The sequence below is a fragment of the Aegilops tauschii genome, chromosome 6 (genome assembly GCF_002575655.3).
Source record: "Aegilops tauschii subsp. strangulata cultivar AL8/78 chromosome 6, Aet v6.0, whole genome shotgun sequence".
NCBI classification, from domain to species: Eukaryota; Viridiplantae; Streptophyta; class Magnoliopsida; order Poales; family Poaceae; genus Aegilops; species Aegilops tauschii.
This window is the reverse complement of record NC_053040.3, coordinates 87,398,125-87,467,150: the sequence shown is the minus strand read 5'-3', so window position 1 is coordinate 87,467,150 and position 69,026 is coordinate 87,398,125. Positions and strand designations below refer to the sequence as shown.

The window sequence follows — 69,026 nt, the reverse complement described above, 5'->3', positions numbered from 1 at the left end:
TGTAATACAGTAGATATTACACCAATATGAATTTAGAATGAGTTCACAACAGTACCTAAGTGGTGATTTATTTTCTTATACTAACGGAGCTTACGAGTTTTCTGTTAAGTTTTGTGTTGTGAAGTTTTCAAGTTTTGGGTAAGGATTTGATGGACTATGGAATAAGGAGTGGCAAGAGCCTAAGCTTGGGGATGCCCAAGGCACCCCAAGGTAATATTCAAGGACAACCAAGAGCCTAAGCTTGGGGATGCCCCGGAAGGCATCCCCTCTTTTGTCTTCGTTCATCGATAACTTTACTTGGAGCTATATTTTTATTCACCACATGATATGTGTTTTGCTTGGAGCGTCAATTTATTTTGTTAGGATTTAGTTGCTGTTAGTTAGAACAATGTTTTTCATATTTTATTTCAATAAAAGTGGCATTGATAGCCTTTACTATGCCTATTCTACAAGTCTTCATGTTGCTGTTTGAAAACAGAAAGTTTACCGCTGTTGCAAAATTCCCTAGAAAAGTCAGAATGTGATAAAATGTTGAAACCTTTTGCATAATAAGTTCTGATAAATTTACTACAGTGGGAATTTTATTTCATAATTTTTGGAGTTAGGGAAGTATGATGAATCTTGCATTCTTTACAGACTGTACTGTTTTGGCAGATTGCTGTTATGTTTGCATATGTTTGCTTCTTTAATGATTCTATTTGAGGATAGGACTATTAAATATGCAGAGGCATTTAGTATGCAATGTTTAATAATAATTTTAGTGATTTGCTACAGTATAGTATGATAAGGTTTTTGCATGGGTTTATACTAACTTATCTCACGAGTCCTTGTTGAGTTTTGTGTGGATGAAGCTTTTGAGATTTAGGAAGACCGTGATATGAGAGAAATTAAGGAGACACAAAAACTCAAGCTTGGGGATGCCCAAGGCATCCCAAGATAATATTTCAAGAAGTCTCAAGCATCTAAGCTTGGGGATGCCCCGGTAGGCATCCCACCTTTCTTCTTCAACAATTATCGGTTAGAATCGGTTGAGCTTAAGTTTTTGCTTCTTCACATGATGAGTGCTATCCTTGAAATGACGTTTTATTTTGCTTGCTGTTTGTATAATATCCCAAGATCTGAAATTCTTAAATGAGAGAGAGTCTTCACATAGCTACATAATTATTTAACTACTCATTGATCTTCACTTATATCTTTTTGGAGTAGTTTGTCATTTACTCGTGTGCTTCACCTATATCCTATGAGTAAATGGTTGAATGATTTGAATGTCATAAATCTGAAATTATATATATTTCATATGCTTATCCCATGGGGAGTAATGACTTCACATATAAGAAGTAGAGGTGGTAATTTTTTTGAAGGTTAGCAAACATTGTATTGGTCACTTGAACAAATCATGAAAGAATATTGAAGGAAGAGAGATTTCACGTATAAATATATTATCTTGGACATCTTCTATGATTGTGAGCCCCATTAATTATTTTCCAACCTGAGCAAATTAGTTGAAGTTGGACAAGGAAGACAACATAATGAGTTATGCTTGGGTATATTTGTATAGAAGTTATATTGTTATGGATCCTCTAACATGTGGTGCTTGCTATTTAGAATCCTTTGCTAGCCAAAATATATGTACTAAGCGGGAATACTGCTTGTGCATCCAAATTCCTTGAACCAAGTTTCTTCCATGAGTGTCGACCATATCTACCTATATGCGGTATTTACCTGCCGTTCCAAGTAAATTTGCATGTGCCAAACTCTAAACCTTCAAATAATAATCTGTTTTGTATGCCCGAATCGCTCATGTAGCGACTAGGGGTTGTCAGTATCTTCCATGCTAGGTGGGTTATTCTCACGATGAGTGGACTCCGCTCATCATTCGCGAGAAAATGGCCGGTAACTGGGATGCCCAGTCCTATGATCAAAAGATCAAAAACAAAATCGCAAATAATTTAAACAAAACTCCCCCAGGAATGTTGATAGTTGGACGGCAGCCGTTGTTTCGGACAAGCCGTGGAGTGTGAATGTTGGTGGAGGGGGAGTAAAAACTTTACCTTTCTGCGTGGGAACCGCCTATAATGTATCTAGTATGGAAGATATTGGGAACTCTCGGTCGTTATGTTGACAATGAAAGCATACCTCTCAAAATTATTCGCATATCTGTTTTAGCTTCGAGCTCTGGCACCTCTGCAAATCCCTGCTTCCCTCTGCGAAGGGCCTATCTTTTAATTTTATGCAAGAGTCAGTAGTATTCCTTCTCATTCCAACCTACTCTTTAGTTGGCAAGCATCATGTGATGGAAATATCTAGGCATATATGGCCATTCCAATATATTTGAGCATGAATTATTACTGTTGACATTACCCTTGAGGTAAAAGGTTGGGAGGCGAAACATTAAGCCCATATCTTTCTCTGTGTTCGATGAATACTATTTGTTCTAAAAATATGCTTTGAGTGGTAGCTATCATGGAAGACTAAATGATAGTTGAGTATGTGAAGTTTGCTGAATCAAAGCTCTGACATAGACTCTTTCTGAAAATAAGATGAATTGTAATTGTTTGATGACTAATAACATGGTTTGTTAGTTTTCAAGAAAGTTTATGGTCTATGCTTTAACATCTGAATAGTTTGTTACTTGATCATGAAAAGTTCTATGAGTTGAGCTACTGTTATGATATATGATGATGCTAGAAAAGGTGATTGAAATTATCATTGATCAAACTTGTGCACCTGCTAGCATTCACACTTCATAAATTCTTTCTTTTATCATTTACCTACTCGAGGACGAGCAGGAATTAAGCTTGGGGATGTTGATACGTCTCCAACGTATCTATAATTTATGAAGTATTCATGCTATTATATTATCCATCTAGGATGTTTTATATGCATTTATATGCTATTTTATATGATTTTTGGGACTAACCTATTAACCTAGAGGCCAGTGCCAGTTTCTGTTTTTTCCTTGTTTTTGAGTTTTACAGAAAAGTAATACCAAACGGAGTCCAATTGACGTGCCAATTTTTGATGATTTTTTCTGGACCAAAAGAAGCCCCCGAAGTAAAAGAGTTGGGCCAGGAGAGTCCCGGGCTGCCCACGAGGGTGGGGGGCGCGCCCACCCCCTGGGCATGGGCCCCTGCCTCGTGAACAACCTGGAGACCCCCCCCCCCCCCCGACGTGAGACCTACGCCAAAAAATCCTATAAATACTGAAACCTCCAGAAAACAGAATAGATCGGGAGTTCCGCTGCCGCAAGCCTCTGTAGCCACCAAAAACCAATCGGGACCCTGTTCTGGCACCCTGCCGGAGGGGGGAACCCTCACCGGTGGCCATCTTCATCATCCCGATGCTCTCCATGACGAGGAGGGAGTAGTTCACCCTCGGGGCTGAGGGTATGTACCAGTAGCTATGTGTTTGATCGCTCTCTCTCTCTCGTATTCTTGAGGTGATACGATCTTGATGTATCGCGAGCTTTGCTATTATAGTTGGATCTTATGATGTTTCTCCCCCTCTACTCTCTTGTAATGAATTGAGTTTTCCCTTTGAAGTTATCTTATCGGACTGAGTCTTTAAGGATTTGAGAACACTTGATGTATGTCTTGCCGTGCTTATCTGTGGTGACAATGGGATATCACGTGATCCACTTGATGTATGTTTTGGTGATCAACTTGCGGGTTCCGCCCATGAACCTATGCATAGGGGTTGGCACACGTTTTCGTCTTGACTCTCCTCTAGAAACTTTGGGGCACTCTTTGAAGTACTTTGTGTTGGTTGAATAGATGAATCTGAGATTGTGTGATGCATATCGTATAATCATACCCACGGATACTTGAGGTGACATTGGAGTATCTAGGTGACATTAGGGTTTTGGTTGATTTGTGTCTTAAGGTGTTATTCTAGTACGAAGTCTATGATAGATCGAATGGAAAGAATAGGTTCGTGTTATTTTACTACGTACTCTTGAATAGATCGATCAAAAAGGATAACTTTGAGGTGGTTTCGTACCCTACCATAATCTCTTCGTTTGTTCTTCGCTATTAGTGACTTTGGAGTGACTCTTTGTTGCATATTGAGGGATAGTTATATGATCCAGTTATGTTGTTATTGTTGAGAGAACTTGCACTAGTGAAAGTATGAACCCTAGGCCTTGTTCCAACGCATTGCAATACCGTTTACGCTCACTTTTATCGCTTGCTACCTTGCTGTTTTTATATTTTAAGATTACAAAAACCTATATCTACCATCCATATTGCACTTGTATCACCATCTCTTCGCCGAACTAGTGCACCTATACAATTTAACATTGTATTGGGTGTGTTGGGGACACAAGAGACTCTTTGCTATTTGGTTGCAGGGTTGTTTGAGAGAGACCATCTTCATCCTACGCCTCCCACGGATTGATAAACCTTAGGTCATCCACTTGAGGGAAATTTGCTACTGTCCTACAAACCTCTGCACTTGGAGGCCCAACAACGTCTACAAGAAGAAGGTTGTGTAGTAGACATCAAAGGCGTCCCAATATTTCGGAGGGTGAAAATCTTGTTGAGAAAATTGATGAAAGTGGGTTTGGAGAGGTCAAAACTTTAGCTAGTGATGCACCCACTATTTTGGATTACAAAGACTTTAATTATGATAGTTGCTCTTTGATTGATTGTATTTCTTTGTTTCAATCCATGATAAATTCACCCCACGCTTATGAACAAAATAAAGCTTTTACTAAACATATTGTTGATGCTGTGATGAAAGCTTTGGAAGAAAAGTTGGAATTAGAAGTTTCAATTCCTAGAAAATTGCATGATGAGTGGGAACCTACTATCAAAGTCAAGATTAAAAATTATGAATGTTTTGTTTTGTGTGACTTGGGTGCTAGTGTTTCTACAATTCCGAAATCTCTATGTGATGTGCTTGGTCTTACCAATCTTGAAGAATGTTCCTTGGATTTGCACTTGGCGGATTCTACTATTAAAAAGCCTATGGGAAGAATTAATGATGTTATTATTCTTGCAAATAGGAATTATGTGCCCATAGATTTTATTGTTCTTGATATTAATTGCAATCCGTCTTGTCCAATTATTCTTGGTAGACCGTTTTACGCACTATTGGTGTCGTGATTGATATGAAAGAAGGAAATATCAAGTTCCAATTTCCTTTGAGGAAAGGTATGGAACACTTTCCTAGAACAAAAATTAAGCCACCCTATGAATCAATTATGAGGGCATCTTATGGATCTCGAACCAAAGATGACAAAACTTAGATCCTTGCTATATGCCTAGCTAAGGGCGTAAAACTATAGCGCTCGTTGGGAGGCAACCCAATGAATAAAATTTATTTTTGCTTGCTGTTTTTGAGTGTTTACACAATTATGCTACTTGTATGATTGTGCTTTTTATGTTTTAATTAGTGTTTGTGGCAAGTAAAGCCTATAGGATCTTCTTGGGTGATAGTTGTTTGATCTTGCTAAAAAAGACAGAAACTTTGCGCTCAAGAAAATAATTTTCATAAATCACAGAAAAGAGCTTTTGCCCTGATTCTTTTTGCAGAAGTTTAATATACAAATTACCCAGGTCGTCCTATTTTTGTAGAATTTTTTGAGTTACAGAAGTATTCGCCAAAGTCAGATTACTACAGACTGTTCTGTTTTGACAGATTCTGTTTTCTTTGTGTTGTGTGCTTATTTTGATGACTCTATGGTTTTCTTTGATGAGTTTTTGCCATAGAAAAGTTGGAATACAGTAAATATAATACAAAAAAAATATGAATTGGTTTAACACAACACTTATAGTAGTGGTTTGCTTTCTTATACTAACGGATCTCACGAAAGTTTTGTTGAGTTTTGTGTGATTGAAGTTTTCAAATTTTGGGTTATCTTACGATGGATGAAGGAAGGATGTAAGAGCCTAAGCTTGGGGATGCCCTGGCATCCCAAGCTATTATTCAAAAATGAGCAACCAACTAAGCTTGGGGATGCCCGAGTGGCATCCCCACTCTCTTCCAACAACTATTGGTATTTTACTCGAGTCTATATTTTTATTCGTCACATGATATGTGTTTTGCTTGGAGTGTCTTGTATGATATGTGTCTTTGCTTGTTTTATTTTGTGTTTTAAGTCATCAATCCTTGCTGGACACACTTATTTGAGAGAGCCAAAATTATATCATGACTTGCTAGAATTGCTCTCTATGCTTCACTTAAATCTTTTATGAGCTAAGACTTGCTCTAGTGCTTCACTTATATCTTTTTGAGCACGGTGTGCTTAGTATTTTTGAAGAAATGCTCTCTTGCTTCACTTAGATTTATTTGAGAGTTAGTAAAATTTTGAAGAAATTCTCTCTTGCTTCACTTAAATTATTTTGAGAGAAAGAAAATTTGTTATGCTCATGATCTTCACTTATATTTGTTTGAGCTTATGAAAAGCAACATATGAAATTAGTCCCAGAGTGATAGATATCCAAGAAGGATAAAGAAAAGAAAATGTCATGAAGATCATTGGAAAACATAAACTTGATTCTTAGTAATAGTTTTGAGATATGATGATGTGATATGTGAGTTATATTGATGAGTAATTGTGCTCTAGTAAGAATATTGGCGTTAAGGTTTGTGATTCCTTATGCATGCACGAAAGTCAATAATCATGCAATAAAAATTATATCCTACTTGTGGTGCATTATTCGGTGTTACTTATGCTTAATGCTTGTTTCACGAAATTATTCGTTTCTTGGTTGGTCGCTTCTCAATCTTTTTGCTAGCCTTCATTTTGCACTAAGTATGATCTCTACTTGTGCATCCAAAATCCTTTAAACCAGTTTTGCCACATGAGTCCACTATATCTACCTATATGCGGTATTCTTTTGCCCTTCTAAGCAAATTTGTATGTGCCATCTCTAATTTTCAAAATAAACTTCTCTTTTGTGTATTTGTTTCGCTCGTGGAACGGTAACGGGTGGCTAATATTTTCCATGCTGAATGTGTTATTCTCACGATGAGTGTTTATTCACTTGTCATTGCACGAGATTAAGGCAAAGGTTTTAGGGATTCCCAGTCCTGAAATGCAAAAAAATATTTACTTTATGTTGTCAAATAATAAATTCCTTGGAAAGTGTTGGTATGGAAGGCACCCGTGGATACGGCTAGCCATGGAAAGTGAAAGAATGGTGGAAAAAGGAATAAACTTTATTTTCTGTTTGGGAACCGCCTATGGCATATCTAGCATGGAAAGTGTTCGTAGCTCTACGTTGTTTTCGTTGGTGGGATGGATACACCTACCAAAATGTTTTTATCTCAAATTTTTCGCTTTGAGTTCTGCCACCTCTACAAATCCCTACTTCCCTCTGTGAAGGGCCTTTCTTCTATTTTATGCAATTTTTATTTTTGAATTTGAGTCTCCATCTTCTCTTACAAAAGCACAAACTAGGAGGCAATATGATCGTACTTAAGTATTGGGTGTAGCTAATATTCGAGTGTGTTTCATGAATGGATCAATGTTTGAGCATGATGGGCTAGGGATAACTTGTTTTAGCATTGATATTTTGAAAGACATGGTTGCTTGTTGATATGCTTGAGTATCTAAATTATTATGTCAAAACTAGACTATTGCTTTGAATCACATAAAAGTCCAAATGTCCATGCTATAAAGAAAAGAATATGATATGACTTGATGAACAGCACTCCACATCAGAAATTCTGTTTTTATCACTTACCTAATCGAGGACAAGTAGGAGTTAAACTTGGGGATGCTGATACGTCTCTAACGTATCTATGATTTTTGATTGTTCCATGCTGTTTTATTATCAATCTTGGATGTTTTATAATCATTTTATAGTCATTTTATATCATTTTTTGGGACTAACCTATTGACGTAGTGCCAAGTGCCAGTTGCTATTTTTCCATGTTTTTTACATCGCAGGAAATCAATATCAAACGGAGTCCAAATGCCATGAAAATCCACGATGATTTTTTATGGGCCAGAAGGAAGGCAATGGGCCCTGGTTGCACCTGGGGGTGCCCCGAGGGGGGCACAACCCACCAGGGTGCGCCAGGAGGCCCAGGCGCGCCCTGGTGGGTTGTGCCCACCTCGGGTGCCCCCCGGACCGCCTCTTTGCTCTATAAATACCCCAAAAATCCACAAACCCTAGGGGAGTCGACGAAATATTCATCCAGCCGCCGCAGAGTCCAGAACCACCAGATCCAATCTAGACACCATCACGGAGGGGTTCACCACTTTCATTGGTGCCTCTCCGATGATGCGTGAGTAGTTCTTTGTAGACCTTCGGGTCCGTAGTTAGTAGCTAGATGGCTTTCTCTCTCTCTCGCTGAATTCTCAATACAATGCTCTCTTGGAGATCCATATGATGTAAGTCTTTTTGCGATGTGTTTGTTGGGATCTGATGAAGAGTTTATGATCAGTTATATCTTTTTATATCGATGAAAGTTATTTGAGTCTTCTTTGATCTCTTATATGCATGATCTCTTATAGCCTTGTATTTCTTCTCCGATATTTGGGTTTTGTTTGGCCAACTTGATCTATTTATCTTACAATGGAAAGAGGTGCCCGGTAGTGGGTTCGATCTTACGGTGCTTGATCCCAGTGACAGAAAGGGAACCGACACGTATGTATTGTTGCTACTAAGGATAAAAAGATGAGATTATATCTACCGCCATATAGATAAACAGATCTTGTCTACATCATGTCATCGTTCATATTGCATTACTCCGTTTTTCCATGAACTTAATACACTAGATGCATGCTGGATAGAGGTAGATGCAGGCAGGAGTCGGTCTACTAATCTTGGACGTGATGCCTATGTAATGATCATTGCCTGGATATCGTCATGATTATTTGAAGTTCTTTCAATTGCCCAACAGTAATTTGTTTACCCACCGTTTGTTATTTTTCTCGAGAGAAGCCACTAGTGAAACCTACGGCCCCGGGGTCTTCTTTCTCATATATTTGCCTTGCGATCTACTTTTCCTTTGCGTTTTTATTCAGAACTATTAATCTAAAAATACAAAAATATCTTGCTGCACTTTATTTTATTTGCGATCTATTATTTCAATCTATTATAATTTTCTCCCGTCATCGTGCCTCCTGGCGCCGTTACCCGAAAGGGATTGACAACCCCTTTAACACGTCAGGTTGCGAGTGGTTGTTATTTGTGTGCAGGGGCTGTTTACGTTTTGTTGCTGGGTTCTCCTACTGGTTCGATACCTTGGTTTCATTACTGAGGGAAATACCTACCGTTGCTATGTTACATCATCCTCTCCTCTTGGGGGAAACACCGTCGTAGTCTTAGCAAACATCATCAGCGCGCCCTGGTGGTTTGTGCTCCCCTCGGAGCACCCCCCCCCCCAGGTGCTTCTCCGGCCCACTGGATGTCTTCTGGTTAAAAAAATCTCCAAAAAGTTTCGCTGCATTTGGACTCCGTTTTGTATTGATTTCCTGCGATGTAAAAAACATGCAGAAAACATCAACTGGCACTTGGCACTATGTCAATAGGTTAGTACCAAAAAATGATATAAAATGATTATAAAACATCCAAGAATGATAATATAACATCATGGAACAATCAAAAATTATAGATACGTTGGAGACGTATCAATGATGCATGAAGATGACATGGCAAGGATGCTATGGAGTGTGCTAATGCATCTAGCGGCACTTTAAATGAGGTCCATTTGAACCAAGGGTTCAAATGCAAACTCCCGTATTAAGCACTTTAAATGTCTACTATTTTTGGAATTTTCTGGATTATTTTTAATCCAGAAAATGATTAACTACGTCAGCATGACGACAACATGATGTCAGCAGGTCAACAACGCCAGCCTAGGTCAAACCTGACGGCTAAGACCCACATGTCATTGACACACCTGTTAACAAGGGTTAGTTAACACCTAACCTGAGTAATTAGCAGGCCGGGGCCCACAGTCAGTGTCTATAGTTAGTCTAATCACAGTAATTAGACTAATCTAATCCTTCCACGTCAGTGACTAATGACGGTGATGACCAGAGCACGGCGGCGTTGGCCGTCCGGCCAACTCCGGCGTCGGCTGCTTGCGTGGCTAGTCTCGTTGGAACGGCCGCGTCGTGCCAACGGTGGCTTCGGCTGCAACTGGGATGCCCTGTTTCGGCGCCGACGACGACCACAGAGGCAGCCGGAGCTCGGGCCCGCTTGGATTTAGTGTTGCGGCTTGCAAACGAGCAGGGAGATGAGTTAGCTGGGCACTACGTGCATGTGTGAGTGTGTTGGACAGGTCATTGTGACCGAATGGCCACCAGAGCATCACCGGCGATGAGCTCGGGCAGCGGCAAGTTTCTTTATCCGATGAATCGATGACTACGGCGAGCAATTGAGGCGGAGGAGAGAGGGTTCGGTCCATGAGCTCACAGCGGAGACGATGGGATGGTCAGCGTGCTCGGGGGAGGCCTGGAGGCGACGGGACTGTTGGGAAACGTTGCATGGAAAACAAAAAAAATCTACACACACGCAATGATCTATCCATGGAGATGCATAGCAACGAGGGGGAGAGAGTGTCTGCGTACCCTCGTAGACCATACGCGGAAGCGTTTCACAACGCGGTTGATGTAGTCGACCTTCTTCGCGCTCCACCGATCGAGTATCGAACGTACGGCACCTCCGAGTTCTGCACACGTTCAGCTCGGTGACGTCCCTCACCTTCTTGATCCAGCAAGACGTATAGGTAGTAGATGAGTTCCGTCAGCACGATGGCGTGGTGACGGTGATGGTGAAGTGATCTCCGCAGGGCTTCGCCTAAGCACTACGAAAATATGACCGGGGGTGTAAACAGTAGAGGGGGACGCCGCACACGGCTATCCAATTGTCTGGTATGTGCTAGGGGTGCCCCCTCCCCCCACATATATATAGGTGGGCGAAGAGGGGAGGCAGCCAAGGAGGCGCCCAAGTAGGCCGAATCCTACTTGGGGCCTTCCTATGGCCGGCGCCCCCCCCCTTTCCTTATCTGCCGGAGGGGGAGGAAAGAGGAAGGAGGAGGGAAGGAAGGGGGAGGCCGAATCCCTCCCCTTTCCTTCTTCCTTCCCCTCTTTCCTTCTTCTCTGGTTCGGCCCATATGGGGGGTGCACCAGCCCCTGGTGGCTGGTGCGTTTCCCCTCTTTGCCCATATCTTTTGCCGGGGGTGCCTGGATCCCCTTCCGGTGCTCCGATAAATACCTGATACCTTTCGGAACATTTCCGGTGTCCGAATTGTTGGGGAACGTAGCAATAATTCAAAATTTTCCTACGTGTCACCAAGATCAATCTAGAAGATGCTAGCAACGAGAGAGAGGGAGTGCATCTTCATACCCTTGAAGATCGCTAAGCGGAAGCGTTACAAGAACGCGGTTGATGGAGTCGTACTCGCGGCGATTCAAATCGCGGAAGATCCGATCTAGCGCCGAACGGACGGCGCCTCCGCGTTCAACACACGTACAGCCCGGGGACGTCTGCTCCTTCTTGATCCAGCAAGGGTAGAGGAGAAGTTGAGGCAGCACGACGGCGTGGTGGCGATGGAGCTCGTGGTTCTCCGGCAGAGCTTCGCTAAGCACTACGGAGGAGGAGGAGTTGGAGGAGGAGAGGGCTGCGCCAAGGGAAGGGTATGGCTACCCTCCCACCCCCTCACTATATATAGGGGGAAGGGGAGAGGGGGCCGGCCCCTCTAGATGGATCTAGAGGAGGAGGCGGTGGCCAGGGGAAACCCTAGATGGGTTTGGGCGCCCCCACCCCCTAGGAAACTTGCCCCCCAAGCCGGGAGGGGCGGCTGCCCTAGGGGTGGCGCCCCCACCTCTCCTGGTTACGTGAGAGGGGTTGGGAGGGGCGCACAGCCCATTAGTGGGCTGGTTTGCCCCTTTCCCCTTGGCCCATAAGGCCCCCCAACGCTTGCCGGGGCCTCCGAAACCCCTTTCGGACATGCTGGCCATAGCCTGGTACCCCCGGAACAATTCCGGACTCCAATACCCTTCGTCCAATATACCGATCTTCACCTCCGGACCATTCCGGAGCTCCTTGTCATGTCCGAGATCTCATCCGGGACTCCGAACAACCTTCGGTAACCACATACTATTTCCCATAACAACTCTAGCGTCACCGAACCTTAAGTGTGTAGACCCTACGGGTTCGGGAACCATGCAGACATGACCGAGACGTTCTCCGGCCAATAACCAACAGTGGGATCTGGATATCCATGTTGGCTCCCACATGTTCCACGATGTTCTCATCGGATGAACCACGATGTCGGGGATTCAATCAATCCCGTATACAATTCCCTTTGTCTATCGGTATGTTACTTTCCCGAGATTCGATCGTCGGTATCCCAATACCTCGTTCAATCTCGTTACTGGCAAGTCTCTTTACTCGTTCCATAACGCATGATCCCGTGGCTAGCTCCTTAGTCAAATTGAGCTCATTATGATGATGCATTACCGAGTGGGCCCAGAGATACCTCTCCGTCATACGGAGTGACAAATCCCAGTCTCGATTCGTGCCAACCCAACAGACACTTTCGGAGATACCTGTAGTGCACCTTTATAGCCACCCAGTTACGTTGTGACGTTTGGTACACCCAAAGCATTCCTACGGTGTCCGGGAGTTGCACAATCTCATGGTCTAAGGAAATGATACTTGACATTAGAAAAGCTCTAGCAAACGAACTACACGATCTTGTGCTATGCTTAGGATTTGGTCTTGTCCATCACATCATTCTCCTAATGATGTGATCCCGTTATCAATGACATCCAATGTCCATGGTCAGGAAACCATAACCATCTATTGATCAACGAGCTAGTCAACTAGAGGCTTACTAGGGACATGTTGTGGTCTATGTATTCACACATGTATTACGGTTTCCAGTTAATACAATTATAGCATGAACAATAGACAATTATCATGAACAAGGAAATACAATAATAACCATTTTATTATTGCCTCTAGGGCATATTTCCAACACGAATACCATCGTCCTATATATCGATCTTTACCTCTCGACCATTTCGAGACTCCTCGTCATGTCCGTGATCTTATCCGGGACTCCGAACAACATTCGGTCACCAAATCACATAACTCATATAATACAATATCGTCATCGAACGTTAAGCGTGCGGACCCTACGGGTTCGAGAACTATGTAGACATGACCGAGACACCTCTCAGGTCAATAACCAATAGCGGAATCTGGTTGCACATATTGGCTCCTACATATTCTATGAAAATCTTTATCGGTCGAACCGTTATGACAACATACGTAATTCCCTTTGTCCATCGGTATGTTACTTGCCCGAGATTCGATCGTCGGTATCTTCATACCTAGTCCAATCTCTTTACCGGCAAGTCTCTTTACTCGTTCCGTAATACATCATCCCGCAACTAACTCATTAGTCCATTTGCTTGCAAGACTTCTTATGATGTGTATTACCGAGAGGGCCCAAAGATACCTCTCCGATACTCGGAGTGACAAATCCTAATCTCGATCTATGCCAACTCAACAAACACCTTCGGAGATACCTGTACAGCATCTTTATGATCACCCAGTTACGTTGTGACGTTTGATAGCACATAAGGCATTCCTCTGGTATCCGGGAGTTGCATAATCTCATAGTCGAAGGAATATGTATTTGACATGAAGAAAGCAATAGCAATAAAACTGAATGATCATTATGCTAAGCTAACGGGTGGGTCTTGTCCATCACATCATTCTCCTAATGATGTGATCCCGTTATCAAATGACAATCCATGTCCATGGTTAGGAAACCTTAACCATCTTTGATCAACGAGCTAGTCAAGTAGAGGCTCACTAGGGACACGGTGTTTGTTTATATATATTCACACATGTATTTAGGTTTCCGATCAATACAATTCTAGCATGAATAATAAACCTTTATCATGATTTAGGAAATATAATAATAACCATTTTATTATTGCCTCTAGGGCATATTTCCATCAGGGACGGCGGCAGCGATCTCAGCGGCCCGAGGAAGAAGACGACCGTGGCGACGATGAAGCAGGGCCTCCCGACGTCCAGCAGTCCGGTGGACAGGACGAGGAAGACGTGGCGGTGCTTCTGGACTCGCGGCAGGGCGACGGGTGGCCGGTGGCTGCGGTGGTGGCGAGCGACGTCGACAGCAGCGCTGGTTGCGCTTTGTTCTTGCGAGAGAGAGGGCCAGAGAGAGGATGACGACGAGCGAGCGGTCGAGGGAGTCGAGGGGAAAGCGTGGCAATGTCCAGGGCATCGGGGGTGCACGCAGGCAGGCAGGAGGTGGCCAGCGCGCGGCGAGCACGTGCCCTCGTGCCTTCTGGCACGAGGTTGAAGGAGGTGGCGCTGTGGGCTGGGCCGCTGCGGTGGTGGGCTCGCCTCTCTGGTGGGCTGCACAGGTGAGGCCAGGTAAGTCCCTCTCTCTCTCTGCTTTCTATTTTTGTTTCTGTTTTCTATTTTGTTTTTATGTTTTTGATTTAGTAAAAATACTAAACCACTTAATAAAATCCTGAAAATAATTGTGGGCACTTTTAAAATTATTTCCAACAACCCTCAACTATTTCCAGAATTATTTGGACATTTAAAAATATTTAGGAATTAATGTCCAAATGCAAATACTTTATGAATTAATTCAAGAATCCAGAGTGTCCTAGAAAAATGTGCACCATTTTTTGCAGAGATTCTAGACCAATTCAACAATGATAAACTTTTCTGAAGGGCATTTTGGGTTTATTGAAAAGATTTAAGTTTAAACCTAGTATTTTCAGAGGGGTGCTAGGGTTTGATCAATCCCCATTTCGATTTTCAAATAAATTTAGACATGATGCATGGATGCTTATTGAACTATCTGTAACCAAATTCTAGGGCTGTGACACATGGGCTTCCAAGGACAAGTCCTAACCGGTCTCAGATGCCAAGCTGAAGTTTCAGGTTTGCAAAGGCTATCATGCAAGGATACAACCAAAAGTGCACGGTGATGCATCAGGCGTATGAGATCTCCATTAGCTGATATAATTGCCAAATCCTATTTGGCGCCTTAAGCGCCTGATTTACTTGTTCCTCCAATCGGGCGCACACCCCCGCTTCCTTCCTTCACTACTAAAGGGCCGGCCCACCTTACCTGTCGTACTATATGTTTTCATAGCCGCAAAAAAGTGCGGTTGAGGGAGAATCGAACCAGTGACCTCCTGCATTGAGGGGGGCCACGACAACCAACGCGCCGCCGAACCCACTCCGACAACACACATCGTTTCTTTCCTTTCTTGTGTCCCCTTTCATTTCTCCATTTCCTTTTTCCCTTTTTTAAAATTCGAGAAAATTTCTTTCTTCTTGTTTTTTTCCTGCAAATGGATGAACTTTTTTTCAAATTCGATTAACTCTTTTTATATTCGATGAACTTTTTTCAAATTCGATGAACTTTTTTTCATATTCAATGAACTTTTTTCAAATTGATGAACTCTTTTTCATATTCAATGAACTTTTTTCAAAATCGATGAACTTTTTTTCAAATTCGGTAAACTTTTTTTTGAATTCAATGAATTTTTTTTGAATTCGATGAACTTTTTTCAAATTCAATGAACTTTTTTTCATATTCAATGAACTTTTTTCAAATTCGATGAACTTTTTTTCATATTCAATGAACTTTTTTCAAAATTGATGAACTTTTTTTCAAATTCGATGAACTTTTTGCAAATTTGGTGAGCTTTTTTTCAAATTCGATAAACTTTTTTTTTGAATTCAATGAACTTTTTTCATATTTGATGAAACTTTTTTCATATTTCGATGAACTTTTTTCAAATTCGATGAACATTTTCCTAAGAATAAGAGTATGTACTATAGCAACCCGGTTTGGTTTTTTCTAAGAAAATCATGACATATTGTAGCATTTTTGGGAAAGATAAAAAACAAGCGAGCATGCGTGCGTGAGCCAGCGATCGAGAGTGGGCGGCTAACGAGCGAGTGGGAGCCAGCGCAAGCCAGCGCGCGTTGCTGGGCCAGGCCCATGCAAACAACGTAGTGGGCGCTGGGTTCGCTAGCGGGCGCTGAAGGCGCCAAGGAGGAGCTCTCGATATAATTAGCATTGTGGACGGATATTTTATGTCTTTCCTTGTGGGCCAAAAGGGATTTGTACGTGGCCTTATTTGGATTTGTCAAGTACCGGGCCAGCAAATAGATTAGATGGGCACCGATTCATGCATAGTAAACCATGGTAACCGAATTAAGAAGGGCAAGTCAGGTTGAGAGCTCCTATTCGGCGCGTTAAGCGCCCGAACAGCTCCCTGGCGCCTGAAGGAGACCTCTAGTGGGCCGGCCCAGAAAACCTTCGCTCTCAGCGAACAAGTCGGAGACCTCTAGTGGGCCGGCCCAGAAAACCTTCGCTCTCAGCGAACAAGTCGATCGCTTCTTTCCGTTAGAAACTAAAAAAAAGATTTGCTGGAGGCGGGGCTCGAACTAGGGAACTCTCCCTCCTATAGGGGTGCATGAACCACTACACTATCCAACGACCTACGTAAACATGTTCGCTTGCTTTCTTTTATTATTTCACCAGCTCGCAAAGTTCCCGCCGTGGGAAGCTTTCCAAACCATTTATTTTCTTCTTTTTGTCTCTTTTTCTGTAACGATTTATTTCGCCTTTTTTATTTCCTTTTTTGCTGAATATGTGCACTTTTCAAAAAAAAATAAAGGAAATTTTTTAAGAAAAAGGAATGAAAGTTCATTGGTTTTTTAAGTTCATCAAAATTGAAGAAAGTTCATCGAATCTTAAAAAAAGTTCATCGATTATAAGAAAAGTTCATCGAATTTGAGAAAAGTTCATCATAATTAGAAAAAGTTCACCGAATCTGAAAAAAAGTTCATCGCTTTTCAAAACAATTCAGAGGATTTGAAAAAGTTCATCGAATTTGAAAAAAGTTCATTGAATTTGAAAAAAGTTCATCGATTTAAAAAAAATTTCATCGAATTTGAAAAAAGTTCATCAAATTTGAAATACTTTTATCAAAATTGAAAAAAAAATTTCATCGCATTTGAAAAAGTTCATCGTATTTGAAAAAAGTTCATCAAATTTGAAAAAAGTTCATCGAATTTGAAAAAAAGTTCACGTGTTTGAAAAAAGTTCGTCAATTTTGAAAAAAAAAACCACCGACTTGAAATGAGTTCACATATTAAAGAAAAATAAAAAAGAAGCAGGAAAAAACAAAGAAAAAGGAAAAAACAAAAACGTAAAAAGGACAGGAGGCATTTCCTATGCATAGAAATAAAGAACGGAAGTAAATAGGTACGGACGCGCAAGTGGCCTAGTGGTTAGTGTTGTATCCATGTCGCGATGCGATCGCGGGTTCGAATCCCGCTCCACCGACCTGCACTTTTTTTATCCTTTGGAAAGGGGAGATGGGCCGGCCCGTTTGTGGCGAATGAAGGGAGGGGGGGTGTGCGCCCGTTTGTGAAAAGACCTATATCGGGCGCTAAAGGCGCAGCGCCGAATAGGATCTGGCAGTCAGGTTCGGTTTAGCTTTATAATTTTATTCTTGCATGCCAAGTCATGTGTGTGCCTTAAATAGGCCACGGCCGATTGAGAAAAAGGATACAATCGATTTATTCACAAAAAACACTATTTTTTCGCGTTCGTCTATTTTTTTTGTCGTTCTTCTCCTGCCGAGCCCTAGCAGCCCTAATGTTTGGTTGTTCTTTGCCGTTTTGCCCCGGATAACGATCGTCTCTCCTCTACGAAAGCGAGAAAATCTTTATTGCTTTGCTCGTAAAGCAATCGTTCGTCGTCACGAAAGCACGAAGATTATTGTGGTGTCAAAACAAACCATAGGCCTCTAGGCAGGCAACGGCGTCAAAACAAAGTAAATTCAGGATTTCGAGTTTCAGACCGAAGAAACGGCGCCGATCGCATGACAAAATCACGCACGAGTGATCGGACCGGAGCACCATCATCATCAGTGCATCCAGTTGAAGTGCGAGGTGTGGTCGTAGGAGGCAAAATTTCGTGTTTTGACCCTTTTTGCAAACAAAATTAGGATCTGACCCCCGTTCGAAAATATTTCGGGATCTGACCCTTTTGCCTACCGCCAGGGGGTCTGGCGGTAGGCTTGCACGTCCTACCGCCGTCCCCTCTGGCGGTAGGTCCTTTGACAGCGACTGACGGCCGTTGGGCAGCTGCTGACGTGGAAAAGGGCCTACCGCCATCGGGTACGGCGGTAGGTTACTGAAGCCTACCGCCAGACCCTCTGGCAGTAGGGTCCTGTGTGGTGGATAAGGTGGGGAGGGGCTGGATATTTCCTCCCCCTCCTCACCCACTCATTCAGGCCACTTCACCTCTCCACCGAGCTCAACTCCCCCCCCCCCCTCTTTCTTTTAAGCACAAGAGCCTCCCAAATCTCTCTCATTTGTTTGAGATTTCTCCGGTGGATTCTTACCATTTTCATCACTCAAGATGGCTCTCTCATTTCCCCTCATTTTGATTGGTTGAGATTTTTGTTTACTTTGCATTTTCTCATTTGATTGCAAACCCTAGCTCATCATTTTGGTGTGGTCAAATCAATTACTATGATCCATTTAGGTTTATGTTTGTGATTTCCTTATGTATTATGTGCTTAGAATTGCTTGTAGAATAGTTTGTGTACCTAGATCTAGTGCTAGTCTTAATGTACATAATTGGGGTTGGGTTAGGCTTAAGAAAGCAATTAAAGCCAAGTTACTTTAATAGCAATTTTTCGAAATGTAGGATGGCACCGTTCGTTTTCTTTGAAACTTCTGCTGAGGCGGCGGCGAACCGTGAACGCAAATTGATTGAGGAAAAGATGAACTTGTGGATCGAAGCCATTGATGCGTTGAATGCGGAGTGTAGGGCCTTTTCATATAATTATTTCAATAAAGACCGTTCCGAAAATTTTATAACAAAAAAGGAGAGGCAGTTGAAGAAGCTCAAGACGGCGGAAAAAAATTATAGGCGTGATCTTGCAATGCAAATTGCATTGTGTGTGACAAGGGGAGAATATGCCAAGATAGACATGGGCAATCATGGTCAGGTCATGGATTGGTTAGTTCACCAACCATTCTCGTCGGACGAGAACCGGACTTCTCGTTGGGCATGGGTCAAAGAAAGAAATGATGTTATTTGTTGCAACCCGGGACCGTACGCCGCATAGAATTGCATGAGGCTATGCAATCTTTGTCATTTAGACTGTAATGACATGTACCCTATGCTTGGTCGTCATTTGAACTACTATGACTTGTACCCTTAACATTTGAACTCATTAAGAACTTGGTGTTGTATGTCATATCAAGTAACCAAGTGTTGTACTCTACTGAATTTATTTTATGTTTTGGTTTATGTCATCTTAAACCCGTATATTCATGTAGGATGGACAGTCAATCCATGACTATGAACATAGCGTGTGAGAAGATCATGGCAGAGCGACACCGTTGCTTGAAGAAGGAATGTGAAGCATGGTTGAAGAGTTGTGATGAGGCAAATGCGGCCATGAAGGATTTCAGCAAGTATCACTTTATCGAGGAACCTTCTGATGCTAAGGAGAAAAAAGCTTTCCGAAAGCTTGTGAAGGAGAAAGAGAGGATGCTTGATGAGCTGCAAGACCGGGAGTAACTTGCAGACACCCTTTGGCAGTTGAGATTGCGTTCACTGCAAGCAAAGAAGAATTCCGTGAGATGGACTTGAGGAAACCCGGCCAGGTCATAGGATGGGCAATCAAACAAGGCGTGTCAGAGAATCCCGCTCGCCGTGCTGCATGGGCTTGGTTCCGTGAAACGAATGGTGTGTTGGGTCATTGGGCAGGATCCACAGACTTTCAACTGAAGCGTAATCAAGCGCGTGACGATCAAATTGAACGTCTGATAAGTATGAGAAATATGTTACCTGTTTAGAAAATGTGCCGTTGAGCATGAGTTATTAGTTTCCATCGATGTCATCCGAACCGGGTCATGTTTTAATAAGTTTGAACATGTGTTATTCGTGAATGTAATGAACTATGTTGAGTTGAGTTATGTATGTGCTTGCGAAATGATCATTCTAATATTTGATAGAATTGGGTATATTATGCTAACATTCGACAAATGGGGCAAAACAGAGGAGAACAGAGGAGAGCAGGAGGGACCAAACCCTACCGCCACAGGCCTTGGCGGTAGGCTGCTGTACCCTACCGCCAGATCCCGTGGCGGTAGGGGGTGTATATTTTCTGTAACGAGAAACGACAGCCCCCTGGCGGTAGGGTACAACAGCCTACCGCCAGGGCGCTGGCGTTTCTCGTTACAGAAGATATACACCCCCTACCGCCACGGGGTCTGGTGGTAGGGTACAGCACCCTACCGCCAGGGCCTGTGGCGGTAGGTTGTGAACTCTAAAAACAGAGCACTCTGTTCTGTTCTATCCCTCTTCTCTTCCCAGCACAACAGTTTTTCAATAAGAATCATTACAAATCACAGAATATGATGACAAACTGAATTCATTCACGACACCTAGCAAACATTTTCACACCAAATTCAATACAAATGGCAAATTCATTCACGACACATGGCTTCTTGCCTTAGTACTACATAGTTCATGATAAATTTGGCATGGCTTCATCCGGTTACATGACGAGTCCGCCGAAGTGAAGGCTTTACTGAGTTATACGGGGCCATTTCCCCTTCTTGTCACGTGCCTCATCCTCCTCTTGTGCCTTGCGAGCTTTTGCAAGCTTTCTTGCCCTCTCCTCCTCACGAGCAAGCTTCGCTTGGCGCGCCCTCTCCTCCTCGCGTTGCTTCCGCTCCATCCTCTCTTTCTGAAGACGCTCTTCCTCCAAGCCTCTTTGAAACCTTTCTTTGAACAGCCGCTGGCGCCTAAGACAATCTTCTAATTGGTCCTTTTGGATATCTTTTGGCACTTCATGATCTATCCAGCTGAAGTACTTGCATAGAGGAGGTGGTGACTGCATATAAAACGGATGTTAGTGTTGACACACATTTTAGAGTAACATGTTACTTCTCTAGCATACCGATGGAAGGTCATAGGCGTTAGTTGGAAGCGCACGATCGTAAGCATAATTGGGGCAAAGAAAATATCTCCTTCCTTCGGTCCATGACTTCTTTCGGTCGGTGGACTCCTTCACCTTGCAAACATCTCCACACCAACATGGCGGAATCTTCACATCTTTCTCCTTCACCTTGTCCAAAGATGTGTCCTTCCACTTGTGTGGCATGTCTTCTTGGTGAGCACACGGTGGCCTCGTCATGGAACCAGATGAAGCCATGCCCTACAACAAATAAAGATTTTAAGTCAAAATATGAACACATTGACATGTAAAGAGGCAAATATATCAACACATGCATGAACATATTAAAAGTAGTACCATTCACATTATTTCAACCATCCGGATTGAGCAACACGTCGATAGGCCTTCCCCTATCAACCCGGCGTGTCCTAGAACCACCGGATCCATGGCCATGGCCCCCTCCAAGGCTAGTCCTTCCTCCACGGCCACGGCCACCTCCAAGGCTAGTCCTTCCTCCACGGCCACGGCCCCCTCCAAGGCTAGCCCTTCCTCCACGGCCACGACCACCTCCAAGGCTAGTCCTCCGTCCACGTGTTTGACTAGTGCCCGTGTTGGTTCTAGGTTTCTTGCATGTCCTAACGTTGTGTCCTGTGTCGTTGCATTCTCCACAATTGTTGTTCTCTGGTGGCTCCATGAAATGACCACTACCAAATTGATTCATTCCGGTGTATCCAGCTAGATCATCCATGTCACTCCGGAATCTCTTCTTTCTTCTTCTTCCCCTCATAGGCACCATGAGTGCGGGATCTGGCACAATGTCTGGCCCAACATACTCAGGCCACTGTGAGGCGTCAAGGAAAGGATTGAACCGAGGCGCCCATGTCAACCTTGTTCGTTCCAATGTGAACTCGTGCAACCGCACCGTTGTGCCATCGGATACGCGCACGTTTCTTGCCCGTGTTGCGGTCATCAAATGCGAGCAAGGCCAATGATACTTGTGTGGCCTATCACACTGGCACCAACGGTTTTTCAGACGCACCTCGTAAGCAACTCTGCCATAAGACCTACCATCCCTTGTTATCCCACCCGGCTCATCGATTTGATAGATCATTTCTTTTTCATTATATTTGATCACTTGTTGTTTGGCAGACTTGCGCGCTTGATGCAACAACCAATCATGAACCTTTAATGGATAGTCCATCTTTTCGCCAATCCACTTGGCCGTGCTTTCAGAATGCTTTAGGAAGTACTCATTGAGCTTGATGAAAGTGTACTTGAGTATTGCGGTCACCGGCAAGGAACAGACACCCTTGAACACATTGTTGAAGCATTCCACCATGTTGCTTGTCATGTCCCCATATCGCATACCTCCTTCATCGTAAGCGCGTGACCACTTTTCTTTATCCGGCTTGTGCCTAAGCAAGAATTCTTTTCCCCCTTTGTTCTTATCCAAAGCCTTGAGGAGTTTATCGTATCGGCTTTTGAATGTGTCGGTGTTGAATGCAACGCAAACAAGGGTAAGGTCTTTGCAAAACTCCTTGCTCTTGCATGCCTGGTAAAAGTTTGCAACAAAGTGTCTCATGCACCAACGGTGTTGAAGCTTTGGAAGACCGGGAATATCAACGTCTATTGCTTTGAGAATCCCATGATGGCGATCCGATATAATGCATACCTCTCGCTTGCCTATCACCTTGGTTCTCACATGCCCCATGAACCACTCCCAATTATCATCGTGCTCCGAAGGCACCAAGGCAAATCACCGGCAACACGTTATCATTAGAAGAGTGGGCCATCGCCACCATCAATGTGCCCTTGTATTTGCCGGTCAAGAATGTACCATCTATAGACAAGACCGGGCGACAATACGTGAATGCCTCAATGCATTGTCCAAAGCTCCAGAAGGCACGACGAAACACTCCGTCAATTGACTCCACCCGATGGCGCATTCCCGGGTTTCGATGAGCAATGGCTGCCAACATCTTGGGAAGAATGTTATATGCGGCCTCATAATCACCATGCAACATCCTAATAGCGTTTGCCTTCGCCATCCATGCCTTCCCATACTTGACCGGGTATCCGAAAAGTTCCTCAATCGAAGACATGAGAACCTTGACCTTCACGGTTGGATCATGTGCTATTTGATGCAACAATTTGTATCCTAGATACTCAGACGTGAGTTGACGGCGTCCTTTGCTTCGGTCGGCCTTGTCCGGGGGTACGCACGTGTGAGTGCCAACATGACTCTTCAACACCCATTGCCCGGTTTCTTTGAATTTTCTACCGCGGACCATCCATTTGCAACCTTCTTGGTCACATTTGATGATGTACCGAAGTTTTTGATTTGAATGACCAACAACAAATGGCCTATGATTCCTAATGGCATAGTCACACAACCATATCTTGAACTCTACGAAAGAACCAAACTTGATGCCTTTCTTCAAATGAGCATTCTCATCCTCATTTTCTGGTCGAGGATCACTGAATTTGGGGCACGGCGCTGGCTCAGACAAGCAGAATCTCAGCCCACCGTCAACGACGGCATTGTCCGCAAGACTCACATCCCTAAACAACGGCGGCCCTCTCTCCTTGCCGGTCACCTTCTTGTAGATTTCATTTTCTTGCGCAGTCAACCCATCCTCATCCAACTCTTCCTCCGGACCCTCGTTATCCGAGTTATACCCACACATACGGTTATAAGGGAGGGTACGGTCCATGTCTTGTTGCCGCACAATGACATCCAAGTTACCAATTGGATTGTAATGGATCTCTTCATTCTCCGAGTAAGCATCCTCTTGAGCAACAATAGCGTCATCATCAACATGACCACTAGCATCTTCTTCAACATGAGGAATAGCATCTTCTTCAACATGAGGAATAGCATCATGACGGAGTACTATGGCGCTAGCATTGATATGATATTCATTGGGTTGGCTACTTGGTGGTTGGCTAGAACAATTGGGGACATACACCTCGGCACTATCATCATGTATGGGGGAGGATGCATTGCGGTTGAGATCAATTTGCAAAGGAGGAGGAGGATCAACCTTTGTGGCAAAGATCTCAAGAGACTTGTCTTGTGATGCGTCTACTTTTTCCTTGTACACATTCCAATGCAATTGGGAGGTCATGGGCATACTCTTTAATCGGGACTTTACTCCCAATCCAACGTCATACCTCCCAATAAGCTTAACCACGGCATTTGAGTCATTCCAATGTAAAACGCTTCTCACTTTAACTACAAGATCATCAAAGCTTTGACTTGTGTCAAAAACCATAGCCTCTTCCCCTTCATCGTCATTTCCAAGCATAAATGTCGACTTGTCCAAATAATGAACATTTACGAGCTTATGCATCTAAGAAATTGGAAACAATATAATCAATCCATATATGTCATCCAACCAACACAAATGGACAAATGAACTAAATTTTGCATAAATTGGACAAATAACTACTATTCATACTAAAGTTAACCTAACCATTAACCCTAACCATAACCATAACCCCTATAACCCTAACCCCCAACATAACCACCATAACCCTAACCCTAACCCCTAACATAACCATAACCCTAACCATAAATGCATCATAAATGCCACAACAACATCAACACCTAGGGTTTGCAATAAATTGACCAAATCAACACAAAACAAAAATCTCAACCAATCAAAGGGGAAGGGGCTATAAATCAAAGGGGAAGAGGCAATAAATTGACCAAATCAACATAACCACCATCAACACCTAGGGTTTGCATCATAAATGCACACAACAACATCAACACCTAGCGTTTGCAATAAATTGACCAAATCAACACAAAACAAAAATCTCAACCAATCAAAAGGAGGGGGAATGGGGGAGGTACCTTGGGTGATGAAAATGCTCCGGATCCACCGATGAAATCTCAAGCAAGTGGAGTGGATCTAGGGGGGTTTGTGAGGGGGAGAGGGGGGAGAGGAGCTGAGCACGGGGAAGAAGATGAGTGGGGAAGAAGAGTGGTGGTGGGGCCCACAATCCATCCCCTCCCCACCTTATCCACCACACAGGACCCTACCGCCAGAGGGTCTGGTGGTAGGCTTCAGTAACCTACCGCCGTACCCGATGTCGGTAGGCCCTTTTCCACGTCAGCAGCTACCCAACGGCCATCAGTCACCGTCAAAGGACCTACCGCCAGAGGGGACGGCGGTAGGACGTGCAAGCCTACCGCCAGACCCCCTGGCGGTAGGCAAAAGGGTCAGATCCCGAAATATTTTCGAACGGGGGTCAGATCCTGATTTTGTTTGCAAAAAGGGTCAAAACACGAAATTTTGCCCCGTCTAGACAAAGCCCCGACGATGATCCCGACGCCTGCATCGCGGGGTTGGGGGTGGCGACAATGTCTGCCACGCCAGAGTGTATCGGGAACTTGGCTGGAGGTTGGCAGCACCCACTGGGTTGCTTCACAGAAGGGAGAGGTATGATATATGCAGATTCACACCAGGCTACGGTCATACGGATACTATTTGACACTATTTGTACGTTTAAATTCAAATCATTCAAAAAAACCGGGAGGCAGCGAGATTTTCGGTAACCCGAGACCTTGGAGAATGTCGCTCCAAATCAATACCTAGCCCTTTCGCCTCCTGCTGCTCGTGGAAGAAGTTTTCTACTTAGCCCATCAGTCAGGTTCTTTTAATTTTTGGACGCCGATAAGTGCCACACGTGTGGGTGTTAGGGAGTCTGCCCACATATTTTGTGTGGTGCATAAGAGGAACAGCCCACACACCTACGTGTGGGCAAAACAAGTAATGCCCACACACCTCTTTTTTCCCTCCCAATCCCTCTTACACGCGTGCGTGTGGGCGAAATAGATAACGCCCACACGCCTCGTACGTCAGGCCTCGTACCTCGTGGTCCCGCACGCCCCGCGTGACAGTCACCGCGCGCCCGCAGTTGCCATGGTCCAGACCCTCGTCCATGTTCGTTTAACTGCAGTTGCCATGTCGCTGGACTACGGTTGCCATGCCGGACAACTACAGTTGCCATGGTTGCTCAACTGCAGTTGCCATCTCATGTCAAAAGTTCCAGATGCCATTTTTGGGCAACTGCGGCGGTTGCCATGTATGGTCTGGTTTACTATAGTTGCCATGATTTGAAAACTTTAGGGGTTTGCCACCTACTAACACTAGGCAGTTGCCATGTATGGTCTGGTTTACTACAGTTGCCATGATTTGAAAACCTTAGGAGTTGCCACCTAGTAACACTAGGCGGTTGCCGTGTAGAGCTATAAAAAGACATGGCAAAAACAACATGTTCGGGTAAAAAAGAGAGAGTTGCCATCTGCTTAGAAGCACACTAGGGCAGTTGCCGTGTACCCTGCAAAATACATGGCAACTGACATGTTCGGGTAAAAAAAAGAGAGAGTTGCCACCTGCTTATAAAGCACACTAGGGCAGTTGCCATGTACACTGCAAAACACATGGCAAGTGGCAACTTGGGTGTGGGAGATGAGACGGGCGTGTGGGCGAGATGGCAAATGCCCACACACCAGCCCTTGTGCGTGAGTGGAAAGTGGCGTGTGGGCGAACTGCTGAACGCCCACACACCAGCCCCTCCCGTGTGGTGAAACGGCCGTGTGGGCGACCGGGTGAATGCCCACACACCAGCCCAGTCCTACGTGGCACTAGAAACATGCCAAGATTCGTGCGCTCACAAACGGATGCGGATCCACGTGTGTGGGCGAAATGCAAACACCCACACGTGTGGGCGTTAGTGTTTTCGTAATTTTTCTGACTCTGCTTGCATGCATCGGTAACATTATCAACAACTTCCCCATAAAAAGAAACAAAAGACTATCAGCAATTTGTGCTGAGCAACTCAATCATGCCAGAATATGACAAGAAGGTAATCCATCACCTAGTCTATTCTGGACAGAAAGCTAGTCTTAGATTTTCTCTAAAAAAACTAGTCTCAAATTGTGCCAGTCACAATTTCTGCTAAACGTCAGCATCAGATCCGTACTAAGATGATGCAACAGGCTGACAGCTCTTCCAAGGAGGATCAATTTCACATCAAAGGTTGTGGCTAATTGTTCGACATGAATCTACAGAGAAGCAAGAATGTGATTAGTTAGAGGTTTGTACAGTAACAGTAGGTGATCTAGAGCTCCTCCAGACGATACATCATGGAAAATAATGTGATCTAGCAATCAGGCCCTCGGATTGCAAAAATAAGGACGATGTGTATGGTCGTATGTTTGTAAACAAAACTTACATGATGAACTGTTGAAATGACACAGCTATCAGTTCAGAGAGTGCGGTAAGCTTCATGTCAGTTATGTTAACTTGAAAGTACAATTGAATGCAGATGGAAAATAGAATAAACATCCAAAACCTATGATTCCAACCATGTACTGTACCTACTATGTATTTTTGGTTCATGTGTTTGAAATTTATCTTAAAGGTTTGTAAGCATAAAATATGTCAAGTTTAAGTCATTTTCGATGAACGAGCTATGAAAAAGTGAGTGCAAGAGAATGTTTTAGCAAATTTTCTATGAATATACAATGGTATTTATAATGCCCGAGATGACCAAATGATAGAGGTAACTAGAAGAAAAGGTAATTAGAAAATGAACAAATGATAGAGGCATGACATTGCAAAAATCTAAAAATGAAATTGCAATACGGGCATTGATGAGCCGAGTGGAAGAAGAGTCCACGACACTTAAATGGATCACATAAATTTTTACATCTTTTGTTACTGATGGAAGACGCCAGTGGACAAGGAGAAGGGGAAGAGATGCCACAAAAAAAAGGAGAAGGGGAAGAGATGCCACAAAAAAAAAGGAGAAGGGGAAGAGATAATGCTAGAAAGCAGTATGTGGACTCTATCGTTTTGTATGACGTGCCGATAATATTACTAGTTTTCCATTGCCACACACTAAGATCCTTACCATTCACCTAAAAGTACAATAACGTTTTCTCAATATTCATGTTGGCAATAACTTTCTCTGTATTTTAAACTATATACCAGCAATGCAACAAAAATGCTAAGTATTTGCATCTTGCATGGTGCATACTGATTTTTTTTTCTCAATAATCCTAAATGTGCACCTAATGGCCTCTATCTTTCAAACCTTATACGGTAAATATGTGAATACAGAAATATAAGCAACCTAAATAAGAAATATAAATGAGCTACAAAAAGAAATGTGTTGCAAACAGTTCAAATGAAAATATTGTATGTAAGGGCATCTCCAAGCAGACCCAGGACTCTATCTCACTTATAGGGAACACCTAGACTGGCTGGTAGAGGCCCTCGCGTCGCCCCCCGCTAGGGCGACTCCGGCGGTGCCCAAAAACCTAGCCGCCGCCAGCCCGCACTCCCCCCTCCCCTCCCTCCGCCGCCGTCGGGGGATGCTGCCGGTCTAAACCCAGGGGCCGACGGCGATGGCGGAGGACATCACCTCTCTCCCGCGTCTCTGGGGTTGTGCGGGGCCCAGTTCGTATGGAGGCGCGCCCCACTACAACAAGAACCCCCCTTCAGCAACGCATCAATGCGTTGTCGTATGTCCATATAAGTGTTGCTAAGGTCTACACCAACGGATTAATATGCGTTGTCATTGGTGGCGTTGCGAGGGTCTACAACAACGTATATACATGCGTTGGTAAACGGCCTAAATAAGCGTTGTAAGATAGCAACGTATAGATATGCAGCCAAACAACACTTCATATGCGGTGGTGGCTGCCCTACACAAAATGATTTTTGCTACATATCATGAACAATTAATGGTATTTTATATATAGGCATCCAAAATTATTAGCCGATGCCTATGGTGCATAGGAGCCATAATATAGTAAACAGAGAGGTCTCATATATTAAATTGACTATGTTGCATTACAAAGAACACAATCCAAGCATTACAAAATGTACAACTATCTAGTAGCCCAATTCTCAACCTTACAATTAATGTCGCAACTATGCTAAATCATAATGTCTTGAACATTGAACCTAAAAATGACATTCAAGAACATAATGTGGAACTATCTAGGAGGAGCCCCATTGAGCAACATGTAGCGTCCTCTCCTTGTCCGTCGCCACCTTCCGATATCCACCTTGCAGCACCTACCGCCATCAATTTTGCTCTTGCAAGCTCCAAACTACTCATAAAAAAATCCTCTCAGCCGTCCCACTGCACCGTCAAACACCAGCTCCTACCACATTTTCGATGGGTGACACCACAAATGTATGTCCCAGTTCTTCTCCCTTGATCGAACAACAAAAGAGTTGCAGGCTTGCAGCTGCACACACAGCTTGTGTTATGAAAGGCCACAAAACACAATTGCTGTTTTCTAGCTTCCATTCTGTATTGTATCAGATAGAAAAAATAAGTAGTGCAACCTAACAATCACCATCTGATAAGTTACCATGTTTAAGTATTTCAAAAGAAACAATATATATGACAACTCAATAGCCAAACCATTCTCGTTGAAGAAACACATTGAAAGCAAAAGAACAAATTTTACCTAGCTTGCGAGTGATGGTTCCTTTTTCTTCTGCGTAAGTTGTCATAATGTATGTCTGCGTCCAATTGTGAACAAATGCAAGAAAAAATTACAAAATAAAATACGTGATGATGGCAATGAATAGCTTATTCTGAAGTTTTTTGCACTCAGGTACGCAAAATGAATAGAAACAATAGCGAAAGAAGATGGCTCAAAAGAAAACTAGGTTGTTTGTCGTGCATTATGAGATCAGGAACAACATAGAAGAAACAAATAATAGTCGACTAAAACGAATCAAGTGATATATATGAACTTAATCGAACCACAATATGATACAGAATTCTGTAGCAGTAGCAGTTAGCAGTTGTTGTTTGAAAATGAAAATTTTGACATACAATTCAGTTAAAAAATTGGCACACAAGTCATAGCGAATTGAAATGTAAATTTGCTACTAGATCTGTCATGTAGACCATTAATGTTTTAGACTCTCCGTTAATTATTACTTAATTGCGCCATAAAGATATCCCAAGTAAACAAAACAGAATGCTACGTATATTTCTTCCAATAATACAAAATAAATGGTCAACCACTTACAGACTTGATCGGACTTATATAGATTGCAGTGCCGATGGTGATATGAGGACTCTTTATCGAATCCAATGGGAGGACTTGTATAGCATATACAAAAAAAAATTCCACGTCATGACATGAAGCACTCAAGCTCACACAAAAATCTCTTGTAGTTCTTTTTAATTTCTGGTGATTGCGAAAAGCATAATATTACCATGTCTAAATAACTTTTCAGTGCATGGTAGAACATCATATGAATCATGGATGTATATGAAACAAATGGGAAAACTAAACAGTAGTAAAAAAAACCTATGCTTTATGAAGATATTGTTAGAAATAATCTTGAGTTAGTTTAATGAGTTCAAGTTAGTTTTCATGTGGTGCAAATTTTGCAAAAGCTAGCTGCCGTACGTTTAAGAGTACGTGTTGGAGTTGATTTTGCATGGCATGGCCCAGTACGTTTACGAGTCAGTTTAGGACTTAAGGTTTAAGTAAAAGATCAAGGTCGCCGTGTAATTAGATTAGGAAAGTGATAGGTGTCTGTGTAGGACTTGGTCTAGTTGGTCGGTGGCACTTGTGTATATATATATACGTGGGTACAGCCGTGAGTTTTGTAATCGTGGAGAAAACAGAAGAAATAAAGAAAAACAGGGCACAATACGAGCCCTTGGCCATCAGTTTTTCATGCGCGTGTTCTTTGTCTACTTTGATGTGATCGATCCTGTGGGCGCACTTCCAACAGATATGCTTAACTCAATATAGTTGGTCAATCATTGGGATGAAATGCTAGTCTTCTATGTGATCTAAAGTATGGAATGAACCACAGCTACCAGAAAATCAGGCTTTTGTATCAAAACCTCTACAGAAAATACAATCAAATACTCCAAGGTAATCATATTATTATTACTGTTATTATTATTGTGCAAACGGCTGAACAGACCCAAAGAAGGATTATGCAGACCATCATTAGGGGATCCTGGTGGTGGAGGACGTCGCCGAGAGTTGGCCTTGACCACGAGTGTAGCAAAACACTGACCATTACACATCCATCTGCCCCTGAAGCTCTGAGAAATTGAAATCAAACTGCACTAAAGCACGTTAATCCCTCACACAATCAGCCATAGCAAGATTAATATTTTAACACAATCGGCTTATATACACACATCTATTGTCAATAGTTTGAAAACTGATCTGTAGGACAATTTCATAATAGATACACATAGAAGTTGCATCAACAAAAGCAAAATTGGATACGAATATTAAAGGCACAGAGTCACAATCCATAACACAATCACGCTTACTGCAAATATGTAGAGCCTGAGAAACTAACTGAATCACATAACGTTATATACTGGTGGAACAAATAATTAGATACAGTGGACACAACTCTTACCGGGGGACAAGTAAGTATGCTACTAACCTCCACGTCATGACATGCCTGAGATTCATAGAGCTTGGAAATAACATGGTATGCCTGAAGCTAATGTTGAGGCAGCGTTAAGATCCACCAGGTCCTCCTCGGTCAGGATCCTAGTTCTCCGACTGGCCGCTGTTGGAAGACTACCAACACGAACATCACAAATCTGTTGGTTACCATCGGACCGGGCTAGATGCTCACATAATCGGACAAGGCAGTCACCAATCTAGGGTTAGGTTGCATATTTGTTCCAGAGTGTGCCTATAAGAGATGGGAACGGAGAGAGAAAACAGAGAGGACGTAGGATATGGGGGCGTTAATGGCGGATGTGATGAGTTGCAGGGGTAGTCGGCTGACATACCGTAGCTGCGGAGCCACGCCGGCGACCTGTGCCGAAGAGGGTTGTTGCAGGGGCACGTGCTGAGGCACGGAGAACGTTGCCGCGGCGGAGGATCGGTGCAGAACATTGAGGGGATTAGGGGGGCAGGCCGGTAAACAACGGTGTGGGAGTGCGCCGGAGTTGCCCCGAATCAGAGGTGGCGGCGGCACGTTGTGGTGTGTGAGAGAGAGGAATCGGCGGAGAGAGGCGTGGTGGAGAGAAAAGATTTGATTCTTTTTTACAAGGTTGCAACGAGGTGCAGAGAATAAGGTGGGGAGGCGCGTGGGAAGTTAGCCCTTCGTGGGGACGTGGAAGGCTGAACCCAACAACACATTCCATCATCGTTGCTAGATTTGCGTTGCTATAGGTATGTGTTTGTTGTAGTGCCCGATCCGATCGGCACGACGGCGATGGCTACGGCGCGACGGAGTTGGAGGCGGCGCAGGCTGCGGGCACGGCGGCAAGCCCTGTTCGGGCGGCGGCGGCGGCGCACCATTAGCCTTTGGATCGGCGGCGGCGGCATGGAGGGCCTGGTGGTAGCGTCGGCGGCACCTCCAGTCAGATCTGTTCTGGCCGGTGCAGTCGGCGGTGGTGGTCATCTCTTCCTCCAGAGGTGGTCGGCCTGCGGCTGGGTGGTCGGCTCTCGAGATTCGTCATCTAGCCCCGGCTACGAGTCGGGGAGACATAGTTGCCGGTGGAAACCGAGCTATTGGCGGGCGATGGCGGCGTTTTGTGTCGTTACCTTAACGAAGGCATCGTCGTGTAACTGTTGTCGACCCAGTCGTGCTGCTTCGGGGGAAACCCTAGGATCTGGTCTTCCAGATCAAACGATGGCGGTACTACGGTGTTGTTCCTCTCTTGGGAGCATCATTTGTGGAGCAGCGCTGGAAGACAGAGGCAGGAGGTGGAGCGGCTTCGTCTTGCACGGAGCTTCGGTGGAGCTGTCAGGTCATGCCTGGCCGATATGTGCTATGTTGAGTCATGCCTGGTCGGCAGGTGCTACGCACGACAGATCTTCCAGAGTCTTTGCGTCTGGACGGACGAGCGCAGTGCGGGGGTGCCGTTGGGCGCTGTGGTGGTGTCAACAGATGTCCGGATTGACAAGGATGATGTGGATCTCCCTCCTGAAGATGGATCAGTGCCGATGATGATGGCAGCTCCTAAAACGTGTGCATGTGGTGTGCGCTTTAGGTAGGCTGCACGCCTGCACCGGATGTTGGCCCCGATACGTTATGTGGATGGATCGGCGACGACACCAGTTTTAGATAGGAGGAGTGAGAGCACTCCACATTATCGAGTCTGTAGGTGTGAGTGATGGCTTCGGATGGATTGATGTATGTTTTTGTCCGTCCTTTGTGGAATAATTAATAAAGATGGCTACATGCATCAATTAATGCAGAGGCCGGAGGTTTAACCTCCTTCTTAAAAAACATCTCCAAGCAAACCCTCAAATAGCCCGCACACATCCAAACCGAGTTGTTTGAACGTAGTTGCTATTCAACACGAACCCCTATTATCTGCGGACACGTCCGGGCATCCCAATTTTCACAAAACTGACACAAACCAGGGGGAGGTTTGCGGACCTCCGGACCGCCGCCACATACGCATCTAACAACCTGGTCTCACCTAAAACCATCTTCCCAAGCGACCGTACCTCCACCCTTCGCGCCGCATTCATGCCGGCCCAGAGCGAACGCGGCCGGTCACTGGAGCCAGCAATGAAGTTGTTCTAGCGCCGTCCGTGCTACGTCTTCTCGGTCTCCGTGCATGCGCCGCTAGATCAGAAGCACACAACGGTCACAACTCACAACTGACCTCCGGCCCACGCCGGATCGAAGCCAGTGCACGACCTCTCCAAACCCACCAGGTCTAGTGGCTCCACGGGATGCAGCTAAGGTGCCAACTCCATCGGACACAACAACCGGGGATCCACTCAGCGGCGGATCTAGTGGAAGTGCCCTGGGTGCCATGGCACCCCCTCCAAAATTGCAAAATTTTACTATGTGCGTAACACTAAATATCTATGAAGTTGATGCAATTTTAGACCTATTTGCTGACATTATGATAATATTTAGTGTGAATTTTGAACTGTGGCAACCCGAGGCTGGCATTCTAAGGTCCGCCACTGGAGCCACTATCCCACGTGCGGATTGCACTAGCGGCCACCAGACCACCGGGAGAAATCCTGTCGGCACCTTCCGCCGTGCGGCCTTCGGCCGACAGCCTCCTCCGGTGACGAGAGGAAAAGAAGGGTAGACGCGGTCGGCCGCGGCGCAGCCAGTCCACCGCCGGTGCCAACCGGGAGCGACGCGGGTCAGATCTTTTTTGCAGAGCCAGTGGCTAGAAAAAAATTATAGGCTAATGTAGCTTGAAAAAGTCTTATATTATGAAACGAAGGGAGTAGGTAACAAAATATTACAACGAAAAAAGTAAAACGTGCTGAAGGCCACATACAACAAAAGAAAGAACAAACGAGCACGCAGGCTCGATGACAACGACCGATTTGACAAGACACCTTTTGCCGCATGATGTAGCTCGTTCACCACGTGCAGGAGCTTAAGTTCCGTAATGCTTGCGGACGCTTCCTTATCCTTCAGTTACTGTCTGTGGCTCTGTGCTTTCTTTTTCTTCTCTTTTTTTGAGATGACTGTTGTCCTTTCTAGTAACCCTTGTGGTAATGGTTTTGCAGTGGAAATGACATCTCGCTCTCCTATTTAAACACGGGGTGTTTCGATATCTTTCTCTCCTCTCACTCACTTGCCCCGCTGTGAAGAAAAATTAAGAAGAACAGCCAGCCACTGGTTTGAGTCGACGTTGATCGATGTGGCGGCTAAGGATCGGAGAGGAGGCCGGCGGCGAGCCGTGGCTGCGCACCACCAACGCGCACGCCGGCCGCCAGGTCTGGGAGTTCGACCCCGCTGCCGGCGGCGGCGCCCTGGACGGCGTCGACGACGCGCGCCGCGAGTACTCCGGCCGCCGGCACCAGCTCAAGCACAGCGCCGACCGCCTCATGCGATTGCAGGTCCGTCCTACTTTTACTCCATTCCACGTCGTCAGCTGGCTCACTCGTCAGCTAGCTCGCTCGTGATTTCCATTTTACGCTTTTTTGAGACACATGCATGCACGGACGTAAGTTTTGTCAACGTGAATATGCTCGCATGGTTGCTTGGAAGGCCAACTACAGTACTCCCTCTGTTCCCAACAGATGGCGTATAAATTCATTTAAAAAAGATTAACTATTTTTAAGTTTGATCAAATATACACATTATAAATAGTAAGCTCCCTAGATTTGGAGTCTCCTGGTGCATGGGGTTGTGGGAACGCTGGGCCTTTCTGTAAGGTGTTAAATTCATGAATATATTTAAACTTTAAGAATATATTTTAATTTCATGATAATTTCTTCAATTTTCAATCTTATTTCGAATTTATGAACATTTTTTTAATCTACAAATATATTTTTAATTTACAAAATTATCAAAATCCAAGGCCATTTTCTAAATCTTGAACATTTTTTGATTTAACAAACTTTTTCAGATAAAAAAAGGTAGCCGGCTTTTTATGAGCTAGCGGTGAGTGAGCAGAAAAAAACCTAAAGCGAGTGGAGCAAGGAGGTAAGCTGAGCGAGCGAGAGCTTCGCGGCCCGACCTATCTAAACGTTATAGCAGCACTCCCACAATTTTAGTGTGGAATAAGAGCTCCCAAGGTGATTAAAAAGAAGAGCTACCAAGGAGTAAGTTGTTGTAATGGATGTCATCGGCGCTGAAAGAGCCACCAAGGCCTTGCATCCCGGAATTCCCTATATGACGCCCGTTGTAACAAATTGCCAGCAAAGGCACATGGAGACGGTCATGGACAGCCTTACAAGACAACAAGGTCTTGATGCAGTTTTCTTTGTGCTCTTGCGATTTTTCTTTCTGTATTTTCCCTTTTGTTTTCTTCCACTAGTTTTCTTCCGGTTTTTTCTTTTTATTTCCTTATTAAATTCAAATATATTTTTTAAATCTGTTAATATTTTATTAATTAGTCAAATTTTATAAATATTTAAGAAGTTTTCTAAAACTCGTGAGCAACTTCTAAATTTATGATAAAAAAACAACAAAAAAAGTTAAATTTGTGAACACTTATATTTTATTTATTTATTTTTCAAATTTTATCATTTAAAAAATCACAATTTTTTATTTGCAAACATTTTATGGAACTCATGATTTTTAAAAAAAAATCATGAAAAATTTCTAATCTTAAAATAATGATATTACTTAAATCGGTCAAACCCCCCCCCCCCTTTTTTAAGGAAACCCGACTTGAAAGACCAAAGGAAAAAACACAAGAAGAAGAAATTGCTAGGAACTAGAGGAGTGGTGGTTGGTGACAAAGCATATCAGGTTACTAGGATGACCCATGAAGGCGAGCACAATGTGTGTTTCTCTGGAAGTTTTGATGCAGAGAGCATTAAATAGGAGCTCTCTAACATCCCTCGGTGGCAATACAACAAGGACAAAGAAAAAGGGCCAGCCCCGGGTCATCCGCGTGTCTAGCCGTGATGCCAATGTCATCATCATCCATGCAGGCAATCACCGTCTTTGTAGATATCATCACCGAGCATGAAGTTGACGTCCTCACCATGCATTTGGAGTTACCATGTGTCATCAACTTCGTCCAACGCAATGACATGGTCACAACCATCTATAGCAGTCGAGGCATCATGCTCGGCAAATGGCGTGGACATGGATGACTATATCTGACGGGGCTAGAGGTGCCAGAGGAGCTTACCTTTACACTGTCCAAGGCCTCAGAGGTTGTCATTAAGGATGGTGATGGAGACAACATCTAAGAGAACAATTAAAAATGGAAGACAAGAGGGCACAATCAAACATAAAAAATGAAGACAAATAAATACATGTGATTTATAAACAAAATAGACAACATCGTGATTAAAAGATGGGACCATAAAATAATGGAAAGAAAAGGAAAAAATAAAGACGGGAAATTTTGTGGCAGTGTAATCATTGTTGCGGTGATACCATCATTGAAAGATTAATTAGTGGACGAGATGGGAGGGAATATTTCTTGAAACCAACTTACGGTAAAATAAAGTGAAAACAACATAAAAATATTCTAAAATAAAGTATGTTGCAAGGATGGAATTCTAACAAAACATGGAATTTTAAGTTTTTACTCGAAATCTTTGTGAACTATAGAAAAATTAAAAAATCAACAATGAGTAGCAGCAAACAAAAAAATTGTAACAGAGAAAATTGCATGTTTCTAGAACATCACCTTCCCTCATTACCAAAATTTAAAAAGATCAGTTGAATTTTAAAATCGATTCTCAATAGACTTTTCACTATCTCGAATAACAGACATGCATATAATAATGGAATAAAAACAATTAAATTTTGTAATGTAAGGGAATACTGCGTCAAATCAATAGAGTCCACGTGACCCATCAAATTATAAGTACATGAACAATTTTAAATTACATAAACATTTTTAAAGATGTGAATACTTTTTATATTACATGCACATTTTTAAAATAGGTGTACATTTTAAATAGCATGAATGTTTTAAAAAAGGTTTAAGTTATTCCTAAAATTACACTGCTATTAGAAAATATAAACAACTTTTAAATGACATGAACATTTTGTTCCATTCTATTGTTTTTTGAAATAGAAAAACTAAATAAAACTGACTGAAACCTGGAAATTATTGAATAAACAGAAAACCTGAAGGAATAAAAGTCGACCTAAGTGGATGAAGGCGACGGTGGCGGGGTCTGACGGGATCGAGGATGATCCCCGGTCGACGAGCCACATGCCTCAATCGATTCACCTAGCAGCATGGTTTGCATTGGAGTTCTTCTAGATTCGTGAGTGATGGCTGCTATCGTCCATCTCCGGTGTTGCCACGGTGACGATGAAGTCCGACAATGCTTAAGGGATTAGATTTGCACAGGGATCTTGATGGGTCAAATTGCGAATCCTTTTTTATTGGGGTCCTTTGTGCAAAGCTCTAGGACAGCTGTCCCTTTGTTTGTCTTATGGAGCAACCATTTGTGTACTTCCTCTAAAAAAAATCGCTGGAACTCGGTAAATTTTTTTTTTCAGGGGCAACGGAAACCACGCAGCGGAACGCAAGGCGCCCGACTGGGCCGGCCATGGACGAGAGTAGAATCAATTCGGATTAGAGGGGAACCCACGGCCCATTTCTGTACCTCCGTTCCGCTGCGGCTCTGCCGGAGCCGCCGCGGCTCTGCACTCCCACGGCGGCGGCGAGATGACGAACCCCGGAGAAGGCTCTACGTGCTCGCAGCGGACGGTCCCCTCCACGGATTCTGGGCCCTGTCTCACCAGCGCGTAACCACCTACTAACCCTCCTTGCAATTTGCCGTCTCAGCTTGTCTACTTATCCTCTGGAATGCCAATCTGCCGTCTCAGCACAGTTGGAATAAACTAGGAGATGCAAGTCAAATGAATCGTAGGCTTGCTAATTCCGTCAAAATAGGATGCAAAAGTGTTTTTAATCCAATATTTTTTAGTACCGTGGAAGGGCATGCAGAGAATTAGGGTTGCATTTCGATGTGTTTTGCCATATATGAAGAAAAGGAAAATGCGATATGTTGAACACGACATTCCTACTGAGATTATTGAAAATTTATGCGAATTTGTACATGCATTTCTCGCTGAAGGCCATTTTCGCCAGTTAGTTTCATGGAGTTGATTTTGTCTTTAACTAACTCACATGTCATTGCAAAACACTTGCACCTTTTGCAGTTCGCCGAGTTGGGTGCTCCCAAGCTGGACGTTCCTGGTATCAAGCTCCAAGAGCATGAAGATGTCACCGAAGAAGCTGTTTTGACCTCTTTAAAGAGGGCAATTGGACAGTTGTCTGCTCTCCAAGCACATGATGGACACTGGCCTGGGGATATCGCCGGTCCTATGTTCCTTCTGCCGGGCTTGGTAGTTCCTTTCGCTCATATACAACAGTGAACTGGTTAAGATTCCTTAGTTATAGCCTTCTCATGTGTTCTTGCACTAGCATATCTCATCGTATATATCAGCTAACTTCCGAACAAGTTGCTCCCAAACTCTTAGAAAATATAGAACTGTGCCAAATGGCTCTTCGAAGACAGTATCCTCTGTTAGTATCATTCTTCATAATTCTTGGAGAACTAGTGCCTAAGCCTTCTTGCTCAGTTAGTTGCTGCTTATTTTGCAGTTACCGCCTTCAGTGACTTCCTTTTGGTCTTGACGCTTCAGTAAACTTTTGCCTTCCTCTATTGATCTGTTAGAGCTCCTGCATTCCTGTTTAGAAAGGTGTGAAAGATCTGTATCGGTTACCAGCTGAGCGTCACTTTTCTCACTTGGTTTCAGCATTGCAGATATTGTGGCATCTCATTCTACGTTATCCTTTGTTTTGTTGTACTTCTGTATGAGAGAAGTGAGCCATTTGGTTTCCTCACCCTATTTTTATTCAGGTAATAGCGCTGCATTCGACTGGTGCTCTAAATACTGTCTTATCGTCAGAGCATCAGAAGGAGATACGTCGGTATCTCTACAATCATCAGGCAAGGAAATATTCATCTTAACAAAACCTTCTTAACTATGATATTTTTACGCAAACAAAATCTGGCTTTGCAATCCACATGCTGTGTGTTTCATCTCATTCCTTATGTCCACATTACATCTCACTACTACCCTAATGTATATGCCATTACTATTTTTGTTTATGCTTTTCAAAGAAAGGGAAATTTTCCGTGAATTTAAGCGCAGAACAAAGATGGAGGCTGGGGATTGCACATTGAGGGCCCAAGCACCATGTTCGGTTCTGTCCTGAACTATGTTACCTTGAGATTACTTGGAGAAGGATCAGATAGTGAAGATGGAGCCATTCAGTTAGCTCAGAATTGGATTTTGGATCATGGAGGAGCAACCTTTACAACATCATGGGGAAAGTTTTGGCTTTCGGTACGGAGGTTATGCATTGTTTTCTTTTCTGTTATCTGCTTTGGTCTTGTTATTACAAGTGTACTTGTTTCAAACCCAGAGAGTTCTTCTGATGTCTCTACTTTCTTAAGGTTCTTGGTGTATTTGACTGGTCTGGTAACAATCCATTGCTTCCAGAACTATGGTTACTTCCATACTGCCTCCCATTTCATCCAGGTTTGTTTCCCCCTTAAATACCTTTTCGCTTTCTCTTTTGGCTTGTATTTAGTTATCTAGAAATTTTATCATAATGACTAATAACTCAACACTGGCAAAATTTATCATATAAACTGCATGGAATGCTTGTTTGACTGTTAGTGCAGATGATCAGTAGAATATACTGCAAGTATGGTTCTCATGCAGCTGACCCTGGGAAAGTTTATTTGACAGATTGGCAACAAAACCATTTTTCTTTTTTGCAGCAGAACAAAAATCATTTTCTATCATCACAAACTTTATCAGAAGGCAATAATTTTATTATAGTACTCCCTCCGTCCCAAAATAAGTGTCTTTGATTTAGTACAACTTTAGTACAATGTTGTACTAAATTAAAGACACTTATTTTCGGACGGAGGGGTTATATATTATCATAATCTAAAGTTGTACTCCCTCCGTCCCAAAATAAGTGACTCAACTTTGTACTAAATTTTGGGACGGAGGGAGTACTAAATTAAAGACACTTATTTTGGGACGGAGGGAGTATATATTATCGTAATTTCTTACCTTATTATCTTTGCTAAAATGTTCTGCGTCGCACACAGGGCGCATGTGGTCCCATTGCCGAATGGTATACTTTCCCATGTCTTACATATATGGAAAGAGGTTTGTCGGCCCAATTACACCAACTGTATTGAACTTACGGAAGGAGCTCTATAAAGTACCCTATGATGAGATTGATTGGGACAAGGCTCGCAACCAATGTGCTAAGGTTTGTTGGAACTTGTTTCGTCGTGCATGTGCCAAACCAGTAACAACATAAAGTAACTTCATGTTATTATGCTATTGAGAAGTTTCTGCTCTGCATGGTTTTTGATCTGTAAACGGACATGGCTCCTGTGTCAGTATCACACATTTTTATTTATTACTTTAGGTAGAGATCTCCATGCGGAATATAATAATAAAATATTGCTTGACAGATTTTATTATAACTTACTGTAGGAGGATCTGTACTGTCCTCATCCACTGGGACAAGATATCTTATGGACCACTCTTCACAAATTTGTTGAACCAGTTCTGTCACATTGGCCTGGAAGCAAATTGAGGGAGAAAGCTTTGAAAAATGCCATGCAACATATTCATTACGAAGATGAGAACACCCAATATGTTTGCAGTGGTGCTGTAGGGAAGGTATATTTAAAATCATGCTGGTTTCTGAAAAAAAAGGCATGCGGTTATTTATTTTTGTTCCTTTTTTCTTTTGACATTCCTGTTTTCAGTTGATTATTGTGAAAAATGAAAAAAGAAAAACTGTGCAGGTACTGAATATGCTTTGTTGCTGGATAGAAGATCCTAACTCAGAGGAATTCAAACTTCATATTCCAAGGATCTATGATTATTTGTGGGTTGCTGAAGATGGCATGAAGATGCAGGTTATTCTTTATGTTGTCATGGACCCCATAGCTTCACATGTGCACTTAACTTTAGTTAAATAGCACTGCGAGTTACTCTACATTTTCAGTTAGCACAGTGTCTATTTTTGTCATTTAGTAATTTGGTCCGGGCATACCGTCTTCAAACATACGTAACACTATTCTGTAATCTGGAGAGATACTAAGATATAGTTAATCTTTTCTTTTGGCTTGCTATGCTAATATAATACCAGTGAAATGGTCCTGTCACCGTAGGGTTATAATGGCAGCCAGCTTTGGGACACAGCTTTTACAGTTGAAGCTATACTGGCTACGGAACTCACAGAAGAGTTCTGTCCTACTCTTAAACTAGCCCATGACTACATAAAAAATTCACAGGTAAATTTCTGATGCTTAGTTTTCTGGCCAGATTAGGTCATCGTTTGACTCCATTTCTGTTATGTGTTCTGTGAAAGATTCTTCACGACTGCCATGGAGATTTGAGTGACTGGTATCGTCATATATCTAAAGGTGCATGGACCTTTTCAACCGCTGATCATGCTTGGCCTGTATCAGATTGCACTGCAGTAGGATTAAAGGTATTGCCACCATTCCAAAATTTATATCGCCCATTAGTCTATGCAGACAAACTTTTAGAATTTTGACCACTAACTTTCATATGTATTTAACCTTTTTCGCTTGAAAATAATATTAACAGAAAAGAGTCCATTCATCAGGCCACTAACCATAATAACTCTCAAGTTGTAGTATATTCTTTTGTGATGTTGTGGTCTTCACAATTTATGAAATTCCTTCTTTTCTTTCATCAGGCCTCATTGTTGTTGTCAAAGATTTCTCCGGAAATGGTTGGCGTACCAATAGAAGCCAATAGACTTTATGATGCTGTCAATTGTCTGCTTTCTTGGATGGTATGCATATCCCCTTTTCAAACCTCTAAAGCTACTCGACGGAGTCAATAGTTCACTTATGCTCTATGCTCTTACAGATTTATCTATGAATTTTTTTTGCATATATGTTTGTTTAAATTTTCTCGAACAATATGCTTGTTTAAATTGGGTGGAACTAATTATTGTCGGATAAACCGTTTTTTACAGAACGGAAATGGTGGCTTTGCATCATATGAACTCACCAGGTCTTATGCCTGGCTGGAGGTGAGTTACAACTGTAATGAGGACTCTACACATTCAGCCCTTTGTAAATAGTGTTTTGCAATTTGACATGCTTTTAAAACTGTTCAGTTTCTCAATCCTTCTGAGATCTTTGGGGACATAATGATTGATCATCCGTAAGATGTGACAACCCTATTCTTGTTATTATGCTGATTTGTCGTGTTTAAGAGAAACTGAACTGAGATGTGATTAAACTCGACTGGCAGTGTTGTTGAATGTACTTCGGCAGTGATCCAGGCCCTGGTTGCATTCAGAAAGCACTACCCTGAGCATCGAAGGGAGGAGATTGACAAATGCATCCATAAAGCCGATAACTTCATTCTGAGTATTCAAAGGAGTGACGGCTCATGGTTAGTGTTGAAAAACTCCATTTCGGAATAAGAGAATATATCTGCTGCTACTGTTGTTCGTGCTTTTGGTGTTTCCACTCAAACACAGAAGCTGCTGCTGTTATTGCTCATTGCTCTCTCTATTCGCAACAGGTATGGCTCCTGGGGTATTTGTTTCACCCATGGGGCGTGGTCTGCAGTGAGGGGATTGGTCGCTGCTGGAAGGACATTCAAGAACTGTCCGGCTATCAGGAAGGCATGCGGCTTCTTGTTGTCGAAAGAGGTTCCTTCTGGTGGCTGGGGAGAAAGCTATTTGTCATGCAGGGATAAGGTACATTCATTTCTTCCTAGGAGGTAATGCCTATTGATGGATGTCCGTATGCAGCGATTCAACCTGGAAACAGATCGGTCCTATATTGATCATAAGTATGAAGCCCAAGTTTACTGTTAGCTCAGACTTAGCAGTCATGTTGAGATCTGTTAACAACCAATAAGAAGGGCCTCTACATGATGGCCTCTACTTCTTAGAAGGGAGAAATATCATATGCGGATCTTGATGTATAAGAAGTAACACACGAGGGACACTAGCTTGAGATAAAAATTAATTATTCATTCGTATACAATCATGAGCTGGTTGTTTTATAATATATGATACAAAAGGATTGTCCTGTTCGTCCTAAGAGTTTGTCTTCAATTCCTCAGCAAAACAAATTATGCTTCAAAATATCAATCAACCAGTAAAGCAAAAAAACCAAACATGCATGCATTCTTCTGATTTTTTTTATGCAAAAGAGAATTTCTCTGATCTGAACATTCTTTCTTAAATTTCTGCAAATAGGTTTACACTGAACTTGAAGGAAGGCGCCCCCATGTAGTCAACACCAGTTGGGCCATGCTGGCCCTAATTGATGCTGGGCAGGTTCTTTGTGTTTTATTTTCCCTTTCTCCTTGATTTGACATTGTTCATTGAGGTATTCGCCGTGCTCATTGGTATCTGCATTTCAATTTCCGTTGGAGCAGGCCGAGAGAGACCCAGGGCCTCTGCACCGGGCAGCGAAGGTCTTGATCAACCTACAACTAGAGGATGGAGAGTTCCCTCAGCAAGTAAGTATTCCACGAACCGAGCAGTGGCACTTTCTTTTCTTGTAAGGGCACTCTCATGAAAATCACTGTCAAAACCGCCTGCTGCTTAGATTCCAGACACTGATTAACCGGCAATCCTGCATTCAGTTGCTGTTCTGTCTGCGTTTGTTTGTTCATCGCTGTTGGAATTTTGTGCCACAGGAGATCATCGGCATCTTTGCCAGGAACTGCGCCATCACCTACTCCCAGTATCGGAACATCTTCCCTATCTGGGCGCTTGGAGAGTACCGCTGCCGCGTCCTGGGCAGCGGATCGCCAGAGGGACATGGCGATGCCTAGCTGCTGATCCGAGTCAGAAGCGCAGCAGTGCAGGTCACACTATCTGCAACTGAAAATCCATACATACTGGTACGTACATACCTTCTCAAGGCAGAAAAATGGTAGGCAGAGGAAGGAACTGTACTTGCAATATTATTGTACACTATCAGAGTCTAAACAAATGATTGGTGTATAATTATGGAATATAAGAAGTCCCTGAAAAGATGATACCAAGATGCTTATGTGCATGTTCTTTTTTTTCTTCCAAACCTGCAGTTCATTTTTCACCTGATGCCTGCAGTCTCCTGTGCTCATGTTTTTAGACCTACTGCCTTAGGCTTTAGGGACAGTAATGGTGGCATGCCCCCCTCGTCCGATTTAAAATCAACGGACGGATCGACAGGAACGGTAACGGCACCCACACGACAGAGCATGAACAGTGCCCGGCGCTACGGGGCGATGCACAGTGCCTGGCCAGGTTATGCCGCGGTCATTGGATCTGTGTCCCACCCATTGCCGGTCCTCTTGCAATGGCTGGCACCACCGCTACGGCCGTGCGATGTCATCATCAAGAATTTAAAACCATGATCAGTTACAGTTGGAGAAGCCATTCAGAAACATAGCAAGTTCAGAATTATTCAGACAAATGGCTAATGATGGATCAAAATCTTTCTCCATGGCAACACAACTGGGTCGATTTGATCCTAAGTCTGTTCGTGTGCGCCTTTATTCTAGGCATTGCCAAAACCATAGGCCTCTAGACAGGCAACGGCGTCAAAGCAAAGTAAATTCAGCATTACGATTTTCAGGCCGAAGAAACGGCGTTGATCGCGTGACAAAATCACGCACCCAGTGGACCGGAGCCATCATCAGTGCATCCGGTCGAAGTGCGAGGCATGGTCGTAGGAAGGCTTTGGGAGCTGGAGCTCGCTGTCATGGTCCCCCAAGCGCTCGAAGACCTGGAACCGCGGGTGATCATCGAGGGGCTGGCTGCCGTCTAGCCAGAGCCCCGTCGATGATCCCAGCGCGTGCATCGCGGGGTTGGGGGCGCCGGCAATGGCTGCCACCCCAGAGTGCATCTGGGGACTTGGCTGGAGGTTGGCAGCACCCACTGGGTTGCTTGACAGAAGAGAGAGAGCATGCTGAAGATCCGGGGCTCCACTGGAGTCGGAAGCAACAGCAGAAGCTTGGACACCTGGAAGGGTAAACAAGTAGAACAACTTTTAGTGCTAATGTTCATCACCAAGGAAAAGATTCTTTGGAGTGCCTAAACATACTTAAGAATATAATCGCCGCAGATGCAGAGTTACTGTGCAATGGAAAATCTCAATTAGTTCTGAAGTTATCATTACTTTACTAGTAAAGATGAAACCAAATTTTTCATGATTCTATAACAGACTATTGTTTTATTTATTTATTCTGGCCCCAAGGCTTGCCTGCATGTGCCTCATTATCAACAACTTTCCAGTATAAAAAACAAAAACAAAGCACTATTAAAAATTCGTCTGAGCAACTCAATCATGCCAGACTATGACAAATAAGGTAATCCACAGTCTCTTCCGGACCCAAAGCTATAGTCTCAAATGGTACTACTAATCATAGTTTCTGGTAAATGTCAGAACCAAATCAGTACTAAGAGGGCAGGCTGACAGCTCTTCTTAAGGTGGATCTGTGAAGTACAATCATCTACGAGGAAGCAAATTCAGTGAAAAGAGCATGATTAACCAGAGGTTGCTAAAATAAGGGTAGGTGACTAGAGCTCCTTGAAAAGATAAAACATGGAGAAGAATGGACCTAGCAATCAGGTCCTCAGATTACAAAAATAAGGACCATGTATATAGTCATATGTTGCAAACTAAACTTACCTAATAAAATGTTGAAATGAAACAGCTATATGTTCAGAAAGTGCAGAAAGCTTCATGTCAGTTATGTTAACTCGAAAGAACAACCAACAAACAGCTACAAATTAGAAGAAACATCCTAATTTCATAAGGTGGTTCTGTGGAAAAAACACGAAGAAGTGCATTTATCTATTCTTGTTTTAGTTAGGAATTGTAGGAAGAAGAGTTTACATGTAAGTGATGACCTTTATATGGTCACTTTTTCACCATTTCGTTTGGAAATTCATTCATAAGCGGGGAAATACCTTGATTAGGGAACTTTGTACAAGTTCCCTTGAATGCCATGAACCCATCGAAACCATGATGTGCACCATGTGGCATAATATTGTCCGACATCTGCTGACTAGATAAATGTATCCCATGAACACCTGCAGCAGTTGTTGGTTTTAACCAAGGAGCTTTTGTGTGTGTAACTTTGAAGCCTCCTGGGTCATCCCATGAAGAACTTCCACAGCTTCTCATTTGAACATAAGGAGCCTGACCAAATAGGAAATTTGGCTGTTGCCTTGCATCTGTTCAAATCATTACAAAAGTTTTAGCACAAAATGTTAATAAGTCAGAAATGTAACTGCTTCCATAACTCCAAATCCTCAATTTGTTTGTACAATTATGTGTTTGTTTTTCCTTTTCTGAATCACTATACCATTGACGCAATAACATAATTATAAACAGATAAAAGTACAAAAATGTTTTGAGTAATCCAAAGTGAAATGAATAGTACATTGGGCACAACTCCTTAAAATAGGGACAACTACTCCCTCCGTTCCAAATTACTTGACCCATATTTATCTAGACACGAATGTATCTAGACACTAAACAAGTATAGATATATCCGTATTTAGACAAATTCAAGTCAACTAATTTGGAACGGAGGGAGTACAATTGTTATCCATTAATTCCCATCAACAGGAATCATCATAAATTGTTCCTATCAACAGAAACCCTCACAGATGGCAGTCACCAGGATCACAAAGAGCCTTTCTGATATCACAGTTACGAAAATTGTGACTAATTTTTTACATTATGACTAGCGAGGAAATTTGAATCAACAAAGAAATTGACCATTTCAAACACAAAAAATGCTCTACCCTAGTAATTTTTTGTGCCGCTGAGTAGGCGTGACTATGCGTGGCTGTTTTAGGACATATGTAAGCATCTTACTTAACGCATGAATTTTACAAAACATAAGGCAAATACAAGCCTAGTAACCTACCATAAAACATCGTAGACATCCTTGATGAACTGAAAGAAATTGCTTCTGGCTGTGGCTTCCGCCTGCGGGAATTATGATCATTGAGACGCCTACGGCAGCTTCGCTTTTTCTGGTCAAACTCAGCTAAAGCATGAAACCTAGAAACAAGTGGAAAATCAAAGAAGAGAAAGAAACAGATCAGACCAACGGAGTTTTTTTGTGCTCAAGGATGTCACTGTTTGCAATCTAAAGCATCTCACCGGCTGCACTGTTGGCAAAAGCGTCGCTCCAGACCAGCGACAACAACTTTCGGAGCCTTAGAGTGAAGTTCACAGACTCTGTGCTTTCGATGGTAATCTTTAACAGAAGAGAGGTCGACTTTGCAGCCTTCAACCTGACAGTACGAGTTATGTGGCTTCTGTTGTTCCGCCTTTGCCTTCTTGCCCAAAGCAGGAGATTTGTTTGGCGCGCTCGCAGCACCCGATGGCGAGCTCTTGACATTCTGCCCTCCACAGACATCCTCGAAGTAAGTTCTCTTGCCAAGCTTCAGGCCGATCACCGGCTCTCCACTGCTCACTGCCACCACAGGCGACGGAGATGTTCCAGTTCTCGTGTTATCAACTTTACCCAGCTCGGTGTTCTTGCTCGTGTTCCTATCAGGGTTTTTGACAGGCGCAAATCTGAACTCCATGTTGTTCCCAGCCCTGTTCGAAGAATCGATCGACGCGGACATGGAGCTCTTGGAAGAGCCATACCCCATCTCTGAGCTGGAAGAGAAGGTGCCGCTACCGCCAGAAGAATGGAGCGGTTCATTCCCCATGGTAGCCGCAACGGCGGCAAATCTTGGATCGGCCTGCATCGCGTTCTTGGGGTTCTCGCCTATCGGCGGGAAATTCTCCCAGTCCCACAGCACCGAGCTCCTCTGGTTCCACTCCATCCCGAACGAGCCCATGCCAGAGCCCGAGATCTCCGGTGCCGCTGCTCCTACTCGCACGTCAAAGCTGCTGCCACTGAAGCAACAGAATGGAACACAAAGAGGTGAGGAGCAGAATTAGCAAGCTTGCAAATCAGGACCAATTTTTTTGCACTTGGAAAAGTCAATGATGATGAACAGCTTAGAACACATATGAGCACTGAGAGTAAGAGAGAAGAGGTACACAAAGATGCTAGTATCATCAGATGAATGAGTGAATGCCGTGTACTACTGCGCAACAGAGAGTATGCAGAGTACCTTCTTCACAAGTGGAATCGTCAGTTATGGCAAGAACATCATGAATTCATGATTCCATTTCCCCAGCAGCAAGAGAGACAAAAAAGGAGAACACACAAGTACCTTGATGAGGGACCAAAGATCAAGTTGATATCTTCCCTTCACTTCTTTCTCCTCCCTCCCCAAGAAAATAACAGGCAACCAGCAGAACTCTTCCTCCTCCCGCAGGCCCGGAGCACCTGCCTCCCCAGTCAGCAGCGCGCCAGAGAACAACGGAGCTCCCCGGCGAGCCGTGCCGGCGACGACGTCGGCGGAGCAGGCGGCCCCATCAACCGGAGAGAAGCTCTGCTGCCTCAGGCCCTCCGCACAAGGTCTGCCTCCCCCTCAAATCTCATCCCTGGCCGATGAGATGAGATCTAGTATATCACCTTGAAAGAAACCCAAACCCAATCACGGCATCAGCAACCACCCCGGCGCTGGACCCTACGCCGCATCATGACAACCACCCCGGTCTCACTCGCCCCAATCAAGATCTTTCACCGCCCCCCCCCCCCCCCCCCCCAAGCCCAGAGAAAAACTACCACTACTGGAGTACTGGTACTGGTACCTCAGGGCTGCATTATTTGCTCCACGTTGCCTCTGCGCCACCCTCCACACGGATCAAATCAAATCAAACCCCTTTGGGATGGGACGGCGGAGGGACAGGCCTGAGGGAGTGAGGGAGGGAGGGGGAGAACCTATACCACATCAAGTCAGCTGCTTTTTCTGTGGGGGAAGAGGACCCCTTTTTACCAGTCTACTAGAGGGGAAAGAACTGCTCATGCCACCCATGGTGTACTGTGTACTGTGTGTAATGGAAAGGGAGATCAATCAAGAATCTTACTGGCGCCTCCTCCTTTTTGCTCAAGAATCTTTGTCTCCTCCCTCTGCCTGGCAGGCACTTGGGAGAGAGGATGAGGGCCTCAGGAAATCAGCAAAGGAGGGCAACCAGATAAGGAAGACAAGACTCACAATAACCCAGTGCACACCACACACCACACACACAAATGAGCTAACTTTTTTTCATGTCATGCCCCACCTGAGTAGGCCTGGAATGAACAGAAAGTGACCAGTGGGGATGGATTTGGATGCCTCTACTGCTAGTCTGCTAGTGCATCTTCGCACAGCAACAACCAGGCACATGCCCTCCCTGACACCATCCCCAAGAGGGCTCAGGGGTCAAGAAAGACAGCTAGGCTTCTTAAGCTACTAACCTCGCCACCTGTTTACTGTTACCTCTTCTACTACCAATAGTGCTACTTGTAGGTATCTACTGTACAGCAAAATCTCCAGTAGAAAAGCAGCAACCTTTTTCGGGTGTGCTGTGGTTCAGGACTCATTAGGGCATGTACAATGGTGGCATATGGATACAGATGTCCCATAACAAAAGATAGTTTGAAGCATCTACAGTTTTTTTTTTCTTCCCAATGTAAGCTATCACTAGTGGGCCTCATCAAGAAATAGAAAATAAAGACTCTAGTACATATGCATCTCTACTCTTCACTCCAATGTTTTCGGCTTTTTATACCGGACCACACTTTCTCTCTCCAAACACTCGCCTCCTGCAGAGGATCCCGCTTCCCTATCCAAACCTACTTTACTTGATATTCGATCCTACATGGCGTGCGAGACATCACCCTGTGGCTATGCATTGGCCATGCCCTTAGAGTTCCTCGACAGATGTGTCATCACCTCCGAGAATGACAAAGCACAAACATTTGAACCATTGAAAAAGGTAGCGCGCTACAAGATTTAGCGCCGTCCTTCTCTAGATCCTATAGAAGTTATGGAAGTGTTGTGCACACGATGCTATAGATTACGATCCCAGTACGACGCTATATCGAGCGGAGTCTGATGATTTGGCCTGGTACATCAAAGGCTGGTATGTGACGGCGTGCCAAAATCGTCCAAGATGTATCGTTGGCATAGCAATGCTCTAGAAGTTATAGCGTGCTATATTTGAAAATTGCGTTTTGCATAAACATGTCAAATATATCACAAAATTCAAGGCTTCCCTAATTTGCAAGGATGGGGACTCGGGGCGAAAATGGAATGAGGCCGACACCGCTATTTGGAGATGGGATGAAGAGAGGTTGCTCTCACATGGTGGCTGGCTTGCTTGAGTTGGGGGTGTAGCCGACACCGCTACTTGGAGACGGGATGAAGAGAAGCCGCCATCGCTCACGAACCGCCGCCGCCGACGCCGCTACTTGGGGATTGGATGAAGAGAAACCGTTGCTGCTCACGAACTGCCGCCGCCGCCTCCTTCGCTCACGAGTCACGAACGACGCTGACGCCGCTTCTTGGTGACGGGACGAAGAGAAGTTGTCGCCGCTCACGAACCACCGCCGCCACCGCCTTCGCTCACGAGTCATGAACGCCGCCGCCGCCGCCGCTACTTGGAGACGGGATGAAGAGAATCAACCACTGCTCATGAACCATCGCCACCGCCACCTTCGCTTACGAGCCACGAACGCCGTCGCCGCCGCTATTTGGAGACGGGATGAAGAGAAGCGACCACTGCTCATGAACCATCGCCGCCGCCACCTTCGCTCACGAGTCACGAACGAGGCCGACCTGCTACTTGGAGATGGGGTGAAGAGAAGCCGATACCTTTCACGAAGCGCCGCCGCCTTCGTTCACGAGTCACGAACAGCGCCGACGCTGCTACTTGGAGGCGGGATGAAGAGAAGCAGATGCCGCTCACGAGCCACGAACAACACCACCGCCGCCGCCTTCGCTCACGAGTCACGAACAACGCCGCCGCTGCCTTCGCTCACGGGACACGAACGACGCAGTTGCCGCCGCCGCCCTCAATCATGAGTTGGTGGGAAACTTATGACGAGTTTGCTAGGTTAGGTTGTATGCGTTGCTATATGGGCTGTTGTATGGGTTGTGTCTGAGAGGGAGCGGGGGTGAGTTGGTGGCGATGTGATGGGCCGCTGTGTGGCACACGCAAAAACGCTACAACGTTATTTCATTTAGCGTCGAAATAGTGCGCTATAGCGCAAATAGCGCAAATAGCGCCGTGGTGAACCAATTAGCTAAAAGCGTAACGTGGCCTTTGCTGATACGCTACAGCGACGCGTCAAAATAGCGCGCTATTTTTTTCGTTGATCCGAGTAACCCATGTTACCACATTGGGAAGGATAAGGAGGAGGGGAAATGGGTTGCCACATTGGGAAGGATAAGGAGGAGGGAAAAGGAGTGGCAAGCATGAGTGACACCACCTGCACATCGGACAGAGTTCATGGACTCAGTGGATACATTCATATGCTTTTCTTTATCTCTTCTGTGCTTGTGCTGTCTATGTGCTACTCCACTTGTGTGCTTTTGGTTGGATTAAGAGGTGTGGATGCCTGCCTTTAGGTTCTGTTGGTATGGTTCTTAGGTGGTGTGGCTTCCTTTGCTTGCCATCACACATTTTTTATGTGGATGTTTCAAACAAGTTCCAAGGACCCATTCTTGTTTTTAGCTCATGGCAGGCAACCAATTATTGGTGTCACTCAGTGGGCGACTGTACATAAAGGCTATGTGATTAATTGGCCCCATGGCTTTTCAAAAAAAAAAAACACCTCTGTTTTTATTTCTTTTGATATTAAACCAAAAGTTTATGAACCTATGTTGTGCTTGGATGAGCTGACACCACAGGGTTTTAGTTCAATTGCTTGGTTTGGAATGCAATCCAAGTGCATTTTTATCATGGTGGTTACTTCATTAAGTTATTATACGGATGGTGAGGAAAATAAGGTTGTCAATTCTTGGGAGATAAGCCATCCACATTGCCTCTTCATTGCAGTCCGGAGCTACAAAATTTAAGAAGACGATGATGGGGACGACGACGACAACGACGGCGATGATGCCGACATAGCTGGCAGCTTGACACCGATAACAACCACTGAAAAACAAAAACCATAACTGCAACATGGATTCAAGCAGATGGTTGTCTGGCACTAGATCCATGATCTGAAATGACTGCTCCCGAGTGCAGATGTGTACAGGCAATTGGTCTCAAGTTTTCAGTACATCGACTCAGATTGCCAGTGCTCCAAAGCCTACTGCTAGTGTATGGCCGCCATGGCTACTTGGATGGCCTATGGTGCATAGGTTACCAATGTGTTCCATCGGAGTGAAAATGCATTCAGAAATGCTTTGTTTGGCATGCAAAAAAAAAGGTTGTTATGAAGCACAGCTCTAAGTCTAGAGACCGAAAAAAAAGACTGATCTGGACTCACCACATTTGCAAGTTTGATAGCTATGCCCTCAGTCACATTCCTGGGTATAAATGGTCCAGTGCATCACCATCCCAATCACAATGGTACCGGAAGATCAAAGCTACGCTAACGAGATGAATTTTCAACCATGCGGCTGCGACGTCCGCATCCACCGAAATTAGAAGAAAAAGATTGAAAAAGGTTCCTACATGGATGAACAGACAGCAGGCATCAAATACCCCTCTAAGCTGCCAGACTGTTGATGCTGTCATGGCCGGGCCATCTTCCGCAAAGAAAAAGAAAAAAAACAGCTATGAGGATGACACACAGAGGTGAACAAGTGCAAGGAGAAGCACCAGGAGGTAGTTGCTTCGGACCCGCCGCGGCTTCCACGAGTAGGCCGAGTCGACCTCGATCATGATCCCGAACCTGCATGTCCCGGTGCTGGGGTCCTGGCCGGTGGTCGTCGCGTAGCCCGAGAAGCCGCAGGCCACGTCGTCTTGGTCGTTCTTCTGGTAGAAGCTGTTGTAGGCGTACGAGATGTTGCTCCGGGTGTCCAGCATCCCACAGGACGTCCTGTAGCCAAGGCTGGTGCAGTCCGCCCTGGCGCACGCGTAGCTCACCGTGTCCGGAAGCTTTGGGTCGTCGAGGCTGACAGTGGGCTTCAGCACGCACCATTTCTTGTCAAGGTACTTCACGCCGCTTGCTCTTTTGATCTGCGAATTCGGCACACCGAAGTTGAGCTGATACTTTGGGATGCCATCGTATGTGTAGATCCCCCAGTGGCGCTCGAAATTCCCTGGCTGTATGCTCTTGTCATCCTCATCGATCAGACTGAATAAGTAAGCGTCGATCGGTCCAGGCCTCATCGGGGTCCCTTGCCCAGTGGCGATATGTGTCATGAAGCCTTGGTTGAAGCGCTGGGCGAGCTGAGCATTTGCGTTCATGTCACCGTCAGTTGGCCAGCCTATCTCCCCAATAACGATCGGCAGGTTCCCATATCCATTCTTCTTCAGAGCCCAGATGAGCGTGTCGTGGTTTGCGTCAAACATGTTTGTGTATGTTGCAGAGCCATCAACAACGGGCTGTGAGCGCCCGTCAAAGAAGGCATACTCAGCAGGGAAGTTTGGATCAATGTAGAGGCTGATGAAAGGGTAGATGTTGACAGTGAAAACACCACCAGTGTCGCTCAGAAATTTTACAATTTCGAGTATCCGATCATGAATATCTGTGCGAAAATCCCCGTCAGAAGGCTTGCCCGTTGCTGTATCATAGACATCAGCATTTTGAGGAACAGTTACTTTGATTTGATTGCCCAAACCAGCCTTCACGAGTGCACTTTGTATGTTCTTGAGGGCAGGAAAGGTAGTTAGCAGAAAGCTTCCGTTGTATGTCGACAGGAAAGGCTCGTTACCAACAGCAACATACCTAGCAAAATAACAGGGCAAATCAAGATGCGACAATGATATATGCAAGTGGTGGATCAACATCAAGAAGGCATTGCTGGAAGAATGAGATCGAATATGGGGCAATGAGAACATGGAGCCTAAACTGATCTTGCTGAACATGCATTTTGCTTACAACATATTGTGGAAGCAGTAAAGAACATTTCATTTCATCATGTGCTTATCAGTAGTTCAGATGAAGTGTTATCACATAGTCTAGCTTACTAGATCACCAAGCAGGTAGCAGACATTGGAGTTGCAACTTAAAAAGAATGCTGCATGAAATTTATCAGGGGCAGTGCATCTACTACCGTAGAGCTGCTTCATCAAAATAAATGCTACCAGTACAGTGTTATAGGATGGAGGGATACTGCTAAAAAGCAAAACAGATGTGGTTTGACTCTGTATTACTAGGTTAAATTACAAGGTTGTATTTACAAATCAAAGTCGATAGTTTGCCTCGTGCCAAAAAGTAGTTCAGACAAGCTAGAGACATGAAAATTGCGGAAGAAAGTATATCAAAAGCTGGAAATGTGCATATTCTCCCAAACCATTGCAAAACCACCAATGAAATAGTTCATGGATTTCCAGGTTGAATAATAATCTGAGTTCAAGAAATTGATTGTTACTATGGCTTAGGAATTTAACATAGTTCAATAAAAAATATGTGCAAAACAGCCATAAATTGAACACATCATAGAAAGAACAGAAAGATGTAAAATGTTTGCAAAATGCTTGGTAGTGCTTGGTAGTGCTGATAGGTTTTCAGAATGTGCTAAAAAGGTTGAAGCCTTCAAGTTTCAGTTTAAAAAATCTTTGAAATTATGACACATAAGAGAGATGCACGTCCACAAGGACCACACGGTCCAGCAGGTAGTGAAATGAGTATAAACATAGTCATTGCAAGACAGTAGGTATGAGGTAACTTCTATACAGGAGGTATAACTCAAGGGAGAGGGAAGAGGCCAACTATTATATCACCCTCAAAGAAGCAACAGAAATAAAGAGGACTGGACAAAAAAGGATGCATTTCCTCCATGGTATAAGGTCCCCCCTTCTTCCCCCTAGGAGCTTCGAAGGGAAGCAATTGAATGCTACTGCTCAAATTGATCGTTCAGTTCCGTTTGAAAATGGTACGCACAACTCATAAGTGGTTGGCTGTGAACATCTCATGTAAGACATGAACCTCGTAATGCACGCTGTGAGCATTGTTCCAAATAAATGTAAACGGTTAACGAATGGTCACCCCACATGTTAGAACCGTAGATGGTCCTTTACACTGTCTTGTGCATGGTTTCACAACTTGCTGTTTACGCAAATATACTCCTATTTATACATTAACAAATAAGCATCTAAATGTAATACATTGTTCCTATACACATAATGGATCAAGGGAACTCCCAGGAACTGTCATTTGTAGCAGCACAAAGAAGAGTTGACTGGTTTCTGCTTGCTAAATAATTTGTAACTTTTACCTTGTAAAAAGGCCCACAGGCCAGCTTTCAACAAAGGCTAAAAAATGCTTTTTACTAGATGTTCCTGGACCCTGGTACAGTTTTTGTGAGAGACGGATACTTTTAATACAAAATGGCCTACAACCATATAAAGGCCTTTTATACAATAGACAGACTTGTAGATGGCCTAACCTTCAAATTCAACTAGATACGTGCATTCATAGTTAAAAAAAAAAAGGCGCGCCTAAGCGAGCGCTTAAGTGCGCCTAGGCTCTAGGCGATAGCAAAACGCCTAGCGCATAACTGCGCTTAATCTGCGCATATCAGAAAAGCGCAAGGTGGTGGCAAAACACACAATTAACGCCTAGCGCTTTTTTGAACTATGCGTGCATTGCAACAGGGTATCCAGTATCTAGTACGTTAGCCCACGATTTGCCTTGCCCATATTATGTGATTGTGTAAAAAAAAAGTTTTTATTTAGTTAACACTTACTATTTGGAAAGCACTTACTCGATTACCAAAAAGACATAATTTTGTTTGGTAAGTGAATAAGAGGTGGGGCAGGTGAAGCGGTTTTCAGGAAAAACGAGTTGAAAAAACTAGAGATGGGAGCAAAAATTCCAAATGAAAAGAGGAGGGGAGAACGTACGCAAGGTTGGACGAAGGAGGAGCGGACGACAGAACCTTGCGTCCTTTTTAAATAGGAGAGAAGATTTAACCTAACCGGATAGGCATGCCTTGTAAAAGGGGACTTTACAATGTCAAGAAGAGCCTTGAATTCAGAAAAGTGATGATGAGAATCCAGTAGTGCGAACCGGCTGGAACCATGGACATGGTGAACTTCTTGTTGGCGTGTAATTTACAGAAACAGTATGAATTGATGAGCAAAGTGAAGTCTTCAAACCGATACCACCATCAATCATGTGAATGTGATGCTTAATGAAAACAGAAAGTGCCCTGCTTGGTAACTTTTCTGTTCCCAAGGAATACATGTAACCAGTGCAGCCAAGCAGGGCGCAAACCAGAAGGCACCATGGAAAGCGCCGAGAAGTGGGTCTCCGATCGAGACAGATTGAAGGTAATGCGGAAATTTCTCATTTCCCTGCTAATTCTAGATTTGTCACTGTCCAGCCATATGAACCGAGCGCAAATGAAGCAGGTCTCCAAGTCGAGCATTGAGCCAAACAAGAGCTACACTTGTTGGCCACAAGCCGAGACAGACACATCGACGGTACCGCGAAAAATGTCGCCTTCATCCCTCACTATAGACTCATGACAGTTCATCTTCCGAACTACTAGTACAATCAAATGAGACCACACTCGAGATAGCATGAACTAGTTACAAATCAATCAATCAATCAATCAAGCATGGCAACAAATGAGAGCCAACAAAGTACAGTAATTAATAGGATACCTGACGTTGCAGCCTTTGTTGAGGTAGTTGGAGACGTTCTTCTCGACCCACTTGTCTGCGGCCTTCATGCTGTTGGCCATGGTGGTGAGCAGCTCGTTGGGGATGCCGACCATGACCTCCAGGCCGCTCTTCCTGAGGGCGCTCATGGTGCCGTCCTCGGCGTCGAACAGCTTCACCTTCTGGAAGCCGTTGTCCTTGAGCATCTTCACAACCGTGTCCGGCGGCAGCGGGTGGCTCGCCTGCGTGCCCCAGTTGGCCCCTATCGCGCCCACCCCCGCCGCCGACCAGGATACCACCACCGCTGCCGCCAGGACGAAGAGCGCCGCCGCGGCTTCCCCGCGGCCGGACCGAGGACGAGAACCCATGGACAGACAGCAGATGACCCCAACAGCAGCAGCTCCAGATGAAATCTTGGGCTCCTCGCTTGCTCCGGGCTCAGATCTTGGATGAACCAATCCGGCGAGGCAATACAAGAGGGGATCTTGTTGGGAACCTCCAAGAAGACACTGAAATCGAAGCTCGGAGCTGAAACCCTCACCGGAAAGAGAGGGGAGGCGCAGGCGCCAGAGGCTCCAAGAACTCAAGAAGAAGGCGCTCGAATCCCCGAGCTACCAGAGCTCCACCCACGAGCTGGAGCTTGAATCTTTTGGGGGAACAATAAATGAAGCCCTGGCGAACCCCACCTAGGCTCGACCGCGATGGGAGATTCCCAGTGATGGCGAGCCGAGAGATTCACGGGGCGGGCATTGACGGCGGGCTAGCCAGCAAGTACTACCCAGGCGAGGTGAGTACTGACGAGTAGGCGAGGGCGGCAGAGGGCAATAATGGGGCTTTGCCAAAGCTGGCAGTGGCACCGAACAGAGCAGAGCAGAGGGATGGATCAAAGCAAAACGGAAAAGATTAGCCTTTCCAAGTAATGCAGGAGGGGGAAAGGAAGATTGTGATTTGAGTGTGGGGTTGGAAAAGAGATGGGTGTGTTTGATCTCATCTAGCAAAGCGGCATGATCAATCACCTCAAGAAACCTCAAAAGTTGTTGATAGATGGATGGGCTATGACTCTATCTATCTCTACTAGTATGGGATATGGCGTTCACGCCTCACACGCTTGGAGGTTGGAGGTTGGAGCTTGGGCTGGGAGTGCAAGCAAAAGGAATCAGAGCAGCATGGTTTGTTAGACGCTTTTCACTGTCATGATGCTGGTTTTTTGGTTACTTGCGAGTGGTAAACAGGGTAGTAGAAAGATTCCTCCTCTCGATTGCATGCAAAAAACGCAAATCCAGGACGGTTTTGCACTGTTTGGGCAGAGGCCCGAGGAAGGAAAAGATTTGGGGGAAAGGCTACAGATATTCCCCCACTACGCCACTAACCTCTAGTAGTGCTAGCATTTGCATCGGTAGCAGCATGGCCACTGCACTGCACTGGGATGCTGCACCGCGTTGCTGCTCTGCTGCTGGTGGTGCCAGTTTTTAATTGCTTTCCTGAGCTTTTGTTTGCTTTCGCTTGTTCGTTTGTTTGCGGCGGCTCAGGCTCACAGTGAGAGGTGAGGTGGTTAAACTAGTTAATCAGGCTATCAAAGGGGCATCTTGGTAGTTGGTGCTGGCCAGAATCTGGGGTTTGGACGGAGCAAGATATTGGTATTAGCAGGAGAACAAGCAAGCAAAGCAAAGGGAAGGAAAGCAAACGAGGAGAGCGTGGTGAGTCGATGGTGACTGTGTATGCGTATAATGGGGTCCTTTTGAGGTGTCAGGCGGGACGCGCCAGCGGCGTGGAGCCCATGCGCTTCGGGTGCGGTGCTGACCGAGGATTGACCATCAAAGTTGCGGCCGTGCAGCTGGCTGCCGGGCCCCAGGACCAAGTGACAAAAGTGTGGTGACAAAGGAAGAGCGTGTGTGTGTGCGTGCACTTCTTCTATTTTTTTACTTGTCTTTTTTTTCCCTTTTATAAAAGTTAGAGCGTGTGCATTGGAAACGTATCTACTAACCTGGTTTCTTTGTCTCCTTTTCCTAACCTCCGTGTGGTAGGAGAACGTAGCGTACAAATAAAAAGTTTGGAAATTAATTGGTGCTCACTCCGATCCAAAATAAGGATTGGAGGGAGTAGTATTTTTCTATGGACATGGTCGACATCATTTATCATAATTGTTCCTCTGTGTGTGAAAGAACCGTTCTGCTCATGAGCTTATATGCACCCTCGTAAATAGTAAAAGAAAGTGAAAAAATAAGAAGGAACAAATATTGACGAATTCTAAACATGCGTGCGAATTTCATGAAGAAACAACATTCTAAAATGCTTCCATAAAAAACAAAATTAATGCTCCAAGCGACAGACTTTTTGGGGTATCATTTTGTCTTTTTACGGAAGCATTTTTGGATTGTTGTTTCTTCATGAAAATTTGCACGCATATTCAAAACTCGCTAATGCTTGTTCCCCAATTTTTTTAGATATTTCTGATTTTGCTTACTTTTTTTTTTTTTTACTGTTCACAAGGGTGCATATGAGCTCGTGAGCAAGAACTTCAAGTCCCTGTGTGTTGTTTGATTCGTAGGATTGCCATGCATAAGAATTTATCCTTGACATTGATTTGTACTAGATTTTATAGAAAAGAAGTTCAACTGCTCCAACTTCACGTGAAGAATCTTTTTTTCATGTGCACAATCAAATGCATGTGAAATTTTGTAGTATTGAAGATAACATGTCAATCTTTTTTTATGATAAAAATGTCGTCTATTCATCATGCCATGGTAGTATAAAGAACACAAAAATAACAAAAATTATATCCATGTTCGTAGACCACCTAGGCGACGACTGCAAACATTGGAGCGAGCCAAAGGCACGCCGTCATCATCACCCCTCCCTCACATGAGCCGAGCCAAACTTGTTGTAGTAATCAGTCGGGAAGTCGTCATGCTAGACCACACATGACCAGCCGCATCAGAACAACAGTCGTCGCCGATGAAGATAAGTATAGATCGAAAGGAACTAATTTCTAGACACACGAAGTCACGAATGAAGACGAACAAAGACTCGATCCAGCGGATCCACCAAAGACCAGCACCGACCGAATCTCGTGAGATCCGCGGAGACACGCCTCCACACGCCCTCAGACGACGCTAGACGCATCACCGAAACGAGGCCAGACGGAGATAACCTTATTCGATCCACATGGAGCCATCACCGCCCTCCTCCTAAAAATACCTAAAAACAGAGCAAGATCCCTCCCGCTGGCAAGGGCTGGGGTCAACAGCGCCTCCATGGCCCTAGGGCGGGCGAAGACGAGACAGACCGCCGGTAGGAGGAGAAACCCTAGGTTCTTTCTTGGAGAGGAGGCAGTGGCTGCGTCGAGCGGAACGAATCGAAACTAATCGACACACATCACTAGTACAGGAACCCTTACAGGATTTTTTATTTATTAACGACGTGGAAAAGCGCACACGACAACTAACTTGGACAAATACCAGCAGTGCTCATGGCAGATGGAAGCGCCGCTGATAATAGGAAACTAGCAACGTCGGAGTTGAGCGAACGCAGCTAGTAAGGTGCACCATGGATGCATACCAGCCAGAAACTTCTAGCAGCGTGCACTTGAAAGGAACGTCGCTAGTAACGCAACCTTGGTAGCGTGTGGTCGAAATGTGAACACTGCTAGTTGTATTATGTGTAAATATATGTGTCATTTAATTAAATTTAAAGACCATTTACAGTAAGTCGTTGTGTTTGAATTTAGCAATTAATTTAATAAAGAACACATGTACAAGAAAAATAGGAAAAGAAAACTCCTAGAATACTGTAATTCAAATCCTAAAATCTTAAGAAGAGACCAGCAACGTTATTTTTTGGCAACACTACAAACATTGTAAATGATATTTGTTGGTGCAATGATAGGCCCCTTATGTTTTGGAGTTTGTTGACATAAACAGTATGGAACTTATGTGTTTGCTAATGCACACAGAGTAACAGGTCCCTGAGATATCGAGGAGTTTTGATGCAAACGACGAAGATAATCTCCCTGCGTTGCAGTGAAGGTTATTATCGAAGATGATATTAACAAGAGTGGTCCCTAAAAATTGATGAAGTTCAAGCAATTGGTTAGGTGTCTGTCCGAGGAAATTGACTGCGTTCGAGGAGAATGAAGATGAAGTGAAGACGTAGCATTTGCTTTGTTGTTCTTCTTCTCTTTATTGAGTCATGGGACCACCGTACTATTAAGAGGGGTGTAGCATTTGAAACTTTGACTCTCTGACGCTAAACCCAAATCCTATGAAAGTTGTGAGAGAAATCTCTTTGTGTTCCGAGCAAATACTTGCCAGCAAGAGACTGTGATATTCTTCGTTGCGAGAGATTTGTCTCAAATCGAGGAGTTAGCATTACTTGTTCCTCAAGTAATGTTACCGTTGCTCCAAAATCCGACCGTTATGAACGTGTCGGTTGGCCATTGGCTGGACCGCGTGTCCAAAATGGTCATTTCCCATCTGGGAAGGCTGCGGCTATAAATAGCCACCCCGTGCCGGCTTTGTCCGGTGGCTGCTCCGTTTGATTCTGAAAAGATTGTTGAGAAACCCCCTCTCTGAGTGATTTGAGTTTAAACCCACCGAGAGATAACTCCTAGAGCCGAAGAATTAGATAGTGGTTCAGCATCACTCGAATCTAAGTCTAGTACACTCCGCCTATTACTCTTGAGAGCTGCAAACTCTCTAGACGGTTAGGTGTGAATTTCTTTAGAGACCAAGAGTCATTGTGGTTCACGAAGAAGAAGCCTGTGAAGGTTTGGAGATCACCTCAAGTATCTACCACGAGTAATCGGCATCATTTGACGAATCGATTGTCAAGGAGAATAGGGTGAAGAGAGTTTATCTTCCGTGTTAAGTCACAACCCCTTCAACCAGACGTAGTCCTTGTGCAGAAGGACGAACTGGTCGAACAAATACCCTATCGCCATCGAGCACCACTGGTTATCTCTATTAGCCATGTTTCCATTCGATATGTTTTCTATCATGTGATTTGTTTCGATGCATGCTTAGTTTCCATTCGGTACTTAGTTTTAGCTCGCTGTAAGTTTGTTTTTCATTCGTTTCCGCTGCTGGGTTCTGAGAGTTTTGAGTTTTCCGAAGAAAATTTAAAACTCCCATTCACCCCCCTCAGGTAGACATACTATGTTCCTAAAATTGGTATCAGAGCGAGATACTGCTTGAATCTGCTCATTTTAGTCTAACGACTTTGGAGTTTAAGTATGTCTTCAGTGAGCTACAAGTCACATCTCAAGATTCCCATATTCGATGGGACGGACTATCCCTTCTGGAAGGAGAAGATGAAGATTCGTCACCGAGCGATCGATGATGATATGTGGAATGTGGTGCAAGTTGGATTCACAGTTGCTATACCTCAAGTCCCCCACTGACGAGGAGAAAAAACTCATTTAGATGGATGTGCAAGCCAAAGATGAAATTGGTGGCCATCTCTCTCGTGCGCAATTTCTTCGCTATCGCCAGTGTGAAACTGCGAAGGAATTGTGGGACGTCATCGAGAAGATTAATGAAGGTGTTTCAACTTAGAAAGAAGCTCGGATTGACACTCTTCGAGCAAAATTCAATCGATTCAAATGCATTGAGAATGAATGCTGACAGCAAACATTCGACCATTGATACGTCTCCAACGTATCTATAATTTTTTATTGTTCCATGCTATATTATATTCTGTTTTGGATGTTTAATGGGTTTTATTATACACTTTTATATTATTTTTGGGACTAACCTATTAACCGGAGGCCCAGCCCAAATTGCTGTTTTTTGCCTATTTCAGTGTTTCGCAGAAAAAGAATATCAAACGGAGTCCAAACGGAATGAAACCTTCGGGAACGTGATTTTTGGAACAAACGTGATCCAGAGGACTTGGAGTCTACGTAAAGCAATCAACGTGGAGAGCACGAGGCAGGGGGGGCGCCTACCCCCCAGGTGCGCCCTCCACCCTCGTGGGGCCCACGTTGCTCCACCGACGTACTTCTTCCTCCTATATATACCTACGTACCCCCAAACCATCAGAGGCATCCACGAAAACCTAGTTCCACCGCCGCAACCTTCTGTGAGATCCCATCTTGGGGCCTTTTCCGGCGTCTTGTCGGAGGGGGCATTGATCACGGAGGGCTTCTACATCAACACCATAGCCTATCCGATGATGTGTGAGTAGTTTACCTCAGACCTTCGGGTCCATAGTTATTAGCTAGATGGCTTCTTCTCTCTCTTTGGATCTCAATACAAAGTTCTCCTCGATTCTCTTGGAGATCTATTTGATGTAACTCTTCTTTTGCGGTGTGTTTGTCGAGACCGATGAATTGTGGGTTTATGATCAAGATTATCTATGAACAATATTTGAATCTTCTCTGAATTCTTTTATGCATGATTGGTTATCTTTGCAAGTCTCTTTGAATTATCAGTTTGGTTTGGCCTACTAGATTGATCTTTCTTGCAATGGGAGAAGTGCTTAGCTTTGGGTTCAATCTTGCAGTGTCCTTTCCCAGTGACAGCAGGGGCAGCAAGGCACGTATTGTATTGTTGCCATCGAGGATAACAAGATGGGGTTTATATCATATTGCATGAGTTTATCCCTCTACATCATGTCATCTTGCTTAAAGTGTTACTCCGTTCTTATGAACTTAATACTCTAGATGCATGTTGGATAGCGGTCGATGTGTGGAGTAATAGTAGTAGATGCAGAATCGTTTCGGTCTACTTGTTACGGACGTGATGCCTATATACATGATCATACCTAAATATTCTCATAACTATGCTCAATTCTGTCAATTGCTCGACAGTAATTTGTTCACCCACCGTAATACTTATGCTCTTGAGAGAAGCCACTAGTGAAACCTATGGCCCCCGGGTCTATTCTCCATCATATTAATCTTCCAACACTTAGCTATTTTTATTGCCGTTTATTTTACTTTGCATCTTTATCATAAAAATACCGAAAATATTATCTTATCATATCTATCAGATCTCACTCTCGTAAGTGACCGTGAAGGGATTGACAACCCCTTTTTCACGTTGGTTGCGAGGTTCTTATTTGTTTGTGTAGGTGCGCGGGACTTGTGCGTGAACTCCTACTGGATTGATACCTTGGTTCTCAAAAACTGAGGGAAATACTTATGCTACTTTACTGCATCATCCTTTCTTCTTCAAGGGAAAACCAACGCAGTGCTCAAGAGGTAGCAAGAAGGATTTCTGGCGCCGTTGCCGGGGAGATTCAAGCCAAGTCAAGTCAAGTCAAGACACACCAAGTACCCATCACAAACTCTTATCCCTCGCATTACATTATTTGCCATTTGCCTCTCATTTTCCTCTCCCCCACTTCACCCTTGACGTTTTATTCGCCCTCTCCTTTCCGTTCGCCTCTTTTTCGCTTGCTTCTTGTTTGCTTGTGTGTTGGATTGCTTGCTTGTCACGATGGCTCAAGATAATACTAAATTGTGTGACTTTACCAATACCAACAACAATGATTTTCTTAGCACTCCGATTGGTCCTCTTACCGATGCTGAATCTTGTGAAATTAATGCTGCTTTGTTGAATCTTGTCATGAAAGATCAATTCGCCGGCCTTCCTAGTGAAGATGCCGCTATCCATCTAAATAGCTCCGTTGATTTGTGTGATATGCAAAAGAAGAAAGATATGGACAATGATATTGTTAACTTGAAGCTATTTCCTTTTTCGCTTAGAGATCGTGCTAAAGTTTGGTTTTCGTCTTTGCCTAAAAATAGTATTGATTCATGGAATAAGTGCAAAGATGCTTTTATCTCTAAGTATTTTCCTCCCGCTAAAATTATCTCTCTTAGAAACGATATCATGAATTTTAAGCAACTTGATCATGAACATGTTGCACAAGCTTGGGAGAGGATGAAATTAATGATACGTAATTGCCCTACTCATGGTTTGAATCTTTGGATGATTATACAAAAAATTTATGCCGGATTGAATTTTGCTTCTAGAAACCTTTTAGATTCGGCCGCGGAGGCACTTTTATGGAAATCACTTTAGGAGAAGCTACTAAACTCCTAGATAATATTATGGTTAATTATTCTCAATGGCACACCGAAAGATCTACTAATAAAAAAAGTGCATGCGATAGAAGAAATTAATGTGTTGAGTGGAAAGATGGATGAACTCATGAAATTATTTGCTACTAAAAGTGTTTCTTCTGATCCTAATGATATGCCTTTGTCTACTTTGATTGAGAATAATAACGAATCTATGGATGTGAACTTTGTTGGTAGGAATAATTTTGGTAACAATGCGTATAGATGAAACTATAACCCTAGGTCTTTCCCTAGTAATTTCTCTAATAATTATGGTAATTCCTACAACAATTCTTATGGAAATTTTAATAAGATGCCCTCTGAATTTGAGACTAGTGTTAAGGAGTTTATGAATTCACAAAAGAATTTCAATGCTTTGCTTGAAGAAAAATTGCTTAAAGTTGATGAATTGGCTAGGAACGTTGATAGAATTTCTCTTGATGTTGATTCTTTGAAACTTAGATCTATTCCACCTAAGCATGATATCAATGAGTCTCTCAAAGCCATGAGAATTTCCATTGATGAGTGCAAAGAAAGAACCGCTAGGATGCGTGCTAAGAAAGATTGCTTTGTGAAAGCGTGTTCTTCTAGTTTCTATGAAAATAAAGATGAAGATCTAAAAGTTATTGATGTGTCTCCTATTAAATCTTTGTTTTGCAATATGAATCTTGATAATGATGGGACTGAATATGAGTTACCTTTACCTAGAAGGCATCCCAAAAATTCAGAGTTTTTAGATCTTGATGATAAAGTTGGTAAAAGTGGGATTGAAGAAGTTAAAACTTTAGATATTAATGAACCCACTATTTTGGATTTCAAGGAATTTAATTATGATAATTGCTCTTTGATAGATTGTATTTCCTTGTTGCAATCCGTGCTAAATTCTCCGCATTCTTATAGTCAAAATAAAGCTTTCACTAAACACATCGTTGATGTTTTGATGCAATCTTAGGAAGAAAAACTTGAGTTGGAAGTTTCTATCCCTAGAAAACTTTATGATGAGTGGGAACCTACTATTAAAATTAAAATTAAAGATCATGAATGCTATGCTTTGTGTGGTTTGGGTGCTAGTGTTTCCATGATTCCAAAAACTTTGTGCGATTTGTTAGGTTTCCGCGAATTTGATGATTGCTCTTTAAACTTGCACCTTGCGGATTCCACTATTAAGAAATCTATGGGAATAATTAATGATGTTCTTATTGTTGCAAATAGGAACTATGTGCCCGTAGATTTTATTGTTCTTGATATAGATTGCAATCCTTCATGTCCTATTATTCTTGGTAGACCTTTCCTTAGAACGATTGGTGCAATTATTGATATGAAGGTAGAGAATATTAGATTCCAATTTCCGTTAAGGAAAGGCATGGAACACTTTCCTAGAAAGAAAATAAAATTACCTTATGAATATATTATGAGAGCCACTTATGGATTGCCTTCCAAAGATGGCAATACCTAAATCTATCCTTGCTTTTATGCCTAACTAAGGGCGTTAAACGATAGCGCTTGTTGGGAGGCAACCCAATTTTATTTTTAGTTTTTTGCTTTTTGCTCCTGTTTAGGAATAAATCTTTGATCTAGCCTCTGGTTAGATTCGCTTTTGTGTTTTAATTAGTGTTTGTGCCAAGTTAAACCTATAGGATCTTCTTGGATAATAGTTACTTGATCTTGCTGAAAATTCCAGAAACTTTCTGTTCACGAAAACAATTGTTAAAAATCACCAGAACGTGATAAAATATTGATTCCAATTGCCGTAGATCAATAAACAAATTGTCTATATCGTCCTATTTTGGCAGAATTTTTTGAGTTCCAGAAGTTTGCGTTAGTTACAGATTACTACAGACTGTTCTGTTTTTGACAGATTCTGTTTTTCGTGTGTTGTTTGCTTATTTTGATGAATCTATGGCTAGTAAAATAATTTAAAAACCATAGAGAAGTTGGAATACAGTAGGTTTTACACCAATATAAATAAAGAATGAGTTCAATACAGTACCTTGAAGTGGTGTTTTGTTTTTCTTTCGCTAACGGAGCTCACGAGATTTTCTGTTGAGTTTTTTGTTGTGAAGTTTTCAAGTTTTGGGTAAAAGATTTGATGGATTATGGAACAAGGAGTGGCAAGAGCCTAAGCTTTGGGATGCCCATGGCACCCCAAGATAATCTAAGTACACCAAAAAGCCAAAGCTTGGGGATGCCCCGGAAGGCATCCCCTCTTTCGTCCTCGTCCATCGGTAATTTTACTTGGAGCTATATTTTTATTCACCACATGATATGTGTTTTGCTTGGAGCGTCTTGTATGATTTGAGTCTTTGTTTCTTAGTTTTCCACAATCATCCTTGTTGTACACTGTGACAGCCTGGTTTTTGCCCTTTCTTATTTGCTTGAAATTTCATTTGAAAGTTTTTGAAACTTGGAGTTTCTGAATCTTTTCATTTGGACTTAAACACTTGGGCATCCTTGGATTTCATCCAAGTGTTCACTTCTCTCCCAAACCATCACTTCACTTCTGATCCACCACAAAATAACCTTTGGAATATTTTTCTTAAATGAAAAATATTCATTTTCTCTCAAAAACCCTAAGCCAAATCTGTTTGCTCCAAAGCAACCCTAATTTTTATGGCTCAGAAAATTCTGAGATAATTCACAAATATTCTAGAGACCCTAGGGCACCTCCCTGAGCAAAAATATTTCATCACTTTTTGGAATATTTTTGCTACAGAAAATCTTTTCTGTTCTGGACAGAAATGGTGGTTTCTACAGCAACTACCATTTTACTTGCTCCATTTGACCTGATCTTTCTTGTGCATCTTTACCTTAGTAACTTATTACTAGCCTCCAAAGCACAGCCCCAAACTTCCAGCCATTTGACCACAGTAACATCACAAAGTTACTGTCCAGAAACTTACCAGACTTGTAAAATTTTCTCTACTGCACCTGGATCCAAACCAAATCGTGGTAACACTCTAAACTACCACGAACAACCTGCCAGACATCGAGTTTACGCTTAGATCGACCTGATGTCATAGTTCACGCGGTGACCGCGTTCGTCCAGGCGTGCTGGCATGCAGCCGACGCGCTCTGCGACGCGCCCGAGCCTCTGTTGCTCGCGTGCTCGCTTCCCCGCCTGCCAAACCTAGCCAAAGCTCGCCACCATCATCGTCTCGACACCATTAACTCCACCCTGGCACTCGCCGACGCCGGAGCTCGCCGCAGCGAGCACGGGCAAGGTCCGGCCAGCCCAACAGTGCGGGCGCACTGTGCTCGTCGTTACCCCCCCTTGATCCTGTGCTTGTCTCCGCTCGCCCACAGTGGCCGCGTGACCTCCGTCGCCTTCTCCCCCTCGCACTGACGCCGCTCGTCGCCTGGCGCCGTGGACAGGTGTCCACTGGCGGAGCCCGAAGCACCCTCGCCGCTCGCCTATAATAGAGCCACCCCCAACCTTCTTGAGCATTCTCCAACACTCACACACACTCCACGGTCGAGTAGGAAGCCGTAGCCCGGCCGGGCAGGCCTTGGGCCGTCGTCCCTGAGCTCGAGCTCGCCGGCGATCCCCTCTGGTCGCCGCGGCAGCTCCAGCCCCTCCCAGGCCTGGGCGACCTCTCCAGGGCCTCCGCCTCTCTCCGGTGAGGCCATCTCGCCCGCTTGGAGCCTCTGGAGCGGCCTCTGCTCGCCGTCTTCCTCAACTCCGACGACCTCCTCGTTCTGCCTACGCTCGCGAGCTAGATTCCGACGCCGTCCGACCACCCCTAGCCACGCTACGGGTACGGGCAGGTGCGCCTCGACCTCCTCTTGCCATCCCTCCCTCTCGTTTTGGCCAAAGA

General features: G+C 43.9%; 3 protein-coding genes and 1 long non-coding RNA gene across 7 annotated transcripts; 1 reads left to right on the top strand and 3 right to left on the bottom strand.

Moving 5' to 3' along the window:
- Window positions 1-28,795: 28,795 nt before the first annotated feature.
- On the bottom strand, window positions 28,796-29,942 carry LOC141025544 (uncharacterized). Its single transcript, XR_012187247.1, has 2 exons — window positions 29,466-29,942; window positions 28,796-29,303 (listed from the first exon to the last, which is right to left on the bottom strand). It is a non-coding gene; the product is annotated as an uncharacterized lncRNA (long non-coding RNA).
- Window positions 29,943-34,548: 4,606 nt separating this feature from the next.
- LOC109772962 (cycloartenol synthase) lies at window positions 34,549-52,834 on the top strand. 3 transcript variants are annotated; one of them, XR_006665058.2, is made up of 20 exons: window positions 34,560-34,832; window positions 37,915-38,163; window positions 38,581-38,766; window positions 39,285-39,374; window positions 39,580-39,774; window positions 39,885-39,969; window positions 40,554-40,720; window positions 40,951-41,139; window positions 41,268-41,381; window positions 41,637-41,759; window positions 41,837-41,959; window positions 42,191-42,289; window positions 42,476-42,532; window positions 42,620-42,666; window positions 42,757-42,900; window positions 43,033-43,210; window positions 43,718-43,798; window positions 43,900-43,983; window positions 44,164-44,370; window positions 52,422-52,834. XR_006665058.2 is itself a non-coding variant. In XM_020331671.3 (19 exons), the coding sequence occupies exons 1-19, from the start codon at window positions 34,632-34,634 to the stop codon at window positions 44,299-44,301; spliced, it is 2,550 nt and encodes an 849-aa protein (XP_020187260.1). In that variant the 5' UTR covers window positions 34,560-34,631; the 3' UTR covers window positions 44,302-44,528. The 3 variants fall into 3 exon arrangements, 2 of the variants coding, with proteins under 2 accessions (XP_020187261.1, XP_020187260.1); XM_020331671.3 differs by lacking the exon at window positions 52,422-52,834 and having other exon boundaries at window positions 44,164-44,528; XM_020331672.3 differs by lacking the exons at window positions 37,915-38,163; window positions 52,422-52,834 and having other exon boundaries at window positions 34,549-34,832; window positions 44,164-44,528.
- LOC109772963 (squamosa promoter-binding-like protein 3) lies at window positions 44,843-49,696 on the bottom strand. 2 transcript variants are annotated; one of them, XM_020331676.4, is made up of 5 exons: window positions 49,467-49,696; window positions 47,634-48,383; window positions 47,395-47,531; window positions 46,427-46,693; window positions 44,843-45,475 (listed from the first exon to the last, which is right to left on the bottom strand). In XM_020331676.4, the coding sequence occupies exons 2-5, from the start codon at window positions 48,323-48,325 to the stop codon at window positions 45,150-45,152; spliced, it is 1,422 nt and encodes a 473-aa protein (XP_020187265.1). In that variant the 5' UTR covers window positions 48,326-48,383; window positions 49,467-49,696; the 3' UTR covers window positions 44,843-45,149. The 2 variants fall into 2 exon arrangements, with proteins under 2 accessions (XP_020187265.1, XP_020187264.1); XM_020331675.4 differs by having other exon boundaries at window positions 48,707-49,547.
- Window positions 52,835-52,861: 27 nt separating the features above from the next.
- LOC109772961 (glucan endo-1,3-beta-glucosidase 6) lies at window positions 52,862-58,309 on the bottom strand. The gene is made up of 2 exons (XM_020331670.4): window positions 57,150-58,309; window positions 52,862-54,264 (listed from the first exon to the last, which is right to left on the bottom strand). The coding sequence occupies exons 1-2, from the start codon at window positions 57,512-57,514 to the stop codon at window positions 53,148-53,150; spliced, it is 1,482 nt and encodes a 493-aa protein (XP_020187259.1). The 5' UTR covers window positions 57,515-58,309; the 3' UTR covers window positions 52,862-53,147.
- Between the last annotated feature and the right edge of the window lie 10,717 nt (window positions 58,310-69,026).

What these genes read in the sequence shown, in the direction of transcription:
- LOC109772962 (XM_020331671.3), top strand. Translation starts at nt 34,632, where the DNA reads ATGTGGCGGCTAAGGATCGGAGAGGAGGCCGGCGGCGAGCCGTGGCTG. An exon ending in GGGGAAAGTTTTGGCTTTCG is followed by an intron (nt 39,775 to 39,884) that starts GTACGGAGGTTA and finishes TACTTTCTTAAG; the next exon opens with GTTCTTGGTGTATTTGACTG. An exon ending in AAGATGGCATGAAGATGCAG is followed by an intron (nt 41,382 to 41,636) that starts GTTATTCTTTAT and finishes CTGTCACCGTAG; the next exon opens with GGTTATAATGGCAGCCAGCT.
- LOC109772963 (XM_020331676.4), bottom strand. Translation starts at nt 48,325, where the DNA reads ATGGGCTCGTTCGGGATGGAGTGGAACCAGAGGAGCTCGGTGCTGTGG. An exon ending in TTTTGCCAACAGTGCAGCCG is followed by an intron (nt 47,532 to 47,633) that starts GTGAGATGCTTT and finishes ACTTGTTTCTAG; the next exon opens with GTTTCATGCTTTAGCTGAGT. An exon ending in TACAAAGTTCCCTAATCAAG is followed by an intron (nt 45,476 to 46,426) that starts GTATTTCCCCGC and finishes TTACCCTTCCAG; the next exon opens with GTGTCCAAGCTTCTGCTGTT.
- LOC109772961 (XM_020331670.4), bottom strand. Translation starts at nt 57,514, where the DNA reads ATGGGTTCTCGTCCTCGGTCCGGCCGCGGGGAAGCCGCGGCGGCGCTC. An exon ending in AACAAAGGCTGCAACGTCAG is followed by an intron (nt 54,265 to 57,149) that starts GTATCCTATTAA and finishes TTATTTTGCTAG; the next exon opens with GTATGTTGCTGTTGGTAACG.